At 40.0% G+C, this 61,628-nt stretch overlaps 1 protein-coding gene across 5 annotated transcripts; it reads right to left on the bottom strand.

Moving 5' to 3' along the window:
* Positions 1 to 1,092: 1,092 nt before the first annotated feature.
* Positions 1,093 to 30,739, bottom strand: LOC128934099 (RCC1 and BTB domain-containing protein 2). Of its 5 annotated transcripts, none has more exons than XM_054271422.1 (13): positions 30,656 to 30,739; positions 22,863 to 22,923; positions 20,754 to 20,912; positions 20,117 to 20,267; positions 18,404 to 18,570; positions 17,609 to 17,767; positions 16,529 to 16,636; positions 14,286 to 14,428; positions 12,384 to 12,574; positions 8,733 to 8,859; positions 5,280 to 5,416; positions 4,577 to 4,707; positions 1,093 to 1,305 (listed from the first exon to the last, which is right to left on the bottom strand). In XM_054271422.1, the coding sequence occupies exons 2-13, from the start codon at positions 22,899 to 22,901 to the stop codon at positions 1,165 to 1,167; spliced, it is 1,653 nt and encodes a 550-aa protein (XP_054127397.1). In that variant the 5' UTR covers positions 22,902 to 22,923; positions 30,656 to 30,739; the 3' UTR covers positions 1,093 to 1,164. The 5 variants fall into 5 exon arrangements, with proteins under 5 accessions (XP_054127397.1, XP_054127399.1, XP_054127396.1 ...); XM_054271424.1 differs by lacking the exon at positions 30,656 to 30,739 and adding an exon at positions 30,459 to 30,507; XM_054271421.1 differs by lacking the exon at positions 30,656 to 30,739 and adding an exon at positions 26,884 to 26,950.
* Between the last annotated feature and the right edge of the window lie 30,889 nt (positions 30,740 to 61,628).

The raw sequence follows: 61,628 nt of genomic DNA, 5'->3' as shown, positions 1-61,628 counted from the left end.
AAAATTCAAGTAAATGCTCCATAAGCTCCACATCTTCTGTAATGGGGCAAACCTCTTTCTGTGCAGCACTGGGTGGGTTTTCACTTCAGCCAATTAGGAATGAAGTATCTACTCTACCTCAGCCACCAATGATCAGTGCTGGGAGAGAGGCATGGCCAGAGGGCATCTCCTCTCTCCTGAACAGCCCTGAAAGGAAAGTGGAGTGGTCACCTCACAGCTCTGACCACAGGAGAATCTGAAATGCTCTCTTTGGAGAAGTTACCTTTATCATCATTTGGAATATAATGTCAGTTCACTCTTAACAATTTAATTAATTTGAAGTTACCACTTCAAAATCACCTTTGTCTCCATCTTTCTGAAGTTGATCTGTCTGAGGAGAGATAGTAAAACAGGAATAAATATGCCTCAAGCAGAACTTGAAGAAAGCTTGTTTGGGTTTGTAACTAGGTGGTTTTCTTAGTAGTCAAACTCACGGCATGACAATTCACATCCCAGACAAACTTGTTGAGTGCTTCCATTGGGGTGCCAGGGACATGCCTGGTGTAATGGAAAGGGAGATCCATTTCATTCTGGCTAAACAATGAAACAAGAACTCAAAACTGTAATATCCTGCTGAAGCTCCTCATAAATTAACTCCCAAATAAACAACAAATGAGACGTACCCTCCTACAAACCACAAAGCCTCACATCCTAAAGAACTTAACCATATGTCCAGAAACACAAGTTTGTATTTCCACTGGATTATAAAAAGAAGCCCATTATGGCATATTAACTGAGTTTTGAGACAAAAACAGACTATGAAAGTTTTAGCAGCAAAGAGGTCACTGTGCCATAAAATCCAAACACAGACTGTTTAAAAAAAAATTAGTAACTAGACAGACTAGATAATGTCAAGCTTGGTTTGCTTGACTTTGGGTGGGAAAGGGTAGTTACTGCATTAGATTTTTGTGTTAAATTCTGGCTCTTGGCAAGGAACAGTCACCACACACCTACACTGTAGCCATCCTTACAACAAAGCCTACATGTCAGTGGACTTCTACACACTCCCTAAGCTGATGGACACCGAGACTTTCCTTCCAAACCATTCCACGGGGGAGTTCTCCAAAGGAAAAATATTTCCAGAAGGGAAGAGGATGTGCTCTTCAGCTCGGTAGTAGTCAGACCTCAATTTCGGAATGCTCCCACTCTGCTGGCTTTACTAATGAAGTTTTTCAGGAGGTCATGGTCCATGTCTGCAAAGCCTTGAGTTTGTGTAACAACAGTCAAATGGTTTATGCAAAATCTGAAGCAAAATTCTTCCAAGTCCTAGGAACAAATTTGAGTAATTTGTAATATGAATGACTGATAAAATTATTAACATTGTTACTTTGTTTCAAATCTGTCATTTAATTAGCAAAAAATATACCAGATTGTTCCCATTATCAACCCCTTTTCTATCCTTTTGATGAGATCACAAATGATAGGATGAAGTTTTTTCATACAAACTATTCAATAAACCCACTTTGAGAAAATAGGAGTAGCCACCTAAATAAACTCTAGACCTCCCTCACATTTACTAGAATTTACTACATACTCATTAGAAAAGTTACCAACAAGTGAAGGCATCAAATTGCCCCAAAAAGAACTACTAGAGCATCAATAACTAATTTCTTGTCCTCCCTACACTGAATTCAGTAGTGAATGTCCTGTGAAAAACAGCAGATCTGCTAGTCATGCTGGAAATAAGAGCAGAATATGATGTAAAAGGGGATGATGCTTGCTGAACACAAACTGCATGTTAGGATACATATGTCTTTCATGGCAAACCTAGGAATTGAATTCCTCTGTCTAATGGGATTCCCAGATAGCACAAAAGGTTCTGTCTTGTCCTGGTCTCACTGTAAGAAGATGCTCAGCAGTTCAGCACAGCATGGGTACAAGCCAAACAACCAGGATTGCATGCAGCAAATTCTTCCCACTCAGATTCCTCACAAGAGTGGCAATCTTTCTCTCCATGCACTGGCTCAGCCTCCTTTAGTTGGCTCCTATGCAACAACTTGCTGTGAAGAAAAATTAATTACCTTCTGCAGCCAGAGCAGGAGCCAGCAGCAAGGAAGTCGGAGTTAAACCACAAACTATAAAATTCTTCAAGGGTTACAGCAAAAAGAGTAACCCATGCCAATTTGATTCTATGTTAACTACACAAACATTGCAGCCTGGCATTAATAGTAGCAAGATACTCAGCAGACTACCTGTGCATTTCCTTTTGAAAACTTTTCCTTAGATTCCATGTTTCAAGATGTAACTAAAGCATAAACTGAAACACAAAATATCCTTAAAGAAGAAATATGGTATAGCAAGTATCTCTCATCAACAACTACTGGGAAAGTAGAAGAGGAATGAGAATAGAAAAAGCAAAAAAACAGAGGAAATAAAAAATGTAGACAATCAAAGGCAGTGACACCTTAAGTTCCAGCAGACTTCTGAAATGGTACTGTTAGAACCTGAGCTGCTTTACAGTCAATGTGTAAATTTTTATGCTAGCTAAAACTATCAGCAGCTAGTTTTTCTGATGCTGCTATGAATAGGACCATAGATTATAGAGATCAGTCAGTCATTTTGCAGTTTCAATAAATACAGAGTCTTTTTAACTCTGTTTTATAGAAGATGATTAGTCTAAACTTTGCTACAGTGTGTATGAGAAATACACTTTAAAATAACTTGTAGCAGAAACTCTTTGTATTTTCTGAGGATAGGAAAAAATATTTTTGTACATCTTAAATCTTAACAGATGTATACAGTAGTCAAGTTAATCTTCATTTAATTTGCAATGTCAGTGGCATGTCACACACCACTATAATCTTCCACTTGCAGTGTTCATATTTAATGATTAAAAAAAAATGGAATTCTATCTTTTCAAACTTCCAAAATAAGAGGCCTCTTTCATACTCCTTCTTTTGGCAGTTTTCTACTGAAGTCCTGACACTGCACATGGTTCTCAAATCAGGAGTTACTATATTAATGTAGTACACTAGGAGATCCTGATTTATAACAGGTTATCCCCGTGTCTTTGATAAAGAAATCTTTGCTGCCCATCCACCCCTCTCTGAGCCGTGGGTGTAGGGAGGAGGGCAACAATACACTCCTGAGTTTGGCACATGCTGCAGCCAGGGCATGTGAACCAATTCCTCATCTGACAATTGTGCTAAACTGTCACATGTTTTGAAAAAGCAAAACACTGAATCATAGAAGGAAGAGGAGGATAACATGTATTTAGTTATCCAGCAATCCCTTTTATTGTGCTTCAGGCCTTATGAACTCTGGTACTTTGTTCAGGCTAGTTTCACTACTTCACAACACACCTGAACATATCTTTAACTCCTTCACCAGATACAGACCAACCAAAAGTACTTCTACTTTGAAGATGTTCAAAAATTTTAGAAAGTTTGTAGGAGGAGAAACTAAAGAATAAAATTTTAATGAAAAATCTGCTGTTAAGAGAACCAAACCATTGGGTCATGCCTTCCTGTAGAGTTTTCCCTGCCATGCTGGGCTTGTAGCAGCACAGCACACTGAAGGCACAAGTCCTTTTTGACCCAGCCATCCATGCCCTCTGTTTCTGCTACCTGGGTTACAAATGCCTTGTAACTGGCAGCTGCCACTCTTACTATCTACTGATCTCTTGTTATCCTCTCTTTCAATGCACTGAACTCACTGACTTCCAGTCTCCTCTTTGCAACTCCTACATAAATTCATCTAGTGTAGTTTGCTGTCTCCATACAGCACTGACTATTGTAACATTATTAATTCAGTGTTTGTTTCAGTCTCTTCTACTTGCCTCCTATACCTGAAAGGTATTTATAACAACATCCCCTACATCTGAAATACATACTCAGACTTTTTGAATAATAAAGCCCACCACACAGTTATTTCCACAATCATCACAGCACTAGGAAGATGAGAAAAGGAAAATATCTTTGAAAGTATTTCTTTACCAAAAAAAGCATGAATAACAGGTTGAGTGCTAGTGACTCATTCCAGAACCAAGGGCAGAGCAGATGACAGGATAAGGGGGGAGTATTAACAATAGGTAATTTATTGTGTGTCAGCATAATTCATTGTAAACAGTACTGCTAAAGTGCATTTTTTTATTAAAAGCACAAGTGTAAATATGCAGGGACTTTACAGCTGACTCCTTCCACTGCCTGTAAAAGTCAGCACCAGAATGATTGTACCAGACACCGGCAGACAAAATGATCAGGTGGAGAACTCAGGAAGTGAAAGGGCAAAATCCAAAGGCAGAGATGTAAATGGCAGTGAGAAATTTGTATGCCAAGCCCTGCAATGCCACATGACAAGGAAGGAAGCAGATTAAAATTCCTGACTCATGGGGGCAAGCCAACAGGGCAGGAAGAAAACACTAAACTGGGAGTTTTAAAATTTTTATTTAACAGCTTAAAAAGGGGGAAAAAAAACATTTGTTAAGCCAGAAAAGGAAATTACAGTAATCATGCCTCATCAGTTAAATATAGTCATGTTTACATTAGGCAGCTTCATTTCTCAGAAAACATCTGCTTATCTGAGGAGAAGTTCTTACCTGAGCTTCATACTTGACAGCAGCAGACAGGAGAGCAATGGCATTCTCTTCACAAATGCCTTGTTTGATTGTTTGCTGGCAAAGCTTTTTCAGTCTGTTTTCTCTGTACAGTGTTGCCAAATCTAGCAGCCCTGTGAAGATTTATACAGCTTTAACTATTCTGGTGCAAAATATATTAGTGGCTTTTCAAATTAATCAATCATCCTTTTGTTTTAGGCTGAATTAATCAAAGATGTGCTCTGTTTTTTTTCCCTACATGATGTGTGCATTTTTAAGGTCCCCTACAGACCTATCAAAAAAGGAACCATTTTATTACTATGGAAGTGTTCTATTCGCTTGTTCTCATTCTGGACATCAATTACTGACTTATGATTCAGGATCAAAAATCACTACAGCTACTCAAACAAGTAAACTTTCAGGATGGCAGTAGTGCCTTTCTAAATAAAGGGAAGTTCTTAGTAAGAGCAACAACGAGTTCTTTCTGAAAACTTTTCACCTTTGATCTCATTGCATGCCCATCACTTATCCTCCTTGGGCATGTTTCCTGCTACTGCATCTTTTCTTCCTGACACCTGCCAAATTCAAGATTAAAGTGCTGAAGAAACTAAAACCAACAAGCCCTGCCTCCCTTACTCTCTAATGACACCTAGATTGAACTTTTCAAAAATAATCATCTAGAGTAATTTGCATTTATGGCAAATACCTATTGCATCTTCAGGAGGGAGCCTAATGTTGTCTGTATACAGATATTCCAGGAAGGCTCGGTAAACAGGGTAAGAAAATTCACTCATTTCTATAATTTCATCATCATTATTGAGTACGGAGCGGAAATGTTCACACCTACAAAACATGAACAAAAATTGTACATGGCAAAGAGTTAAGCTTGAAAGATGAGCTGCAGCAAGAAGTTGGTGAAAAAAATAAGTCAGTCCCACAGACTGAATACAAAGGCAGAACCTCTAGCTACATGATTTCTTGCTTTGAACATGTTCATTTCTTTAAGTCTTACAAGCCTGATATATATAACTCAGAATTTTATTTCTGTTGTTAATATTTTATGGCAGAATCCATTTCTACTTACAATATCTACAAGGATTATCCATCTAGTTTTGGTGCCATTTTTTAAAATCGATTATACATTAACAACCAATTTTATTACCTGTCTTGTAGCACATAAAGTTTACAATTAACTTAGACACTTCTGAGATTTGACCCTGATTTTGCCAGCATTTCCCAATGAAGAGGGAAATTATTAATAATTTCAGTTATCATTTATTCCAGTGTCAGAGTCCATACACAATTTAGCATTAATCATGACATTCAAGGATTAAATTACTGAAAGTGAAGACACTCTCAGATCTTTCATCATCCTTTCCTTACAAGTCTAAACACTTTTGTGACAAATGCAAACAAGGACAAAGCACTGCCTTTGGTAGCTGAAATCTGCAACTTCCAGTTCACAGAAATTTACAATGCACTGGAACTTACTGTTCCCTAAAAAGCATCCTAGCATGCACATTGTTTTCAAATTTTTTGTTGATAAAAATGAACATCTCCACTTCTGATAACTTCTCCTAAAACAACCACAATTTAATCATACTTCTTTGTACTACACTAATTTGTAACTCGCTCACATCTGAATTTTCTCTTCTTTTACTAAAACTTCCCTGTAAAAAGTAAGATGGTTTCCTTTTAATATCTCTGAGACAAAACTACAACTTAAAGACAGTATTACTTAAATCCAAATGAAAAGTAATTATTTAACTAATGACTTAAGTTCTTCACATTTTCCTTGTTAATGAAAGGACTTTTTTAATATTAGTATTTTGAGGATTTTAATAAAATAATGGAACCTCTTGTCAAATTCATAAAGAAATAAAGTCACTATCTAGCTTCTGCCACATCTTTTACCACATTCTGGCATTGGGAGAGGCAGAAAAAACCTCATTGTTTTGCTTTGTTTTTGTTTTCCCAGAGCCCCGTGTTAAGTAGTGGTGACCATGCTATCCATCCAGCATGGATCAGACCTTGGGAATGGTCTGTGCTCCAATGGCACCACACAAAAGTCAGAGAGAAGGTGGTACACACTGATCCCTGAGAAATTAAGCCAATGAAAATAAAAATTGGTTAGCACACATCCTCCAGTCTGCAATTATCTTGGAGTGACTGATCTGTTGGAGCGTCTCTCTCGCTGTCGCTATCCCTGAGCGGACCCAGTGCAGACACATCCAGCTCTGGCTGGCTGAATGCAGGCCTGGCAAATCCCACCCCTGCACTGGGATGTCCCTGCTCCTGCAGGCAGCCCTGGCCTTGGGCTGCTCTCACTGACATTCTGGCTCCCTGCCATTCCTCCACCACTGCCCGCCAGTAACCACCAACAATGGGATCCAGCTCAAGAGCAGGAATGGAACAAGATGGAAAGAAGTCCTCATAAGCAGTAAAGAAATGACTAAACAATAAAAAGGAACTTTTAGCAGCACTGCTTTCATGACAATGCTCCAGGCCAAATGTTGCAAAACACCTTTTTAAATACTTTGATCCAGTTGCACCATGACAGTAAAGAAAATATTAATTTTACAGACTGTGCCTGTGCTTTATTATTCCCTCACAGTATTTTGGTAACACCATCTATGTAAAACCATTTTAGAATTAGATATTTCCTTCACAGAATGCCATATAATCTGATAAAAATAGAGCAAGAAAAAGGAAACTTGGGAAAGCTACATATAGGCTGATTATCAAGAAAACGAACCTCAGGAACTGTTGTCATCTTATTGCAGGGGCTCCATACTGTTGTCTCCTGATTGTAAAAGTTTCTTGTGGGCATCTCCTCAGACCACTGACCCTTCCTTCCTTCTTCACAAAGCAGCCAACTGACTCCAGCTCCCTTCTCACGCAGCCACTCCACTCTTTTATAGCACTCTTCTTCTCACTGGTCACAGCTGTGGCCTGTTAAAGTCAGGCCTGTTCCTAACCCTTGGTGATTGGCCCAGCTGCAACTCCTTAGGGGTGAGATTACTTTCTACACTACCTTTATTTTCTTGTATTCTATCCCCCTACCAGGAACATTTTGGGCATACACAAGATTTGGTGTGGTATCTGATGGGGAACACGTGGCATTCCAAATGATGAGGGTGGACTATAGGCATGAATGTAATGAACAAGCAATGAGACTAGTAAAGAGAAGACAAAAGTAATACAGGTAATCAGAGTAGTAAGATGATAGCAGGAAAAAAAAAACCAAAAACCAAACAACAAAACAAGGACAGGCAAGAATTAACAGGGAATTTTAATTTCACACAGTAATATACAAGAAATCACTAAGAGGGCTCAGGAGCAAAAGTAGCAAGATGAAAGTGGTGATAAGCTGAGTGAGATAGCCAAGCATTTTGAAAAAAAAAATAGCAAAGAGAGAAAAATATAACAATGAGGAGGATGAAGCAGAAGCAATGAGGAGGCAAGGCAGAAGAGATCTAAAGCAGTGTCTCTAGAATATCACAGGAGAAATCACATTAGCAGTAACAAATTAATCTCTCTGCATGTTAATAACAATGAGATCATTCTGTAGATCTGCTTACGTAAAATCTCACCATAAAGTGGTCTTAACTTGCAAAAAGTCATAAAAACAGAAAAAAAAGCCAGCTTAAAAGTCAAACTCACTGGTTAGAATGTTTAAAACACATAGAACAAGAAATCTGTCATAAAAGGAGGAAAGAGATCATCTGGAAGATGCTGAAACAACTGAAGTGTTCTGTGGAAGGAAAGAGTTCCAAGAATAAACACAACCCCCTCAAATCATTCTGGTGGAGGCACCCAAGCATATAAAGGAGGAAAAAACTGATTCTAACTACTGACAAGACAGCAGAAGGAAGTGAGCCTTTTCCTTGGCAGCAAAAGGTTACTGGAAATTGAGGTCAAGGCCATTTAGGAGCACAAAGGAGGATAAATGTCAGATGGAGGGAAGTGTAGGCAGGTAGTAGAGCAACATGTTTGATAATTACAAAAAGAGTAACAGTGAAGAATAGCAGACGAGTCCCTGACTCAGGGAAAAAGGAATTTATAAGAGTAAGTAGAGAATTTATTTTCAGTGATGACTCAGCACAGTGGACTACACTGCACAGTTTAGTTTATACAATTTATACTGTTTGTTTCTTACCTAATTTTAAGAAGAACTTTATGAACATGAATGTACTTTCCATCCACTAGGAACTTCAGGTCTGCAGTTTCAGGGTTGTCAAATTCCTTCTTTAGTGACTGGGCAACTGTTAGATGGTCATCAGGCTCTAGAATAAATAGGGGACTTATATAAAGTAGTAAACAATACGAATATCTCCCACTACAACATTCTCGGTGTCTGTCAGATTAACAGTCTTAACAAATACATCTCCTTAAAGGTAGCAAAACCCCCCAGCAGCCTACGTGTTCTGTCTGGGCCAGAAAAGCAAAGAAAGGACAGCTTTCTTCAGTCCTTTCTACTTTCCTGCTCCAAGCAAATATCTCTATTAAAAAACCTCTGAAATCCACTCCTCCAACTCATCTATATAAGGCCAGAAAAAAAAAAAGTTTAATCTCAGAAGTTTATTGCACCATATGATAGAAAATGCTATCAACCATTAGTGAGTAAATTATATCAAATTGAAACTGTTAGTTGTTATAAGAGCCTCCAAAGATCAATAAAAAAATCAATAAAATTTTCTGAAATGCTTCCATAAGGAGGCATTATATTACAGCAAAAATGCATCTATTACAGAAACAAGATATTGGTTGCCAGTGAAACTGTCCAGTGCAATATCCCTAAAAGTAAATACCAACAACACTTACAAGTTTATTCTAAAAGAACTGTTTTCCCTAGACTTAATGGTGTTAGAAGCACAATGTGTCAAGGCGTGCATACTCCGGTTGGTGTCATATGTCTGTACGTGTCTGATATTTGCACTATAAAGTTACCAAACAGCTTTGAAAAGTCCTCCATTATCTGCATACAAATTTTTACCTACTGAACTGATCCAAATCTCCATCACACAGCATCAGAGAACCATCTTCTTTAATACTAGTAAAAAAATCAACAACCCACTCTACCCCCCACTCTACTCTCATTTTGACTGTGACAACATTTTGTCTTCTTATCGTATAAATACATATTATGGGTTTAGACAGATCTTGTGGGTCAGTAATTAGTTGTTCTCTACAGAGAATTACATAAATGCTAGGGCCTGTAATCTATCAAACTAGAAATTAGAATACTATTCTTCTGGAAATGGAAAGACCTTCTCCACAAGCTCTAAAAAAGCTTAACACACACATACACTTTGATACTGTTACGCTTTGTTTAGCACAGTCATTTTGCACTTCATGTAGAGAATGTCAGGTATACACAATTTGGGTAGGTACATATAGAATGGATGGGGAAAATAAATGCAATACAGTGATTATAAAAAAAATAATTCTGAAACAATGATACTGTAAAATACTTTGTTAGTTCTTATTTTGTACAATGTGTGGTTTATTTAGTTACACCTCTGCTAGCTAAACAAGTAAGCATTTTAGCAACTAATGCAAAGGTGAAACTCTGCTTCAAAGTTAATTGGCAATCCAGGTGTCCACCAAGAGACATCTCCAATTGATTTCTTACAGCCATCAGAGGAAAACTGAATATAGTGGAGTTCAGCTTTGGAACTCTTAGGGAGAAATCAGCTGCTTTTATTTGTTACAGCAGTGAAAGGGGAGCCTGAGGAAGGAAATGAAGAGGCAGTTCCCACTGACAAGGCACAAAGCCAACAAAACTCCTTAGCAGCCAGTGCTAAGAATTGTATTAGAAATGTTAGAACTGCCACAAACATGGAGAGAATGGGAACGCCTGGGTGTGGAAGCACACAATAAAAGGGACAGAGAAGGGCTGTAAGCATGGCAGATGTCCATGGCATAAAGGTCAGCAGATGTAAGATCCCAGGACACAGCTGCCTGAGGATGCTCACCACGCATACATCAGATGACAAACAGCAGTGAGTCAGTCCTGAGAGCTTGCCAGGGTGGGACAGGATGAAGAGGCCAGTCACCCTCAGCTCCTGGAGTGTGCAAAAAGCCACAACTGACTCCAGCACAGTCACCTAACTAAAAACAACCCAGGAGACATGACAAGGACCTGATAGCCAGCGTCCTTTTTCCTGTGTCATCACAAGGAACCCTACCTCCTGAATAGTGCCAGGATGGTGGAGACACTACTTGGCAAATACCAAAAAGTGGCTTTGAAAGTGCATCTGAATCTTGTTTTATTTAAAAGTAAAGTAACCTTTCCTCCTGTAAGGCTTCACCTTATGCTTTGGTACAACATTGCTACACTGTTGTAGCTCTATTTCCAAAGGGACCCGGAAGTTAAGGTCAAAAAATCCCAAACCCCACCAAAAACCCACACAATAAACAAATACACAAACCCCCCAAGAACAACAACAAACAAAACCCCAAAACCCACAACAAGTCAAAACAAACACACAAAATACCACCACCACAACAACAACAACAAAAAACAAAACAGTAAGAAACCAAACAAAAAATCCAACACCCCAGTAACTTCATTAGGAACCATAATGGGATTAAATTGCAGCTAAAGAATGAGCTCTCTGGTAGCCAATGCTGTATACTTAACTCTACTCAAGGCCATTAAGACAGATCTCAATGCTAATCAAGCACCTGAGATCCAGCAACACTCTTCAGAAGACCAGGTCACAATCACTTGTGATGAGACTGAGTGCTTGTGGCCAATTCAGAACATGGGAATTTGAACCCCTCAATTCTTAGCAGTCTACTTAAGAGCATCAAAGAAAGCTTCAGAGCTCCTCAACTCAAATCTCCAAATTCAAACTCAGATTTTCCACCCAGAGCCACTGGACAGTCACACACAGAGGTTACACAAAAAAACCTCTCCCCAAACCTGAGGCACTTCCCCATAGAAATGAGCTCTCGGGATCTCTACCTGGTCAGAGTGACCCCAAGATATGTTAGAAAGTCTCTTTTCCCAGCCTGGCAGTCGAAGAAGGAGTCAGAGCTCTTCGTTTCTCGGTCTCAAGGTTGTTTTTTGTATCTTATCTATAAAATTCTTTCTCCTGGCCTGCCGAGGTTCACTCAGCAGGACAGTGCAGGCACTCTCACTGCCCCCAGGGCGGTGTTATCTTTTTATACTAAAAACTATGTGTACAATATTTACAATTACTGTCCAATACCTATCACCAATGTTAGACAGTGAGCTTCCACTCTAAATCAATCTAAAAGTGCCAACATCACAGGAGAAGATGGAGGCTAGGAGGAAGAAGGAGAAAGGCTGGACATGCTCAGATTCCTCCTCTTGTCCCCTGAACCCCCATTCTAAAAACTTCAAAAATCTATTTTTCACCCTGTGATAAATTCACTATCATTCTACTTGAACTGTCGTGGCTTGTAATCCTTCATATAAGGTTGGTAATTGTTTTTCCCAAGGGCTAAATCAAAGGCACAGGGGTCTTGGGCTCTGTGCCAAGGTCTCTGAGCCCCCTGGGCAGGGGCTCGAGCCCCCCAGGGCAGCCAGAGGAATTTCCTGGGTTCCGACAATGAGCCACATCAATAAAACAGACAAGTGTCTAGCCCTGCCATCAGGCTTTAGCAATTTTTTACCATGCCACATTACCACTTACACATACATAACACGTCATAATGATGATGCTTCCTGGTGTAAGTTTTTGTGAGTAACTATGTTTAGGCTTCAAACACACGCAACTGTTGTATGAGCAACCAGTTCTGTTTGGCAGGCGTCAGAATAAGGAGCGTTTGGGCTCACCTACGGAGAGCAGGCGCCACATGACGGCGGGCGTGGCGAAGCAGGCGAACACGTCGTCGGTGCAGGCGAAGTGGGTGAGGTGCGGGAAGGTGACGGACTGGCCCCGGCACTGCCCCCACATGTACACCTGGCCGCTCTGCGTCTTGGCCGCCGACGTGTGCGCCGAGTGGCAGGCGGCGATCTCCACCACCCTGAATTGGCGAGCAAAGAAAAGGAGAAAAGAAAGTCACTCATTATGAACAAAATCCAGTGAATCAGCTCGCTGCCTCCTGTCTTTCTCTAGTGCAAGACATGCTTTTAAGCATGCACATAAGCAGGAATGCTTTCTGGTCACACAGAGCAAAATTAAAAGGCTGGCAGTTTCTGCAAACAGCGGGCACTCCAAGTTTCTCTTTGGGAAAGCATCTTGGGAGAGAGCAGCCAGAGCTGCAGCAGAGCCCTGTATCTGCTGCAGCACATCCTCTGCTGGCCCCTCAGCTCTCTCAAGCAAAGCTATGATGAGTTTCAAGTCTCTGAATGTCCTTGGTGGTGCTAGGCAGTGAGGGGAGTAGCTGTATTAAGCTGCAGAGAACAAATACTTGGAGAAGATGAAGAAGGAAATAAGGATGCATTAAAAAATAATTAAAATTGCATTTTGGCTTATAATTGAAAGACAATGAAAGTCTTTTTTCTGTTTGCTTAGTGATAACAATAATAAACCAACAAGTTAAACATACTTCTTCTTACTCATATAATTATTATTACTTATGTTTAAAGGACTTCCATTTTGAAAACTAAAATTTAGAACCAAACAGCACTTAAAGCTGTTTCTAAGTGTCCTTTAACTAGGCTATGTCTCTAATCCCAAGACTGATTTAGGACTTTAAAACTCCCACTGTGTACAGCATTACACAATCCACTGTTTTGCAGTCTGAACTACTGCTTGTTTACTTGTGTTCTCAGCTGCCTGGGGATAATGGCAGGGAAACAACTTGTTTAAAGCTGTATGCACAAATCTTGCAGGCTTGAGTGAGGCGGTATTTTCACTGACACCAAGAATTCATATTCTGACCGACAAAAGCCAAAGGTAGCATGCAACATTAAAACTTCTATTAAATTCTTATTGTAACATTTTTAAAGTGTCTGGGAAAAAAATCAATAACATTTGAAGCAAAACCACAAGTACACACACAGAAATAGCAATGCTCAAGATCAGGCCATGTCTCATCACCAGAGCAGAGATGCCACTTCCTCACAATGATGTACTCAGACACAGGGTTAAGAGGGACATCTCACTTTCCTTCTTACTCACAACAGGGGCCCAAAATTAAGATTTCTGATCATATACATACTTGGCTTTACAAGAGAAACAACTTCCCCACTGTCCCTCAAGGACCTAGAGGAAAATATTTAACTCGTAAAAATCGAAGCTTTATTTTTAGGCAACAATACCAAGAAAGAACTCCCCCCTTTCTCTCTCTCCTGATTATGAGACAGATTTAATAGCAGAAATAACACAAATTGCAGATGTCCACCCTTCACTTTTTCTGAGTACACTTCTTGTGAAAAGTAGCATATTAAAATACAATTTATATTCACAGACAATAAAGCCTTTATTGTTGATTTCAAGCAATGAAACTACACCACTGAAGGGAAACTGCAATTAAGGCCTTTAAAGTACAGTGTGAGCCGGAGCAGAAAATAGCATATTCAGGCTCAGAATGTTCAGTTTCTCTTTCACAGGGATGGTTATGGGACAGATTCAAGCACTTTCAGTGAAAATTCTCTATACATTTAGCAGATGAACCATTGCAAAAAATTTTAGGCTCCTTCTCCTCAAAAAAGATGAAAAATACCATAATTTTATGTAGTTCTTCTGTGAGTATGTCAACCAATGTCTGATTGCAAGACTGTAAGGATTACCTGTCCTTATCCACAATAACTGTTGTAGGGTAAGACTGGTTACTTTTATTCCCAGTACCTAACTGGCCATATGAATTGGCTCCCCAGGCATATATCTGACCTTCATCTGTTAGCACTAATGTATGTGCATAGCCACAGGCAACCTGTAAGGAATAATAAAAAGAAGAAAATCTCATTTTTATGCAATAGTAAGTTAATACAGACAGATACATCTTATGCTATAGGTTATGCCATTGATTCTAGGCTAGTGTAAAAATTAAAAATACAGGTAAGTTTATTAAAAATGGAAGGAAAGTAGATGAAGTGACTTTGGGGGAAAATATTTACCAATGAGAAACCCTGACAGATAATCTCAAGAGAAGAGCAAAAAGAATAGCTAGAAACTGAGAAAGAAGGAAAGCTATATGACAAATTTGAACAATACCCAGAAAAGTGAAGATGGTCTATCTTGCATTGACCTGGCTCCATGGACAACTGCTCCAATATGAATAGCTTCACCACTGGAAAAACAGCTAAGGTCTCCATGTCTGATCCTTTCATCCCTGACTAATAGCCACACAAAACTGCCCCCTCCCTGTGCCAGAGGATCAGAGGATCCTCTGCTGAGATAAGTCCCCATCCCTGGAAGTGTTCAAGGCCAGGCTTGTTGGGGCTCTGAGGAACCCAGTCTAGCAGAAGGTGTCCCTGCCCATGGCAGGGGATGGAACTGGATGGTTTTTAGGGTCCCATTCAACCCAGGCCATTCTGTAATTCTCTAAACTTACATCACTGCAAGAAAACTCTCACAGTACAGTCTGAGAACCACACAAGATAAGCAACAAGAGCAATCAGCCAGGAAAGAGATGGAAGAGACAAAATTCTCCATTTTGATGGCAGCCCACAATTGTATCAACTCATAACTTCATGGAAACCCCCTTGGTCCTGCTGAGCTGCCTCCTCACATCACATTGTCCAAAAAATCCACTTCACATATGCAGCACATGCCCCACATACAGATACACAGTGGCAACATTACCAGCAGCAGTCCTGCTCTGCAGGAGTTCGTGTAACTTAGTAGACAGCTACCAAAAACCAATTTACATTGTTCATAACTAGCTCACCTATCTTAATATCATCTGCAAAGACACACCATAAACACATATACTCCACTGACATCCATGAAGCATGTGATGTACTTTAAGTGAAATAAACCATCAAGTTATTTACTGAGTGGAGATCTACAACATGGTATTAATCAGTATCAAGTAAAGGAAGTGGATGGAAACAGAATCTAATCCAAACTTGCTGGAGCATTCACTCTCTAAACAGAAGAATAAGTACAGGGGAACATAATACTCACTTTATTTAATGTTACTATCCAAGAGTAGTTGCTACCAGCAAAGCTACTGTCTACATCCTAGGCACTGAATATAAAATGATGTCATTAAATAAGTTTCTTTTAAAATACTTTAAGAATTCATAGCTTTCCTGAGTAAACACAGTAAATAGGATCCAAAGTTCAAAATGCTCTTGCAAATTTTCACTAGTTACAAATCGATGTTTCCTAACAGTTTGTATCATTTACCTGTCAGTATCCTCTATTTTGCATGAATCAATTAAAAACTTCCAGAATCAGTCCTGCAGTAACCTTAAATATTTATTGTATAAAAGAAGTTATCAGTTTGCTAGTGACACTGGTGGCAGCCCCACTACTTGGTAAAGTGCAATATCCTCCAAAGGTCAAGACTAACTGTGGAATCATACCAAATGTTAGCCAAATGCAGTGGGAGGCAATTTATTCAGATTCCAAACACCAGTAAGTCACTGTGGCTGGGATGCATTCTGAAATGAAATTCAGTCCACAAGACAGACAAAATGCTAAAATGCAGCATTTTTTCAGGAAAAAAAGGCAGAGGTTAATGAAGAATGGAATATCCTAGAAAGACTCTGTTACTTACTAAAATAACAGCAGTATTTTTTAATTAACTTTCACAGGAAAAAAAGAAGAAAACAAAACAAACTTTTTAGTGGTCTAGTCCTCTAAGTAAAATCCTGACCTCTCTGAAGTTAGTGGCAAAATTTCCACCAACCTCCACAGGTCACAGTTTCTCCCCTGTTGGGAGAGGTCCACTTTAGGACACATGTGTTTCATTCTGACGTCACTTTTTAAACAAAGGACTATCTCTTTCAAAGGCAGCACATGCTGTCTATGGGACTCTTGCAGAGGCTCCTGGAGGGTTTGGGGAGGAGCAGCACAGACGTACCCGCTGCACACGAATGCCCTGCAGGGCTGCGATCCGGCACGGCGTGGGCTGATTGCCGCTGCTGCCCAGCCCCAGCTGGCCATTCCCATTGTACCCCCACACATAGACCTTGAAACAGAGACAGGGACTGTTAGCTGCTTGCTGCTATTCACTTCTTTTTGTTGGCTTAGGTAAACACAAACATATTCACACATATACCTTCCTATATAAACACATATATATGCACGCACATTTTTCTTTAAAATGCCAGTTACATACTCATCTAGAATTCTTGCACACTCATGCTCTTTAGGAGTTAGATTATGTAGGACTACAATATTTTAATAGGAAGAACAGAAAATCAGTGACTCATATGGCTGCTTGCCAGCACAGAGTAAATCCAGCACAATACTTCCCTTCTTCAAAGAGCTGATTTCTCATTCCAAAATCTTCTAACAGAAAACACACTAGAACAATTATAAAATGGAAGCTGTGCGCAACAGTTTGAGTAGGCAGCTTTATGCCAAACATAAGAAAAAGGGAAAACACTGAGCTCTGATAATTTCAGTGACATCATGTTTTACTGCAGTCAATGGTTACTTAGTTCTAAACTCAGTGTTTGGAGAAATAGAGCTAGCAAGATGCATACTGCCCAACATCATCAGCTCATATGAACAAAGTGTAGAACTTTACAGCCTCCCTGTATCTTTGCAAAGAGAATAAAAAAGTATGAGAGAGATTCAAGAGGTACTCCAGTTCAAGAAATATATGCAATGTACTTTTGTTCTCTTAAGATATGTGAATATGAGCACTGAAAATTAAAATATCATTCAGTGATTATTCTCACATCCACTGACTACTCTCACATACAATACTTCAGATTCTAGTATAGACAATAATTTGTCTATGAATGCTAAAGACAGCAGTGGTATAATAACAAAGGTGGTTATGAGCAGTATAAGCAGCTAGACTCAAGGGAGTTTGCAAAGGTAAACTTCCTTTCTGAGAAATAGCTCATTACTACCAAGTTTGAAATTATCTACGTGCCAAGTTATTACACAAAGTAAAACTCAGTCCAAATATTCACGTGAAGTTTCTTACCTCTCCATTTTCCACCACAGCCATAGAGCACATCTGCCCACAAGCTATATTAACAACTATTTTATTTTGTAGGCAGCCGGTAACTCTTCGAGGAATTGGTTGATTTGCTGTTGAACCAGATCCAACCTGGCCTGAGTTATTATAACCCCATGTGTACACCTGTTGCAAAAGAATCGTCATCAAAGATGGCTTTAAAATATGCAGTTCAAAGTACACATTCAAGAGAGGAAAAAGCTGTATGAATAAAAAAATTGGTTTTTTATGTGAAAGTGGATGTATTCCTAGGAAGACACACAGGTTTACAAGTGAACTGTTTCTAATAAATATGCCAATCTAAGCATTTATATATTCCTCCATTCAAAGGTAAGGGGAAACATGATGGCTGCAGTTAATGCTGGAAGAATCCATTGCTACTTTTCCAGAACCCAAACTAGAATATCTAAGTGGCACAAATGCCACCTGAAGGTAAATTCCAGGAAACTTTTTACTTTGGCAGGTAAAATTCCTTACAGTGAATGTGATTTACATTAACATCAGCTGTAATGCCACTAAGCATTTAAAGTAGAGTACAGCACAGGAAGGAACAGGCTGCATAATCTGTTATTACAAGCAGAAGTGGCACAAAATCAGCTACGCCCTCTCAAGTTTCAATTTTTTTGAAACATTTGTGTTACATCAGCACTGTGAGGATTGGAGGAAGCAAGGTCTAATGCTAGAGGTGCAGAGTGTTTTGATGTTTCTCACATATGTGAGTTTCATTAAGAGAAAAGAGACACTTGTTCCCACTATACTCACCTCTCCATCAGAGGTTAACACCATGGAGTGGTGAGAGCCACAGGCAACCTCAATGACTTTCTTGTTCACCAAGTTAGTAGAGACTTGACAGGGAATGAAGCCATGATTTGTTGTACCATTGCCCAGCTGACTGTAAGCGTTATGACCCCATGTATACACTTCTCCTTCTACAAGAAAAATGTAAAGAGCTGGTTGAAAAATCTCTACTTTTCCATTGAGTACACAACACAAAATTACAAACTAAAAAGTCAAATTCAGTAACAATATGCATACTTAAGTGTATAAATACATATATGACCTATAGGGCAGTTCAGCCCATGGATGTACCAATGCTACCAGGCTCACATAGTGTTGACCACAAATCCAAATGGATAGTATCAGTGTAATCATAGCAAAGGAAAACATACTGCTGCAAGAAAAGGGATGGTGTAATACAGAAGAGAAAAGGATGAAATGGCAATCAGAGTCCCCATTTCAATTTCTATGTTACTGACAATGAATCAGAATTTCTTGTCCACGCCCTGGCACTGTTTCCCATTTTGGAAAATACAAAAAATAAGCTTTCATTTCCTTACAATATGCATATTCCCTAAGAAGGATTCCCTCAGAACTACAAAGGTAAAATATGCTACACTAAAACAACACTTCTCTACAATAACTGGTTAAATCTAATTACTTTATCGTACCAAAAGTGAACAACCCTTTCCTCAGTTCACCAACATGTGAATACAAATTTCAGTAAACATGTGAAATATACAGCACAGAAACATACAGCAAAGTGGCAATGGCAGTAATTAATACAAGAATTGTGTAACATATAACAGCCTTCTAAAAGGTAAGGTAAAAAAGGCTGTGCTGAATAAAAGCTATTAATGCAAATGGAGTTATGAGTAAACCTCATCAAGGATCAGCTCCTGACCTGCTCTTTGGCAGTACTTCATCATAGGTTAAGGAGTGTGAGTGTGTCAGTGGGATCTGCCAGTAACAAAGCTCAGAGGCATACATATGCATACATAAAAAAAGTGTGCAGGAGAAGTGTGCATGAAGGCAGGAGAAAATGATGGAACACAACTGAATGTTAAAGAACACATTTACAACATAATTTTCCTCACCTACTTTTAGTCATAATCTAGAATACTGAAAAACATTTCCTCTCATTGACAGAGACAGGTAAGTGTGAATATCATCAATTAGGCTCTAAGAGAACCTTGCTAGAACATAATATTAATAATTTTTCCTCAAGTGTAACATACTTAATTATGAACATAAAAGCCACTACCACAATGTGGATAATACAGCATCAGTGCAGGAAGCATGAAGGCTGGAAGCCAACATAATGGGTCTTTAAAGCACATCCAGAATTAGGTACTGGAGGGAAAAGATGCATTTTGGCTGAAGGACATTGTTGGCACAAGAACATAGAGGCATAATGTAGCCACTAATGCATTTCAAGAGCTATCAGAAGTTTTGAACTTAACTGAGAAGTGAAAGAAAAAACCTTTCCAAAAGTAGTAACAAGATCAAAGTAGGGCTTGAAAAACTCCTGAAAATAACAAGCTAGCTGACATGTCATATTTGCCAATTAAAATACTTTTGACTTAACAGCCCAGAATGCTCAACTCTCTCTCTTATGTTATCAGCCCAGACCTTTTACACCTGCTGGATGAATTTAAGTGGACTCTCTGAAGAGGCAATATTCAGATCATACTTTACCTTCTGTAGCAAGAACAACATGAGGGCCACTTCCATAACTCAGGCAGGCTATCTTTTTGCCACACAGGGAATCTAACCTCCTTGGTTCTATAGTGCTCTGCATGTCTCCTGTTCCCAAACAGCCACTGCAGTTCATGCCAAGCACAAAAACCTGTAATAAAAGAATCACAGTCTCATAACTTAGGTTGCAATGGAGAGCCTCCTCCAAAGGTCAACTAGTCCACCTCTGTGCTCACAAAAGATCTAAACAGATCAGCTGACTCAAAGCCATGTTCAAGAGATTCTTGTACATGTCCAAGGAAAACAAATCTCACAACTGCTTCAGGATTTAACCCCTCTTATGGCATTTTTTTCTTAGTACTGAATCAGAAAATGCCATCTTGCAGTTTGTGTCCACTGCCTCTCATCCTGTCACTATGCATTTGCAACAAATACCTAACTCCATCTTCTCTTTGTTCTATGATTGTGGTAAGAAGCCTTTAATTTAAACTGAAAATGTTTCAGTAGCAAACAAAACAATCAGACATTTTTGCATGCAACTTTCTCTAGGTGTACTATTATACTACTGGCCCTTCAGAATAACTTGATACATAACTGATTAAACATGTCCCATTCATATACACTCTTGGACAATTACCTCATCATTTTCAGTTGCATACAACACTTCATTACCAGCACTGCCAAAAACACAGGCTTGACGAATTAACTTGATCTCTTCTGGGGAACAGAGAGAAAAAATCGGCCATTTCCCAACATCCAGCATCTTCAGGGCTGACAAGAGTGTTGCCTCCAAGGCCTGGTATTATAAAAAATGCTATCAAATATCTGCATAGAAAAAACATATGCCTTTGCATAGCAAAAAATTATAAACACCACCATCTCCTTTTTCAGCCACAAAACCAGTATTTTAATTCTATAATACTTGAAAGGAAGACATTAAATAAACATATAAAATATATCATGATCTAGAAATAAAGGATCAACTTTAATGGAGAAAAGTACCAGGTAGAAGGTTAAATGGTGAGGACATATATTCACTACATTCATGCAACATAAGTGCTGTCTTATGTATATTGAATTCTGTAAGACAGCATTCCAATATCAAGTGAAAAGTGCATATCAAAAATCTGAAATCTGTGTATTTTCCCTTGGTGCTAAAATTGCTGTTAAAAAAAGAAACCATAAAAGAACTCTGCCCAAGAATACACTTATCTTTGAGAAATATGGAAATTTGTTTTCATGTATGCATTTTTCCTACCTCCAAATTATACAAAGATGTGAAAAAATTCTAGTTTGGAGTCTGAAGCATGTTATATCAGCCATAAGAATATTGCTTCTTCAATTAGTATCACTGACTATGAAAAAATATACACAGGAATATATATGACATTAGAAAATTAAAACCAACATCCTAAATTAACCCTAAGTTAAATTCTTTTGAAAAATACCAGCTAATCACACATTTCTTTATTATTTACTTCAGAGGAGGGGAAAGAAGGATTGGCGATCTTCACAGGAAAAAAAAAGTTGCGGTTTTGATCACACCAGTTCTTTCCCCATCTCCTTGCAGCAAATAACTGACCAACTTCAGCCAAATTTGCAAGTGAAAGGGAAGTCAGATTCTGCTGACACAATCAGCTTGGCAGCAGGCAGCTGGACAAACAGACATTATGTTATGAAATAAGTCAGTGAGCAAGTAGGTCCAAGCTAATCCTAGCAGACACTGTTCCCTGTGACACGTAGCAGGGTTATCTGGGACGAAGGACCACAATCCATATGGAATCAGTCTTTGTTCATCTGCTGCTTGCAGAATAATTTCTTTTATGTCAAGAGGTTACTATTCATTCCACAGAGAATTTTAGGCCCTCTTAAGATATGATAATAAATACTGAAAGCATCACAGACTATTCTTCCAACTGCATCAACAAACCTGCATCCCACTTTTGTGCAAGACTGAAGAAGCCTGAAATTCAAAAGGACAGTCAGGGTGTCCTTCAATTTTACAGACTCCTTTACTGGAATAACATATGGGTTTCTTTATAATGTGGGCTCTAAATTCCAAGTGCTCAGTGGGTCAAAACCCATTCATCTTAAATAGAAAAGTTGTTTTTTTCTTTAACCTTGTTCTACAAAGCACTCATGTCGTACCCTCATAATTAACAGATTAAAAAAATGCCTCAAACTGTAGCATTTTTTAACACTAAAATAATACACTGCAAGAAAAACTCCCCAACTACTCTTATAAAAAGCACCCAAGGAAATACTTATGATACTGATTAAAAAAAAAAAAAAGAAAGAACCAAAACTTTGTCAGACAAAAAAATCCATAATCTAAATCCTGTCTCTGGAATTATTAGTTACATTCAGTAAGAGATATTCTTCCACTTTTCAAGACTTTCTCCCCTCACACAGTTCCACGTTATGTTTTGTTTCAAAAATATGAAAACCATTTCAACTCTTAGCCTCCCAATATTTATATCCCGTAAGTGATCAGTTCCCTCATTATATTGTACGAAGTAATGAAAGGCAGACTTAGACACGAATCTCAGACGTTACATGAGCACACTGTTCTTCTAATATATTGTGGATGACTTAAGCAAGATTTCTTCAGCTAGTATAATTTCTTCTAACCATAGCTTTTGTTTTCTGTCTACCTTGGAAAGTACTTGCATGTACTAAGCTATTGCTAAATGGAACCTTTTGAGCAGAGCAGTACAGAATTCCCAATATAAATCGACACTCTGACCTTGGCACTGACTCCTTGAGGAGGAGGTTCATCCTCCATATGGACTTGTGCTTGTGTCCCCCTGCAGAGAGAGAGAGCTGGGGTTAAATCATCATATCATATTGTTGAAACAATACTTTCTGAAACCATCCACACTTAATATTAAGCCAGTTAAGACAGTTTTCTTCTGTGGGGTGAGAAAATAAGAAATGCAAAGCTCTCAGTTTTGCTGTTACATACAACTATACAATGATCAGTTAGGCAGACTCTGCTCTTCTGTAGTCTTACCTAAAATGTTAACTCTTGGACAAAACATCGTTTTAAAACAAATAGGAAAATTAATCAGATTGTGATTGGAAAGAAAGATGTTTTATGAGCACCATACTCCAATGTCTTTTCATTGCAGCAGAAATAAATTGAGAATCTTCCTGACATAATGCTTTAAGACATTTCTTTCAGCAAAGAAAAAGCACACTGCTCAGAGAATTCAATTTCTGGCTTAAGCCTTCAAAATTACTTATTCCAGTTCCATTCTGAAACCAATCCTAGAAAAACATTTGTGTCTTTTCAGGTTTACTGAGAGCTGCTAAAAATTCATTCTGCTTCAGAAAATATTGTCAGCCCCGTAAATTACCTGTATAATTTCTATGACGTACATTATCAATAGAAACAGGTCCTTCAGACCAGCTGTTTCTTCAGAAATATACACAGTTCTACTATCCTAAAATGATTTCCTAACATAAAGCCATGCAACTCTGTTTTCAGTAAAACTACAAAAATGAGAAGCAGCTCTGAAGCTGTACAAGCCTCCTTCACTGAACAGTGATGAAAGTTGTACACATCATTTTCTTTGAGATACATTGGTTCGGACATAGCTAAAATCTGTTTATTTCTTGCATAAAATCACATGTCTCTAAAATTCTGACTACAGGCAGAATAACATCCAAAAAAAAAGTCATTATTTTACTGAATTAATTTTCAGACTAATACCACATTAAAACAAGTATCAAATGTAACTGCATAAAATACCTAACTTACTATTAAAAACATCTTATGAAAGACTACATGCCATAAGACCTAATCCAATTACACAAAATACATGAAATTAGTATGACTAAAGTATGATAAATGTTAATGATTCAACATGTAATCTACTGAATAAACAAACAAAAATTATTTTCTTGAAACAAATAAAAACCTGAACAACTCTGCAGCTCGACCTGAATATGCACAACTGTTAAGCTTAACAACTGAATATGCACAACAATATGCTGAATATGCACAACTGTTAAGCTTAAGCTTCAACACAACCCACAAATCTACACACACAGAGTGTATTTTATACAGCTAGTCTGAGACATTACATGAAGAATTCAGCTCATGTGTGAAAGCCCACGGTGACTTTGAGCTTAAGGCTCAAACACACAACCAAACTGAAACAACTGGAAGCCAAGTTTATATTCCCCTTCAACTAGGCCAGACTGAAGGGCTGACTCAGTCACCTACACATCAGCACCTACTGGTATTTGAGATGACCTTGGGGATCCCTGACACCAAACAGTGCTGGCAGATATGATTCAGGACCCACGGGATATCCACGCATCCATGCCAAGCTGGAGCAGCAGCCAAGAACTAAATGGCACCAGACAGTCCTGCCTGTGCAGCTGAGCAGAGCCCTGAATGAGCACACACAGCCTTTTACCAAGATTCACACCTTCATGGAAATGGGGGAGCTTGCTGAGCTCTTGCACTTAAGCAATTGCTTATTTTCTCCAACATACTTGTTCAAACAACAAGAATGCAACAGTTGATTTTGTGGACATTATTCAAAGTAGAAACAACTCCCCTAATCAAGGCCTTTGCCTGTACTACTGAACCATTCTGAAACATTTCATTTCAAGTATGCTAGCAGTCCTCCTGTGAAATTGACTATCAAGGCTGTCCAGTATTTTGCAGCACCATTTGATACAAAACTGATATCCATGATTCTTCAGGTTCCAGTATTTCACCTCAATTGCACCAGTTCAGACTTAAAAGACCAGTTTCACTTAAAAGCAGTTGATTTGTTAGCATAAAGATACAGCAGGATCTAACCACCTCAGTTAATTAATAAGAAGTGCTGCACTTCGTTACTTTTCAGACTCCCGACAGTTTTGCCTTCACTTTTCTACAACAAAGATCAGTTACATGCCCTCCCAACTCAAAAGTTAGAACATGTTTTATCTTCTGTATAACTATGAAAAAATTACCCTGCAACTCAATTTTCAGTTTGCTCTGCAAACATAGACACCTTACTTCTGAGCAACCCCACAGGAGTACACAGGGTGACTCAAATTATGCCAGTTTATTCTTCTATCCAAATTCATGTCTTCTAATAAAAGTACATACCTAGTGCCACATATCTGTATCTGCAAAGTCATTCTTTCTAAAAATCTGTAATTGATTTAGGAGTACATATCCACCTGGGGATCCCAAAAATTAAGATTGAAAAAAATTAAACCTGTTTAAGAACCATTCTTATCCATACATGTTTAAAATATTAGCAATTATTCATATTTTCCTACTTGCATGAATTTTTCTCCAGAAAAATAACCATTGTGAAAGCAGTCAAGCAAAGAAAAAACAGTATTTTTATCAAAAATTAAAAGACAAAAACCTCTATATTTGAGTAAATCAGGTACAGGAGAAAAACATATCCTAGCTATTTCAGACAAGTTACTGGGATTGTTTGTCTACTAAATCTTATAATATGTGCACAACTGCTAAAACCCATTACTTTAAAATAGCTAGCTACAACATTTAAAAAGAATGCAATACTTATTTTAGAAAGTAAAAAGGTAAGCCAGAAACATTTCTCATGGCTGAAAACTTAATAACTTTCCCTATCTGTATTTCCAAAAAAAAATAATTCTGAAGTGCAAATCTAAAGGAGAAAATATCATTATTGTAAACATTCATTTCTTGAGGCCGTGCACAGCCTTTTGATATAAAAATATTTATATTAAACTTCCACAAATCTCTTATCTGGAATCCAAGTACAATTAAGAATCTGGACAGCATACTCTGGCAGTCTGAGTTTAGGTCTTGGAAACTGGAAGCTTTGACCATCGTTTTGGTCCAGCCACAATAGGTCTTTGGGTAAGACACACACGCTTCTGCAGTACACATAAGATTGAGTTAAAGAACATAAATACTAAATCTGGTTGCCAAGCTTCATTAACAGTCCCAGACCATTTAACCCTAAATATTTAATCAGGTTCACTGACTCATCTGAATGTAAACATTCTTGTAGAGTCTCTCTCTAGGAACTTGGCAAGCAAACAAAAATCTTCAGAACTCCACTTAGTGTTTCCTCCCACTTAACTTGAGCATTTATGAACCTCATCTGCTGATTCAAAGGTCTGTCTGCAGCTTCTTTCCCAAGGACTCTAACCACAGGCTTAGGAAAGATTACAAAGCAAAAGTCACAGAGAAAAGTGACTTGATAAGACTTTTAGAAAAGGCACCTAACCTTCTCTTGTATTCCTGATTTCTCAGCAGTTTCCTACAAGAGTAGTCATTACATGATGCTGACTTGTCCAAGCAATTTTGCAGGAGAGATCAGATCACCAATACTGCCAACATGCACTCCTTGAACAGGTCACATTCCTTTCTAGGAAGACTATTTCCAAAATTATCTTCTTTCTTCATGTACAGTGAAATGCCAGAACTACACCCAGCGCTGACAATAAATTAACAGAACTCAGCTTATCATTTATTCTTCCACTGATGTGGCATTTTCCATTACCAAAAAATTGCAGACCTTAACAGTGAGTGGCTGTTTGGAAAACTTTGAACTCCAACTAAAGTATCATCTTCTCTCCTTCCTTTCTTGTTCCATGACACCAGACTGTGAATTCTTTGCTCATGATGCAAGTTCCACTGTGTGCCTACTCATTACACAAGCAAATCAACACACAGTTCAGAGGCTAGATCCAAGAAACTCTTTACTGGCTCCATCTCCAGGAGCAAAACTTCAGCCAAGCATCTTGTCAGACACCACCTGTGTTTCGGCATGACATCCAGCCCCACCTGTTGGCCCCAGGGATGGACACCCAGCACGACCTCACTGAAGTAAAATCCATATTCTAAGTGATGGTAAGACAAGTGCTCATATTAAGTCTCTTCATTTTCCTCATTCCCATTCCAGTTACTTTTTCCCCTTTAGAAAAGTCTATCACCATCACTGCTGTAGAATGGTGGATTGTTGACCAGCCAGCAACAAGAGAGGAAGCAACTGGAAAAAACCATCATCACCCACCAGAAAGAAAATACTTAAAGCCGAAATAAAAAAATAATCCCAAATTCCTCTCTCATTCTACAAACCCTAGAGTCAATCTGGAAAAAATAATACCACACCTTTGGCTAGCTATCTACTTGACTTTAAAAAAAGAAGATTTGAAGAAAGAAGCTGCCAACTACTAAGAAAGAGGAGCTATATAACAAATAAATAAAAGACAGAAATGCAAAGACAAGAAAACAGCTGTGTTTACTAAAAATTAAGCCTCCAGTAGACTTACTGAAATGTCAAAGTCAGCAGCTAAAAAAGCCTGATAAGAAAATGTCAATCAAAACACATTTTCACTTAGAAGTATTTACACTTCTTTCTACACATGCAAAACTACCTTTTGAAGGCAAACAAGTGTTTCAGATCATGGAAACAATGCAAGAACTACTTTAGGTGCTGAAAAGTATTATAGGAAGATGCTGGAGTCACTTTCACATAATTACTGGTTTACTTCTCCAGTAAAAGGGAAAAAATATAATGAGCATTATCTCTAGACCTTGAGATGCATTAAAATAATCAAACATTTTGGGAATCCCAGTCTCTTGGGAACAAGATGCCATTCCTGCATCAAAATCTAACTTCATATAATCTAATGTAACCTAAATCTAACCTGAGGTGGTAAGGAAAAACATCTGTTGACAATTTTGATATGGCTAATCCAGGATTTTCCAAAAAATTAACCTGAAAAGTTCCTTCTCTTTGCTGAATTGCTACCCAAACTCCCGCAATCCATACAGAAACACAAACATAATAAAATACAACTGATGCAATTGTTGGCTCTTGCCTATTTTATATTCTACATAAAACTTCATTTACTATGCAACTGATTTGGTAGAATTGATAACTTATCTTCATTTTGACCTTCCAACATGAGAGGTCAATGAACCAGCTTTAGGGGAAAAAAAATAATTCATAATTAATCCATTTGTTAATACTCTTAATGAAGTCTGCCTAAGAAGATGCTGCATGTTATAGGAGAGAGAAAAAACAGTAAATAGAATGTGCATGACAAAGAAAAGTTACCCCACTTCCTCTACCAATAAATGATACTGTTAAATACTCAAATGTACTGTTCCAGTCTTCTGATACTGGAACTGCTGGACATTAAGTGGCAAGAGCATAACAGCATCAGACATACCAAGCAGAGGTTTCTCAACCCTTAAAACATAATTAAGAGACAAAATGTTATTCTTTCAAGGCAAAAGTTGGAGTATCTAACATTAAGTATATCCACTGCAGCAGCCTCCTCCAAACTGCAACAGATGATATGCATCATGATACCAAGGCCACTTTACCTCAAATTCATCACTCAGTGGTCTTACTTCTATTAATGTTTTCACTTACATGCTTAAAGAAACTTATAGAAACAATTGTCTGTAACTAACTCAGAATTACTTTTGCTATTCCTTTGCAATTCTTACTGTCAAACTGGCACTTTACCTCTTCACTTTCACTTTGCTTAACTATTCTTTTTCTCATCTTTATTTCTAAAATCCTTTTTGATGGTTAGAAGTTGATTTCAACAGACCTATTTAATTTTTTTTGGACATAAATTGCAGATGGATTATACCTTTGGCATAAAACAGCTTTCTACCTTCTTTACTTTCTAAGGCCCTCAGGACTCCTGTACAAACACCATCACTAATTAAACCTCTTGATTTTTCCAAGTTTCTAAAGGAAGAAATTCAAACCTGTTTAGTCACCTATTTCTATTTATTTAATCTAATTAGAAATGTGACCCAAGATCACAAGCTGACTAATGAACCACCTTTTCCCAGAATTTTCACACTGTTTACCTGAGAGCAAGTCTAAGGCAATTCAGTGCTTATTGGGTAAGCTGTGTATCGAAATGATGCCATCACCTGCATCTCTTGGCTGCTCAGCCTGGAGAAGAAGAGGCTCCTCACTGTGGCCTTTCAGTACTCAAAGGGGGCTTAGAAAAAGAAGGGAGAGTAACTTTTTACACGGGCAGACAGTGATTGAACAAGGGGGAATGGGTTTAAACTACAAGAGGACAGAATCAGATGAGATCCCAGGAAGAAATTTACTCAGATAGCGGTGAGGACACAAACGGTTTGCTGAGAAAATTTGTGGATGCCTCGTCCCTGGCCGTGTTCAAGGCCACTGGACGGGGCATGGGGCAACCTGGTCTAGTGAATGGTGTCCCTGCCCATGGCAGGGAGGTTGGAACCAGATGATCTTTAAGGTCCCTTCCAACACAAACCATTCTGTGATTCTACAGTCTAAGAAAGAAATCCATCTGTGACATAATTCCTGGCAGTATCTCTCAGTAAGTGATATTCTTATACAAATCCAACTCCTGTGGCCCATAGCAGACACCATCAAAAGCTCTTAAAATTTTCTTGTGTCAAAGCAATGATATGCTTGACTGTTTTTCTTTATCCATAGTCTCTTCCTGCTACTTTACAGTCCATCACATCATTCACATCCCACATAATTCTGTCACATTTATTTCCTATACCTGGATGGTATTATCTCTTCTATCAACACTGAGCAGGACGATTATTTCTAAACATTTCCTTTACTCCATGTTTGCTTTCACATTGTCCAACATGGAATCATAGAATGATTTGGCTTGGAAGGGACCACACACATAATTTTGTTCCAACCCTTGCCATGGGCAATGACACCTTCCACTGGACCAGTTTGCCCAGAGCCCCATCCAAATCGGCCTTGAACACCTCCAGAGATGGAACATCCACAGCTCTCTGGGCAACCTGTTCCAATACCTCACCAACCAGAGCGAAGATTTTTTCCTAACATCTAATCTAAATATACTTCTTTTCAATTTGAACCTATTCCCCCTTGTCCTCTCACTACATTCTCTTATAAATAGTCTTGCCCCATCTTTCCTGTAAGTTCCCTTAATGCACGGGAAAGCACATCATTCATCAGCCCGAATAGTTTCTGATGGTGCTCAAGCATCACTCCTACAGCCCTCACCCCATTCGTAAGCTGAGTAAAACCTCTTTGCTGACTGTGCCTGATATTAGCAATTTCACTCGCCAAGGAAACGCCACGAAATCCTCCCATCTCCCACACAATAAACAAACAGTGACTGGTTCCCAAAGTATCCCTTCTTTTCCTTAAAACCACAACCGGGCCGCCAAGCTCAGCTCGCCTGTAGTGCCGCCGCCACCACCACCACACCTCTGCGCACCTGCGGGCAGCGCGCACGGGCACCACACACACGGGACTCCTGACGGGGCACACGCAGACAGACACACAGACAGACACACCGCCATCCCCGTTATCGGCCATTTACACACCGGGTGCCTAAGAAACGAGGCCCCGCGGAGCGCAGCCCCGGCCCGGCCCAGCACACGCAGCACGGGCGGCCGCGCCCTGCCCCGGCCCCGCTCCCGCTCCCCACCGCCGGCCGCCCAGGGAGGGGAAGCACAGGGAAGGGGGGGAGCCAAGCCCCTTCCCTTCCCTCCCCTTCCCACCCCCGTGCTCCGCCGCTTACCTTCCTTCTCCGAGGCGGCGGCGGCGGCTCCTCCCCCCGCCCCGGCGAGCCAAGGGAAGATGCTGCCGCGCTCAGGCGCCTCCTCAGCGCCGAGCCCGCGGGGAGAAGGGAAGGGGAGGGAAGCGGCTGGCACCTCCCAGGATCCACCCACTGCAGCAGGAGCCTGCCTGTGGTGCCGGGGCCGCTGTCCTCGGAGCCCGCGGGGAAGGGCCCCGCGGCTGAGGGGCAGTGCTGGCTGCCGGGGAGAGCTGCGGGAGAGGCTGGAGCTGTCCCAGGGCCTGGCCCCGGGATGACATGGCTGCTTTGGGAAGCGTCATGCCCAGAGCGAGCTCGGCGTCTCGGCGGGAGACACCACCCCTTCCCGCCTCCGAATCGCAGAATCAATCGGCTTGGGAAAGAGCTCTGAGGTGCTGAGCCCGCCCTGTGACCCGGCACCACGGTGACAGCCAGACCGGACACTGAGTGCCACATCCAGGCTCTCCTTAAACACCTCCAGGGACGGGGCTTCCAGCAGGTCCCTGGGCCGCCCGCTCCAGGCTGGTGCCTGGGCCAAAATACGCGTGTCAACCACACACATGGTCAAAAGGGAATGTCAAATATTGCCGTGCTGTTCCAACCTGCGATCGTTTAATTTTTTTTCCCAAAGGAAGTGAGGATATATTAAGTATTCTGTATCTCCTATGTCTTATGTCAAAAGTTAAGTACTCCCAAAGAAGATATGCTTGATAAGTTTTCCTGAAAGCGACAACCTGGCTGTTATGCCTGGTTGCGTCTCTTACCTTAAGTGTGACAACTGCCTGCTGTTTGGCTGTGGGAAATTCTCAGAGACCCTTGCTGCCATACCCAAAGATATTGTTACATTATTGCTGTGGAAACCTTATTCAGAAGGAGAAAGTTTGCTCTGGAGCTAAGGAACTCCCATCAAAAATTGAATTCCTTTATGACCTAGGGAAGGTGTCAGTTTTTCTTGTGGGAATGACAGCTTCATAAGGATGCTTTGACATTTTAAAGATTGATGTACTCAGATGCAAGCCTTTGGCTGTCCAAAAATGAGGTTTGTAAATGTACCTAAAGTTGCAAAAACCCCATCCTTAGTGCTACCAAAGGAGCAGAGGTTCCATACATGTATGTTCTCCATACTTGCTCTGTGGCATGGCAGTCTCGGTCCATGGGCTCCATGTGCCTTTCATCCCATTCTTCACCTATATCACACATGGAGTACCTGCAGTGCTGTGCCGACTACCAAGTGCTCCTCCCTGATGTGCTGCCTAGTGCACAGAATCAAAGAATCACAGAATGGTTTAGGCTGGAAGCTGAAGCTATTAATATTCAGATTGGCTGTAAAGCAAAGAGTATTTGTCCCCTAAAACAATTGTGTGTATCAGTTCTACAGTGCATATTTTAAAACAATATTGGGTATTTTTTTAGGAGTTATGCTTGATGTGACTCACAGCAGTGCTGTGTACTGTGTTAGTCTCAAAGTCACTCTTAAAAGAAGTGGAACAGGTGGTGTATTTGATCCTCTGAAACAAAATGCAGTTTAATATGGTGATATGCGTCCCTAATTCTACAAGAAATAGATGTGGATCTACAAGCAAACTGCATTCTGAAACATGTAGCTAAAGGATTGGGTTCAGTGAACAACAGCTGAATGACAGAGGATGTAAAAGTGAAAAAGGCTAATTTCATTCATGAATGTGCCCAGACAGGAATCAACAGTAATTGAAAGGTAATTTGCATCCAGTAATTAGAATTTAAGGTTATTAGGATGCTGCATTTAATGCTACTATACATTTGGATAGGGATGTTGAGAGTGGGATAGGCTGCATGAAGATGATCAATGGCTTGAAAATTAGACATAGCTAAAGAGATTATTTGTTTAGCTTATTGAAAAGAGTTTAAAGGTAATTGCAGTTTTTAGCTTCCTTACAATGAGAAAATATTAGGCACTGAGTGGCATTTTAATTTAATGGAAAAGAAAAAAACATAATAAAAAGCAGTGAAGATATATTAAAACCTCAGGAGTTAAAACGAGAAATGGTGCAAAAATTTCTGACAGGGAAAATGGAAAGTGGCCTCCATTATTTATGCCTTCAAGTAAAAACCTGATCCAGTTATTTCTGCCTTTCCTTTCTTGCCATTTTTTGAACTCCTGTCTTGTTTTCTTCCTTTCATTTGAACTATCCCTGGGTTGTTTTTCTTCTTTCCTAAATATAATGCCAAATTTAGAACTCAGCAGCAATGAAAGGAAGGGAATTGGGATGGAAAGGAATGCTCATTGCAGGGGAGTTAGTCTGGATGACCTTTAAAGGTCCCTTCCAACCCAAAACTATTCTATGATTGTGTGATTCTAATATGTGCCTGTCTCATCTTACAAGCAACTTGTAGATCCTTCCAATATTTCAATTAATGACTAAGATGAAGCTCATTCCATTTCTGTTTGACATGAAGCCAGGAAGGACTGATGGTGCACTGCAAGGCAGTCCAATTTTAGCTTGTACAGTAGCATCACATCAAAACAGGTAAACCTCATACTGGGATGTCCAAAAATAGTATCTTAAGGCAGAAAAGAAACATTGCCAGGTTGTGAGAAAATGCTACTGCAAAGAGCAAGGAGAATTTTTGATCACTGCATGATCAGGGAAAATATTGAAGCAAGGGAGGTTCAGCTTTGGCAATAGAGGAATCTGCTCTCACAGTGATAATAAGGAAGTTGGGAATTGATTGCCCAGTGAAGTTGTAGTTTCTGGGTTTGAAATTGTCGATCAAAATTAAAGTAACTTTTGTTGATCCTAATTCAGGTAATGAGAATGGATCCGATGACCTGCTGAAGTTCTTTCATCTTTTAGGATTTTATCATTAGTTCCATTGTACAAGAAATTTGCTCCATTGTAGTTTCCATGTACAGGAAAAAAAATACAATAAGAGGTACAGAATCTGCAGTTAAAATAGGAACAAATAACAATTTTTAATCAAAGCAAAATGTCTTTTGTATAAGTGTTGATTAATAAAAATATTTCACAATAACCTATTTTTTCCAAATGCTCGAGGAGTTTTATTGGCTGAATTTCCTTTTAAAAGCTGTTAAAGTTCATTGTTGTTTTTTGGGAGGATGGACTATTTTAAGAATGGAATAACAGACTACAAGTTAGATGTCATATGGCTGATAGAACAAATCTAGGAAGAATTGTCTATCGTGCAGTTCTATTTTCAGTAATGTCTTATAGGTTGATCCTGACAAGTATTTGCTTATATTCAAATGCAAGCTCTGTTGTGATTTTGCAATACTACCCATAGTGTTTGCAACAAATCAGAATTTTCCGAGTTTTGAAAAGTCATGATTATGGAAATATAATTCCTCATGATTTTTGAGTAAGCATTTCAACAGATAATCTCTGGCTCCCCTTCCCCTTGAATACAATTTTTGCTGCCTTCAATAGTACTGTTTTTCAGCCTAATTAATCTCTTTTGAGCTTTTCAGATATTTTAATAGAAATGCTGTTTCACTGTCAGTCTCTAGGAGCAAAGGCTCAAGTTTCCACTACCTCCATGCTTAGATATTACCTATGAAAAATTTGCTTTAAATTATTTTTAAATCTGTGAAGTGCAAACTTTAGTGATGCCCGTGTAACTTAGGAAAACAGTTTTCTTTTGGAGTTACATCATACTGTGTACAAAGAAGAAAACAGGAAAGAAGCTAGATCTGTGACTATTACCATTTTCTACAAGCACTGTCATTTAATTCCTTGCAAAGATTCTATTTCTAGCACCACAGATATTCTTTTTCCCACAAAAAAGGTTACAGACAGGAAATGTTTTGGATAGTGTAAAAACATTTCCTGATAAACATTTTATCACAGCTTGATAACCATTTCCTGTTGGTAGGATTTGTTTTGAATATTGACATTTTGTTTGCTTTCTTGCTATAATTAACACACATATGGGATCTGGCTAAGTGTGCTCATCCTGTTAAACAAAGATTTTGACAAGTCACAGGTTTAATTATAATGTCATGCAAGAGTTTATATTGTCCATTTCCCTTCATTTCAACTTTGTCTGAAGCACTAAATGAAGGAGCAATACACAAGCAGCATTCTGGGAATGGGGAATTCCCAGAAGGGTGGAGTTTCCTCAATATTCCAAATAGAGCATTGTCTGCTGTGAGCCCAGTGCTTTCAGTGAGCTTCCAAAATAACTTTAGATGAGAAGGTGGGACTTCACATAGGATCTTGTTGTTTGATACAGACTTGGACTTGAATTGACCTGAAGAATACCAGAAGAAATTTGTCACTTTTAAGTGACAAAAATGTCACTTTTAATTTTAACTTTTAAGCAGTTTTGAAGCATTGTCCTTGCTAAGGAGAGTTCATTCAAGAATTGTGAAATTAATCAAATTTTTTAGCTATCAAAATATCTTTTCAGACAGCAGATCTGCTTTTGCCATTTTTGTACCTACCTACTTACTTTGTAAGTGGTGAGAGCATCGCTACCATACAGCTGAGTCTGGTTCTCAGTCACACGAAGATCACAGGCATATTTTAGCTATGCCTCTGCTAAACTGTAGATGGCCAGGACACTGCCTCTCCCTGCCTGGAGGCATAGCCCAGCTCATGTCCATATTATTTAGGGCTGTATTCCCCTTAAATTCAGATTGGCCAATCAACACTACATCTCAAATGGCCCTGGAGCTGCCCTGTGCTGTTTGTCATCCTGTGGCCTTCAAGCATAACTTTGCCTATGTCTGCAGGGTTTTTTATCCAGGTCATTGTATTTGAAAGTGGCTATTCATTGCCTTTTGTTTAAAAGTTTCATTTCCACAGTGTTCTTTCCCCCAGTTTAAAAAACAAAATAAAAAAATATGTCACTTAAATGAAAGCATGTAGTATTTGAGGGTGCAACACCCGCTGAGATAGCATTGAGGGAGTCTGTAGGGAGCAGATTTGGAGCAGGGTTATCCACAGAGCCCACTGGAAATGGTGTTTAAGTGCACTACTCTTGAACTGTTCTAGTTGGCACAGGCCGAGTCTGCTGGGGAATCAGCTAAGCAGCACCCTGGGTGATCAGAGGTCAAGTGGTCAGGCATGGGGAGTTTATGGAGTCTAAATAACACTTTGCCTTAAGCTTTATGTCTGTTGGAAAGCCCTGAGGAAACAAGAATATGGAGGTCAAGCCTTTGGGAAAAGCCTACATGCATAGGGTTGAATTTGAAAAAAAAAATTAAAATTATTAGTGTGTTGTGGATAACTATGTTTTGCATGCACATCCTGAATGTGTTCTTGGGAAAATATCCAAGGAAACAGAATTTGGTTGTGTCTTTTGGGGGTTTGTTTGTTTGCTTTTAATTAGACTGGAAGAGAGTAAATAAAGTGTTCTTACAAAGAGTTGGTCCCAGTCATGCAACCCAGTGCTGACTGCACAATTTATTAAGGCATCCGAAAGAAGGTGGCATTGATGTAATCATACATGTCCCTCACTAAGGATGAGTGTAAAAATATGAAGCGTTTGTGGACCAGGAAAATGAACTCACAACCTTGATTTATGTAATTCCAAAAGGAAAGAAAATTGGTTGCACTGAATCCAGTAATGGTGAGGCTAAAGTAGATTGATTTTCTATTATTGGACTCTAACAATAAGTAATAAGTAAGGCAAAGTAAATGCTATTTATGGATAGTATATTGTATCCATTATCATCATCTGCTTTCTGTGGAGCAGACATCTTAGCAGACATTGCCTTTGACCCTCAGGAATAAAACAATTTCCTGTACTAAAAATGTAAAATTTATGGCAGCATGTGTTTGATGAAGTGTAACATTTTTCACCAAATTGCCTTTAGTTGTGTAACTGTGTTATTGAAAGACAAGGTAATTGCTAATTTCAAGCAAATGCTTTAGCATTGCTCTCAGATATCTTTCTGGAAAGGAATATACACAGTAACCTTATAAGAGGTAATGACTTATATCTCAGGTTTTGTGGGATTTCTGTTATTTGGTGCAAACAATTTAAAAACAGTCTGGATTTTTTTCCATTGGAAATAATTTGCAAGTCACTCTCTGGGCTGTTGAAAAGCTAAATAAAATCAAGCAATTGCTTTTTGGATGTGTATTAGTATATTAGTAAGAATGTTAAAGATGATAGAAGCATCCCATTTTATCAGAAGCCAAGAGCAATGTTACATTATTTATGGTTGCTATAAAATGTGAACTTCTAAAATTAATTGTCAGAAGAAGGCTTTTTTTTTTTTTTTTTTTTTTTTCAATGTACGGCATTAATCCTAAGAGTTCAAAAAAAAAAGTAGTTTTCCTCCTGCAATTCAATTTTCAGAACTTTCCATTTTAAGATTCTGGAAGTGCTAAAACTTTGCATGAACAAGTCAAGGGAGAGCACTCAGCTGAGATTGCTCACCACAAGGGTCTCCTGCTGAGAAGTCTCTGAGCTATGAGTGTTCAAAGCCTAGGATAATATTTGGAGGAAGTTTTGTATTTACTTAGCCTGTTCTTTTCTAACTCACTGCCAGAGAACAGATTTTGTTAGAAGGCCTGACCCTTTATGGCACTTTTCCCATTATATGTCCTTATGTAGAGGATGTTGAAGTATGTGTCTAGCTTTTGACACTGCATAACACTGATATGCACTTTTTCTTTCCTGTGAGGAAATGCTCAATGCTTTCTGGGATTGGAGTATTTTTTATATTTTGTTTTTAATGGAAGCATTGTTGCTGTTTGCTGATGTAAGGATTCTTCTCTGTTAAGGTCAGAGGGAGTGAAGATTTTGGACAAGTCAGAAATTCCCTGTAAGACCAGCTGGGCAGCCAGGCATGCCCCAACCCACACTGAATCTAACATTGAAGGTATCTGATATACTACTATATTAAAGCATGCAGAAATTAATAACTTTGAAAAGATAGCATACTATATGTTCTGTATAAATGTATTTTATTTCTGTTAGCAGCATTGTAGTATTCTACCATATGCTCATTATGAAGTCTACTCCATATATAGATCTTGATACACTTAAAATGCTACACTAATCTGTGATATAGCAACTCTACAGATGATTTACAGAGCACCACACATAAGGGAAATAGATGGTCATGTTTATTAAACAGCTACATCAAAAAATAAACTGAGAATTTGAAATTAATATTAATCAATTAAGCAACAAATCTGGGTCTACTTGAGGAAGTGATCATGTTTCATTTTCCCCAAAGTGATGTGTAACCATTAGTTCTTGAAATACATGGGGAAAGGAAAATAAACAAGTTGCTCAGGGGAAAAAGCTGGAGCTATAAACTGGACATGGACAATTTGAGTTTTTAACTTCATTTGAAATATTCCTGAAACCCTTAATCTTTCCCAGTGACAGGAGTCTTTGGATCACCACAAGGTTTCAATGTTCTTTTTTGTAGCCTAGGAAATCACTCACACTGCGCTTCACAGCTTTTTCATGTGTTTCTCTAAGTGCAAGTCATGATGTGTGACAATTCATCAGTCACCCTGTCAGTTTCTCTTTCCATGGAAAAATGAAGGTGGTTCTGAAAAACTTGATGGAAATTCTGCCATTCAGGGGAGCTTTTGCTTTTGCGAGAGAAACTGGAAGAATAGAGAAGCCTTGCCAAAATGATTATTTTGTCCTAATTCTAATGTCAAAAACTTTAATCTAAGTAAAATGAATTTATTGGAGTCATAGATACAAATCATGCTTTACAGTTTAGCAATGGAACAGAATAGTTGATCTCAAATTCTTGATTTGCATGGAAAGTGAATTACATATAGTTTTTGTTCCACTTAACTTTTTTGTCTTTAAGGGGTATGGTTTTTCTCTTTTATTGCTCCAGCTCATGAGCACCACATGTTCAACAGTTTTCCTTTGCTTCTCTTTCCTCAACTCCCCTACCTTTCCTTTGAAAGGTCTTCTTGAAAATCTCAGAAATGGGATGAAATTGCTTCAATTGAATCTTGCCTCTGGCCTGGTCATTAAATGGCCAAAGCAGGGCTCTGACCCTTAAAACAATAGATGCAGGAGTCCAGGAAGTGCTTTTGATATGTAAATCACATTCTTCAGTAGAGTGTTTGGCCCAGACCTGTAATTAAGCACCAAAACAAAATTACCATTTCAGATGCCACTCCTCTTTGCTACTTTCTCTGGGTCTGAGCATCATGCATAAGCACTAGTGTATGCTATAAACAAGTCTTGGGGTCAAGTTTGGGACACACAAATCTTCTAGGCCAATGTTCAAGGAGTACAAGTGATGGTCAATTCCACTTCTTTCAGTCGTGGAGGTCACATGGTTTTGCATTCACCGCAATTTCACTTGTGATCAGTGGTGTTCTCTCTTGCATTGTCTTGAGATAAAGACAGAAGGGTCCCTACTGGTCCTGGCTATCCAAGGAATGTGTCTGAATTGGCCTTCTCAGGAAGAAGTCTAATCACCCTAAGTAACTTGCCTCCCATCAGTGGATTAGTATTTCTTCTGTCTGAAACATTAAAATCCTACAATGTTAAACATTCTTGCTGTGAACTATTTCCTCTCTCTTCCTTTTCAAATCCAATACAGAGACTGAAGTAGAAAATGCATTGATCAAAATCACAGAGGGTTTCAGGTGCAGCCAGAGATGTAATAAGCCCTCCTGGGGGAAAGTTCAATGCTTTCAGTACAGCCTGTTCAGTCTTTCCTTTGTTTTCTAACTGCAGAGAACAGTTATCAACTTTGTGCACTGCTTTGTTATGTAGATGTTGGTTCTAAATATTTATTTGTAAAAAGGCTGGGAGTTGGATAATGGATGGAACCACCTTAGCACTGAAACCCTTAAGAACTCCTGCATGTATCACTTTCAGAAGTTCACCTTACAGGTATGCATTCCACTGACCCCATTTTCAAAGGGTAGACTTGTTCTTGTCACTGCTCCACACCCACACCTTTCTTATCTGCAAATCAGGCCTACCATCACTAAAGGTATTCTATTCATGTGAAGGAGGACTTTAATGGCAGAACACACTTTTAGCCCACAGCTCATGAAATAATGTAATGGAGGCAGATTAAACAAACAAACAAACTAACTAAATTTTAAAAATATGTGTATAAAAGCTAACATGTAACTGGAAGGTAGGACTCCAGCTGCCAGGTAACTGGGTATACCATAATGGTTTATGCTAGCCCTGAAGTTACTTAACCCCATCAGACAGGAACAGCAGTCTCCAGGCACATCAGGATACAGCTGGATCACATCTTGATTCGCTCTTTTTCAGCAAGTCCCATGGTCTGGGTGGATGAGTTGAAGCAAGATCAAGTGGAAAAGAAGTGTAAAGTTCTCATTTGGAGGAAAGAGGATAAGCAGCAGAGCTGTGCCCCAGTTTAGCTGCTTGCTCGAGCCAGTGCCACCAGGCTTTTCTGGGCAGCATCCTTGTAGCAGATGGAAAGGATTTAAGGAGAAAGGCTCGCTTGGACAATGACCACCAGCCAGAAGAGGCTGGCACTTTGTTTATTCAGCTAGAGAAACTCTCTAATGAGACCAGTTTCCTCCCTGAGGAGCCTTCTCTTTCCCCAGGCAAGGAGAAGAATGAATATTTGAATTTCAATAACTTCTGAAAATGCACAAAGGCCTAATTTCTCAAGGACTTGACTGTGTTTCCCAACCTGAGTCCAAATGCCATTTCCAGATCTGTATGCCTGTATATCCAGTGGCTTTCTCTCAACTGACATCTGGGCCAATGCAGATTCCAGACCTGATTGTCACAGACATATTTTATGAAAAATCCTTTTGCTGGGATTTTTTCTTCTGAGAGGCTGAGAGGCCTCAGAAATGAAATGCAAACAATAATTATCTGCTGCTGTGCATCTTTGATTGGTCTCATGTGGTTGTTTTTAATTAATGGTCAATCACAGTCCAGCTGTCTTGGACTCTCTGGTCAGTCAAGATTTTATTTTCATTCCTTTCTATTCCTTGCTAGCCTTCTGATTAAATCCTTTCTTCTATTCTTTAGTGTAGTTTTAATGTATCATTTTCTTTTAATATAATACATATAAAACAATAAATCAGCCTTCTGAAACACGGAATCAAGATTCTCGTCTCTTCCCTTGTCCTGGGACCCCTGTGAACACCACTACACCTGACCTGTGTAGTTGCACCTGTAAGAAGGAAGATTGACTGTGAGCACTGCAGGGCAGTACAGGCTGGAGACCTCTTTTCTCATGTCAGGGAGCCAGATTTCATTAATCTTTCATGTCCATTGCTACTTCCCTTTTGGGATAACATGGACCAAGAAAACCCAAAGAATCCCTGAAATGGCCACATGGAACTTTGCCCAGCACACCAGTCTCTCCTTGTCCCTATGAGTGCTGGTGAGGATGAAAAGCAAATGAGAACCCAGGCCTTTCAACTGGGCCAGTATCCAGCTGTGCTCACTTCCCCAGGACATTTATGTGTCTGAGGCTGGAAAATGGCTTTTTGGCAGGTTTCATAACAATGTGGAATCAGGAACTGACATTCTATCCATGTCCCATCTTCAGTGCCTAAGTCCTCTGAGGTTCTCCAAGTGAAGTGCTTGTCACTCCTTCCCATGCATCATTAATGGAAGCACTACAGTTTGATGTTTCTGCCAGGATAGTTTAACCAGCCAAGAGAATGAACATTACATCAGCATTGCAGGATTTGCTAAGTAAACAAAAAATATTAAGATGCCATCTATTTTGCTAGACAGATTTAAGGGAGTGCATCAGTAACTAGAGAACAGACTTGCTCTTAGCACATTTTCAAAATTTTTTTGTTTGTTTGTTTTGGAACTGCTTATCCATAAAAATTCAACTGCCCCACACACACCTTTCCAAAAAAAAACCCCATCTGAATTAGGAAAAAGAAATGTGCTGTTATGGGCAAACACAGTAACGTTGCAAGCTGTGATTGGTATTGCTGCTGAAAGAGAAGTTTGCATGGGAATATCACATATTAAGTATTATTACAACCACATAAAAATTTCAAGTAAAAAGCATCTCTAAATATCTAATCAGATCCCTGAGATGCTGGGTGCCATTTGTTTCCAGATAATAAGTTTTGATCTCCTCAGAGTTGTGGCCCATAACATTTCAGGAGACATAGGTAGAATATTGTTTAAGAATAAATTTGGATTAAGAGGCTTGGGCACAATGCACTTCTGGTACTTAATGCTCAAGGTTTGGGGGAGCACACCAAAGCACAGCCTCTCAGTCTTAAGAAACCCTCCAAAGATTTCTTTATGTTTCTGCTGCAAGCCCAAAGCTTAAAGCATTTCTTAAACCTCTCCCTGACCGTCTACACTTCTCTCATCCCAATTTAAGGCTGCTTATACTTCCCATCTCCCTGGCTGACAGCAGGGCCAGTGTTCCTCCAGGAAAGAACATGGAGTGGTTTGTCACTCATGTCACACGTGTCAGCCATGTGATCCAAAATGGTTTGGAGAGGTCAGGCACAGCTGAGCTGGTCTATAGGGATGAAAAACACTTGGAGAACCCCCTGACAAAGTGGTAAGTTTTTCTCTGGACATACAGTTTAGACTTTCACAGTTTTTTTTTGTGACCAAGCAGCAAATCTGGTCCCAAAGTAGTTCAAGTTTGCTTTTGCAGACCAATGCTGAATAATGAGGTAGAATGCAACTCCCCTCATTATTTTGGTGGCTCTCACACTGGACTCCAGAGCATCTTGCTACTTCTCTCCCTGCATCCATCATGTTTAACACAGCATTGTATCACCCCAGTGCTTATCAGTTTGCAGTACAAATGCAATTGCATGAGTGCTACTGGAGTTATGTGGCTGCAAGCAGCACATCTGAAAAGTGAGGGTACTTAGGTCAAATACTGAAGATTGTTTTAATGATTTGCTTCAGACCATGAGCAGGGTTGTATAACCTGACTGCCAACACTTTCAAGATAATTTAGTGACCAAGTACTTTAGGGCTTCCATTCTAGGATCACCTAATTCAGGCATGACTGTGACATGAAGGGTGGCCATTCTGCAGCTGCTGGTGGTGCTCCAGTGTCACATCCTACACACTGTACACGGACACCACAGAGCAGCCAGCCAAGAGGAACAGTGCTGAACGTGGCTCAGTCTTACTTAATTATGTTTCTTATCATCCTCACCTGTGTGTTATTTCTTCCAGATGGAGCTGGTCAAGCTGCTTCAGCCATGAAAAAACAACATCAATCAGGAGAATCTCAAAAGACAGAAGTTGTCATGAGCAAATTGCACTGAATAAAAAAAGTAAAAACACCAGCTTTACTTATAATGTGTAACCTGATGTCTGTATTTGTCTTGTCTCTACCACAGCCTACTTTTCAGGTCTTTTAAGTACTTCCACAAAGGCAGATTCCAAAAAACCCTTTAGGCCAGTGGAACCACATGGAGTTTTCTCTAAAGGAAGGCAGGAAGGGAGGGAGGGAGGGAGGGAGGAAGGAAGGAAGGAAGGAAGGAAAAGATGAAGCCCAGTGGTCTCTTTTACCTTATAATGACAGCAAATCAACCATAAAATATAGTCCATATATCTCAGTCCCTGGTAGTCCTTCCTGGTAACCGCCATTTAGCATCTGTTTGAAAGGCCCCCATGTTCCTTCCCTTACAGAAATTGTTCAGGGGAAAGCAAATTTGTCCTCTGGTTCAATGCTTTGGTGTTGCCAGGACACAGGTCCATGCAAACAACCTTTAAGCTCTTTAGGGCTAAGCAGCAATTATCCAGCTTTGCCAGCTGACTGGCTGACTTGCTGCCAGGGGACTGAAGCAAGGCTGGAGACTTCTAAGCATATTGCCTGACCAGCGACAGAGCATGCAGGGTACAGATTAGCTTGGTTCAGTGGACAGAAAAAGAAGCAAAATGAGGCTAAATGGGGTTTGGTCAAAATAGATATTTTTTCACTGGGTGCAAGTTTCATATAGAGAATCCTGGGATGGAGTTATTCAAAATTTTAAGAAAAGTTTCTTCCAACTCCAGTTAACCAGAAGTATTCCTTTGGTGCAATTTTGTCCCCCACAGGGGCTTCATGTATTGGGAATTGTTCTTCAGAATCTCTTTCTTCGTCTTTTATTCCCCCTTAGTGGAATTTCTTTCTAAGGGAGACCTATGGTTACAATCCTATCTAAAAAGTTCTCTTCTGTCCTCTACCCAATCTTCTAATAGCAAACTTTAACTTCTTCTACCTGTTTCTTTGTATCCAAATGACTAATCAAACCTGAAATTTAACTGGGAAAAATCAGTTACAGTGAAGCAAAAAACCGAACAAACACTGGCTTGCCTTTGTGAGTACTAAATTAGGGATGCAGCTTAACTTCAGTATCACAGCCTAAATTAAGGAAGCTTTAAATTATATTTGAAGCTTCAGTTTGTTCGTTGCTCTGCTTGAGCAACAGGAATCTTGATGGGATAGAGTTCTATGAACCAAGGTAATTAGGAATTAAAATATGAACCAAAAAGTGCTATTCAAGTTGTACTTTAATCTTCCCAGCACATGCAGGCTTTGCCATCTATTCTATGGGAAAATGTTTCAGAGACAGGCAAAAAATACATAAGCAAATAAATAGGGATAGAAAATAATCTATGTGAAGAATGCCAGGCTAAAAGTGAGTCTTTTTATTATGTGGGATATCAAGAGGAATCTGGCTCGATTCTCCAAAAATAAGAGGCCTCCCACAAGTGTAAATGACTTCCCTTGTTAATGAATCTAAAGTATTCCTTCCTTCATGCTGTGAAATGCCATGATCTCTTAAGCAGGGATGGGAGTTGATGGTGACATGAGCTGAGAGCAGTGTTTGTGTTCCTCAGTGAGGCCAGATCCAGCCCCCACACAAGAAGGCACCACAGGTAGGAGCATCTTTCCTACCTTTAGATATCCACAGGGTAGGCTATACAATCACCCATGAATCCCTTCTAATCAGTGAAGGACAATCCCCATTGTGAGGGGCTGATTTACTTTATTTTAGGTGTCTCCTGTTGCGGCGAGGGGTGTAGGGTGTAAGAGGCCAAAGGTCCGGCTAGCAGAAGGTGAAAGGCCGACACCTCTGCTGCGTCGAAGGCCAGCCCCCCTTGGCGTCTTGGCCTTGGGCTGGGCTGGATGGCGGACAGGATTCGCGACGCGGAGGAGACGAGGAAAGGAGCGACCACTTGCCGGGGGTGGAAGTCGGTTTATTGATGGTAGGTAGGCACCAACAGAGGGAAGGCACCAACCACCAAATGGCACCAACAGGTGGAGGGCACCAACCAGCAAAATGGCCAGGGACAATGGGAGAGGCAAGGTTTTAAAGGCAAGGGGGTGGAGAAGGGAGGGATGCCCAGCTAGCCAATCAGGAAAGGTATGGGGAGGTACATAACTTAACTGACATACAAGAGTAACCACTAAATACAAAGTAAAGGAGGGGCCCTGGGACCACAGCCAACCACAACCCTCAGAGAGAAGAAGGTTCTCGAAAACTAGGAGGAGTGGGGGAGTGATTGACTGGGCCCAGGGAGGAGGAAAAGTTTACTTATAAGGACAAATAGGGGAGGAGAAGTTATATAACTTAGGTGACTGACAAACTGAGGGGGCAGGGGTAGCCATGGAAACATAACTGACAAAGGGCTTGTGGCGGGAAAACTGGGGAGGACAGAACCATTTTACATAAAACGGGAGGGAACAATACATAAAATGGGGGAACAAAACGAGAAACTTAAGAACACACTACAACATCCTGTGGGACAAGGTGAATTAAATCCTGGTAGTGGCCCTTTCTCTCTGCTAAAATAGTTGGAATTTGGGATGGTGACTGGCAAGAAGTCCTTGTTTGGTGGGATAAATCCATCACTGGCTACTAGGCTTCATGGGAACATGGCCGTTTACAAGGTAACAGCATGACAACCTGCTGAAATGCACTGAGATTTTGGAAAATCTTCTGATATTTAGAACTTGAAGTTGTCTCTTTGGCAGTGTGTGCAACACTGTAGTGAACTACAAATGATAGTTGATGCTTTTGGTAGATTTTCAGCAGGACAAATCAGTTTAGGTCACACTTTTTTTACTCTGATGCAAAAAAATAAAAAATATCTGTTCTCTCACTCCATCAGGAAAAGCTGAACATAATCTTTGAACCCACAGGCTTAATTTTAAATTGATAACTTCTCTGGGTATTTAAATTGAAATGAAGATATTAAACAACATAATTAAAAAAAAATCTTGATAGCTCTTTAGAACAGTTACATAAAAAATATTGGATATTGGATATTATTAGTTTCACTATGCACTGGGTTACTTAAAACTGCTTTCTGAAAATTCCTAAACCTGTAGGTTTAATTATTGATATCTATTCTTGTCACTGACTAGCTCTCTCTTTTTTGGTCATGCTAATAATAATCCTAGTACTATTTCTCTCTCTTCCTATTTTGTGGATGTTCCTCACTGTCCAAATTTTTCCTGGAGTTTTAAACCAGCTTTACTAAAAAAATAAAAGTTCATATGATCACTTCATTTTCTGACCTCTCCTCATCCCATCCCCTCAACAAATGACTTTTACATTTCTTGTCCTGTTTCAACCAAATGAAACAGAGGGAGAAAGGTTTTCAGAATAATTACATTCCTAGCAGATCTGTGAAGACTGACAGCTCAGAAGAGGAAAGAGCTGGACAAAGGGCTCTGCTGGTGGACAAACAAGCAGACCTAGGTCGTGGCACTGCTTTGGCCCCAGTGTGCAATTATTTTTGTGGTCCTTAGAGATTCCAAGGGGACTTGGGGGAAAGTTGGGCTACTGTGGTAGCACTTAAGTGCACATTAAAGGAGGGGACCCAAATCAAGAAATCTGATTTACGTATTACTTGTGTCTTGCATGAATCAGGTTCTTTGAAGGGGCCTTTTTTTGCCCTCTGGTTTGTTTTTCTTCACTTTACCCTGTTTAAATGAACTGATAAGAGTTTTCTAAACTTGTGCAAATAAGCAAACAGACTGAAAACAGAGTCCATTTGACCTTGGTTCACTGCCTCAGAATAAGCTTTTCAGCGTGTTTTCAAGAAAAGTAAGTAAAATTCCAGGAAAAGTGATGTGTGATCTCAGTTTTAACGTGAACTCCTTGAACTCAGAATTAGGGCTGCTATTACTGTACCAGAGAATGACATACACTGTGGATACACTGCAATTAGTGTTACATTTACTCACTACTTGTGGAAGCCTCAGATGGGATTGTGGCCTCTGGGCTTGAAGTATTACAAGTGCATGTGTGCAAGAAGCAGAATGAGACACAAACAGAAGCAAAGAACACTCAATGAAGTTTTTTCTGTAGATTAGACATGGCCAAGAACTTTTCACCAAGGCAACTATCAGTACAAAATGCCAGTTATCTGAAATGAAAACTCCTTTTTGTACAAATGCATTTGTTTCAGTTTCATTATCTACATGTGATAGGAAGAACTCCTGAGCTTGGGGTGCCCTGTGCAGAAATGTGTTGCTGTCTGAAGGAAAAAAACCTCTCTGGAAGTTCACATACTGGGTATGAAGCTCAGTCCTGGAACTCTTATCACAACTCCCTCCCTGGATGTCCTGCTTATGGAAGGATCCATGTGAGCCTGGTCATGGGAGCTTCTCCTTGACAAAGCTTGGGGTGAGCTACCCACAGCCCTAAAAGGGGCAGACAGCACCTCCACTGTGGGCTCTAACTCCAGCTGGGATCTCATTGTAAGAGGGAATTACCACTTTGTAAGGAGGAGGTCATGGTGCATCTGGCACTCACGTGATTTGGTGATTTTGTACCAACTGGGTAAAACCCTTTACCCTGTAAAGTTGTTAACACTCTACCACAGAACAGATTTTAACCCACCTTGGCTGTGAAAATGAGGTATTTTGAAATTCCTGCTTTGTGACATCTTGAGGCAACTGAAAGAGAAAAATAATATTAATAATTAATATGATTTTTACTCCTTATCGCATATAGGCCCTGAAACCTATGTCTTAAAAGTTCATTATCTGGTATGGGGATTTGGTACTTTGCTGAGTAGCATAGAATCAAAGAATCATAGAATTGTTTAAGTTGGAAAAGACCTCTGAGAACATTGAGTCCAGGCATTAACACAGCACTGCCAAGTCCATCACTAAACCCTGTCCCTATGTGCCACACCTACACACCTTTTAAACACCTCCAGGGATGGTGGCTGGGGTTGGTGGGATCAACACAATCTTCCAGTAAAGTGCTGTTGGATTTTGAAGCCTAAATACCCTTTTCCTATTGTTCTTTTCTGGGAGTACTTACAGTACTTTTTAAACTTTCTTTTTCCCCCTCAAAAATGGAAATAAGCTATTTTTTTTTCCTGGCAGTTTCATAGATTATAATTACTTCTACCATCACAGAATTATGTTTTGAACCACACATTGTAAGGCAGATCATTGTGTTTGGACTGATGGACACCCAGACTTGCAGTGAACCAAGGCAGACAGTGTGATTAATGAGTTTCTGGCCTCAAAATTTACATCTGGGTTGGAAAAGAAAGTTTGAGGCAAAATTTGGAGAGAGAGTTAGTGTGGATTAGCCTGTTTAAACAGAGGGAAGATTATGGAGAAATCTTCCTAATTCAACTCCTCTTTGTGCTGGCAGCTTTATTTCAAGGAGTGGCAGAATTATGTCCCACTCCTGCAATGTACAGCTGACATTGGCTGATTACTGCAAATTAAGACAATCTGCAGACTAATTTTAGATGTGTTGGAAGTGAAGCAAAGAATCAGGAAGTTGTTGCTTTCAATTTTGTTGTGAGACTGTTCTCTCTTAGGGAGAATCACATGATATGTATGCATTTATTCATAACAAAGTACATCAGACACATGGTATTTCATCATCTCTGGTCTCACAGGCCACATGCCAGTGAAAAATAATTACAAGAATTGGCTTTGGTGGCATTTATGCCCAAGGTGCTAGGCCCAGCACCTGTGTTTCTGAGCAAACAGGCAGGGAGGGATGGAAAAGCACAATTCGTGGGATCTAAGCAACTGTGGGACATAGGAGAAAAGAGGGAGCCATTGTGTCCTTGCAGTCAGGAGCAGTTCTGCTGACAGCAACCCATTCCTGTTCCTTGGGCTCTGCACCCACACTCTATCTGTGCTCTCAGCAGGTTGTATAAGCACAGTCAAGCTCTTGTTTTCATGCAGGTGTAAGCTTTTGATATTCTGACTTAAGTTAAAGCTTTTGTGTAGGATCCTTCTGAGCAAATTGGACTGTATTGTGTCAATGCCTGTGTCTGAGCTGGTTGTGAATCATTAGAGAGGGGCAGTGGTGTTGGGGCCTAATTCCTTTTTAAATGTCTGAACTGAAATGAATGCACTGCCTCAGACGTGCCTGCTCACTTCTTTTTACTGTAAAGAAAGCACGGGATACAGGTGAAACTACACAGATTGTAGCTTGTGTACAATTTGGCACTAATAGGAATTCTACTTCAGAAACAGTGGCACCTTAAAACCAAATTTTAATTTTTCCTATTACTATAATAGTGTCTTACAGCTTGCTTGGAATTTACAGTAAGACAGTGTTTAGATTGCAATTGCCACTCAGAATTAAAAGGCACATTGAACATTTCCTGTGACCCTAGCCAATGCTGCATGAATTGAATCAGATCATGGATGTAACAAGATATTCAGTCTGAAATAACTGAAGACAAGAGAGCAGTGCCAACACTTTAAGCTACTGTAGAGGGAGAAATTACTGAGTTGAAGCAAAATGGTTTCAAAGTTTGACTCCTGGCCACAAATCAGGCAGTAATTAGACCATGGAGAAAAATTCTGACAGACCATAGATGTATGTAGATTCAGAAAATAAGTAAAGGAAGAGGTCACTCTTAGTTTTACTGAGGTCTATAATTGGTTCTAGATTTTATTCTGGATTGCCTGTAATTTGATAATTCCCACTGTGCTCCTGGAAGAGCACAAGAAGGAGCAGGGCAGGTAGATTGCATAACACCGTGCAGCTGTGTTTGCTTGTGAAGCACAGCACTGTTTGTTGTACCAGCCTGTGCGTGCTGCCATGTGTCCATAGCTATAACTTGTCACTCTGTTTGCTTATACCTGATGGGAGATGTTGGAAATGGAAGTAAAGTCTCCTTTCCTAAAATATCTTTTATTCCTGTGAAACTTCACTAAAGTAGCTTGCTATAACACGGCTGTTTTCCTAACATGACAGTAGTAACCAAAGGTTTAATTCAAATATTCCTACTCAAGTGTGTAAATCATTGCAGCAGCTAATTCCCTTAGTAGGGAGAAATACAGGAAGAATGATACTGTATGCAATTTTACCCAAAGACAGTGATACTTACATAATCATACTCCATAAATAAAGTTTCCATATACAATTGGGTATGTTCCAGATATGCAGTGATGTGGCTTTTCCACCCAGAGCCGCAGGAAAAGGGGAAGATGAGAAGTGACAGCTCACCAGCAGTTCTGGCCAAAGGCATTTTGCTGGTGGTGCTGCTGCAGGCTGAAATTTTCTGTGGCTCCTGGGAAAGCTCCCTTTAAAGCTGCTCAACACTGCTTTTTAGAAATGAACTCTGTATCCTCTCTGGAAACATCTGTACTTGAATTAGGGCACTCATTTGTAACCTCTTTCTCAGCCTCACAAAGGGACTATCTCAGCTGCCTTTAACACAGGTACAGAAGAGGGGGCTGTCAAAGCCACATTTCCTCCTCTCACAAAAAACTAAGGAAAACCAGAATCCAGTCATCACTGAGATATTGTTATTTTCTCTAAAAATATCCTCTTCATTCAGGCATGTTTTTATTGCCTAATGCTACTCCTAAATATAGTGTGTATTATAATATACCTCAGCATATTGTGTTTAAAATAAGAGATTACATGATCTAAAACCCAGCTCACATATTCACAGAGAAATCCTGAAGTTTAAATAAATCCTGTATCCAACTGAAAACTGAAAATTAAAAGGTAACAAGAAGAAAAAGCCAAGTATTATGACTGGTCTTTGGTTGCCATTTTGGCCAATAAGTTGAGACTGGTGTATTTAGATCTGGCAACAGAGACAGCCTGAATACATGAGAGCTACCTGCACATCTGGCACACCAAGCTGTGCTAAAAAAGCATGAGTGCTTTGGATCCAATTTCTAAAATGTTAGGAAATGCCAGGGAAAAAAATGCACAGCCAGCCTTAATTTCCCCCCTTTGTACAGACATGTTATAATGTGGGCTTTAGCTGTTACTTTTCCTCCAAAGAATTTCTGCCTTGATCTGCACAAAGAGGAAGAGTGCTGATTGTTCAAGAGCTGCTCCTCAGTTTGCTTTATCCTGCTTTAGCCTTCAGCCTTTGCCCTAGTTTACTGGCAATGAAATTAGAGGACAGTTGTCCAAAGCTCCCTCTGGAGTCAGTGGGGACACATTAGTGCTTCCTCAGAGTTTTTCAGTTCAGCACAGGTTTTGAGTTACTTTCTGGAAACATTTCTTTCTCACCTTTCTGCAGCAGGGAGCTTAAGGTGAATAAGTGCTTGTATCTTTAAATCAGCATTTGTTTAGGTGAAAAAAAGCTGTTCCTTAAGCCTTGTTTACAGAAAATGTTCTGTTCCTTTTCTCCAAACAATGGTTAATTTCCCTATGTGATTTGCCATGATACATATTGGTTCAGTACCTCAGTGCTTTACAAATTATAATATTTTTTCAAGGTCCTGTAAATGAGGGGATAACACAACTCCCATTTATCTGTTGAGAATTGATACTCTGAATAACAATAAAAAACCCTGTTAATTTTGGCTTCCATGTACTATGCATTATATATAAATTAAGAGGGAGTTCTTGTTGCCTTTGGCTGTAGCTCTGTGTCGATACATGAAGTCCAGATCACCTCACCAGGATTCAGGGCAAGCCCAGAAAAATGCACTTTGTGAGCCACTGTGTCTACTGCCTTGAGTAGACAATCTGCTCAGCATCATTCAGGGTCCTGGAAAGAGAGCTTCCTTCTCCACAGCATCTTTCTGTCAGCTGAACTGCATGGCTTTCTCCTCCTTCCCTTACCTCATTCATCAGCTGTCTTACAATTTCTGTTAGTTTAGGTCTTTCTGCTCCAAGTCTGCCTTCCTCTTGGCCCCCTTCACTTCTCCAGCTACCTCAGTCTGGGTTTTTATTCCCCTGAGCCACATCAGGAAACTTCCTCAGCTACCTCAGTACAGTGGAAGGGTCTCCCAGGAATAGCTCTTTACAAGAAACTTCTTTAAAAAATTGTCTTGGCATTAAGTAACCACCTTGGCTCTGGTTTGAAGCTACATCTGAAATACAGAATATCCAGCAGTCCATAGGTCAGCTCCAACACTGAGTTGAGACTCTGGTTCAGATAAATTATCTTCCACTCACAGTAGTTTTTCTTGTCACATTTTGGCTTTGCCTGTAGGTTTCGTATCCAAAGTAAAGCCTGACCTCATTAAAATATTGGCCCTATGGACTTTGTGCCATGTCATGACTGCTGTTACTTTAGGCTTACCACAGGGGAAAAGAGCTTGCCAGCCTTCAAAGTTCAGAGGCAGAATCAAACATGACTGACAACTTTCCTAAATTTCAAGTTTTCCATATCAACTTCTTGATCCAAGTCTGAATGTTATGAAAATTCAGAGACCGGAAAGTTTGGAGTCCACTTTTGGATTTTAATTTAATCTCAGTTTTCTTGGAATTAAACACACAGAATTACATCTGATTAGATTGAGTTTGGACATAGTGCCAACAGAACACTTATTTTAGCTAGGAATGATTTGGATAACTCATTCCAAGAGTGTAACACTGAAGTTGGAAGCTTAGTTAAATAGAAATCAGGAGGTAGAGTTAATGTTTATAATTGTTACAATATATTAAAATAAAATCACAAATAATAACTTTATATTAGCTTATTATGCTTTTCATGCACACAAGCTGCTTTTCAGGCCTGAAAAGAAAGAGCAGATGTAAGGGCAATGAGCTTGAGGGGCATTTCCAAAAGCATTCCTCAGCCTTTGCCCAAATCATGCAATTTTCTGGCTATTTTGTGGCTGTTCCCCACAGGTCAAGCTTCAGTTAATTTATGTCTATGTCATTGTGGCTATATTAGGATCTTGAATGCTCTCAGTGACCTTACACATGTCTCTTGAGAGCTGCTGTTTCAAAGACAGATGGTTGATACTTCCCTTAGGGCACCTCAAGCAGGTCCCAGCCCCCTCGGCCTCTCGAGCAACCCTGCAGCAGTGACCAGCTGACCTGGTCAGCAATGTGCACCTCAAAACCACAGCCCTGTCCAGCCACTTGTGTGGCAGCCACTGAGGCACATGCATCACACCCATATGTTTTCATTCAGCTACTCCTCGGCTACTGGTGAAACTGTCCCTGGTGTTTGCAGTGCTGACTCTGTGAACCTCTGTGACCCAGTAATATGACCTTGTTAAGGGCTTCTGCCCTGGGTTTTGCTGGGGAAATGAATGCATGAGGCACATAAATCACACATAAATCTTCTGGTAAATGGGCATTTATAGCTCTCCTTGTTTGGTATCCTCTTGTCTAAATGTTCTGTATTGGAACCACAGATTATAATACTTCTATGTTTTCTTTCTCCTTTTTTTTAAGCTAATTTATGGATTGAGTACACTCTCTGAGCAACATGGGTGTATAGGCAGGTTTTGAACTCAGAAATTATGGCCTGTCTAGTCTCGTGGAAACATGCTAGAGACTTTGTACCACAGTTATGAAATTTGTTGACTCAAGCACACAAAAGAAACAGAATCAAACTGAAAGTCATTTGAAGCCAGGCGGATGTCAGATGGAATTTAAACCTGAAAGAGGGCATCTGCTAAGGCCCTTGATTTGTCTTTTATAAGTGAAAGGGCAAAACAGTTTCTTCATGGCAAGTGGTACTAAGAAGAGCAGTCAGCTCTTGTCTTTAGTACAGCAACACATGAAGAAGAAGACAAGATTGCTAAATTAGAGATGTAAAATGTGTGTAAAAACACAGCACAGGTAGATGCTTTCAAGACATGGCAGTTGCAGATGGGAATTTCCAGTTAATGGGACATCTTGGATAGCTGATCCTCTGGCTCCTGGTGGTCAGTTTGAGCTGTGCTATGGCTCATTTGGTCTGGTCTTTCTCCTGTATGGATCTACTAGCAGAGAGGACAAGGTGTGTATGCTGTATCTCCTTGTTGCAGAAATGTTGCCCAATATCTTCCTCATAAAAGGCGGGGAGAGACTCCACATATCCATTCTATATCCGAGTGGTGACTCTTGTGTCACAAGGTTCAATAATGTCCAAAATATTTGTGAATACCAGAGTTCAATAAGGACAGCACGAAGAGTTGATTTTCAACACACCAGCAAAACCAATTCTGTTTCCTACCTTTGCTCTCCCATCTGGAAACAGTTCCTCATCTGTTCTAAATCGTTGTGTCAAAGAAAGAAAAAAGCCATCATTCCTTCTCTCACTCCTCCCTCAGCTTCCCCAGCAGCAAGGGATAGTCACACAGACCACTGCAATTCACAGTGCTTCTCTCAGCCTTGCTGTGGCCCTCCCAGTTACAGGAAAAGTGGGGGCAGGAGCTGACCAAGAATTCCCTAAAAATTCGTGCTTCATGGGGCAGAAGCATCCAGGGTCTAAGTCATATGAAAAATATGCATAAAAACAGGATTAATACACTTTAAAGTATTTTTTAGAGTCACTGAGAGTTAGAAAAGTGGAGAACACTTTTCACTGAAATGTGTCCTTGTCATTCATAAAAATACTGTGGGTGGGAAATGCCTTTTATACTCTGTAAACCAGGCTGAGCTGCTTTTTATGCTCCACTTCTTTCGGGTGTGTGTTTTATTCCTCTTCTAGATGGCGCCAGTGTCTCGTTACTGAGATGGCTCCTTGCTCCCCATGCATCTTATTTTTATGTTTTTATTTTAATGACTGCTTATGTAAAGGACTGAAATAGGTGTTTGCCAAGACCCATGTTTGCATCCTGTTCTGCTAACTTTTGCCAGTGGCTGTTATTTTTCACACAGTCTTGACTTTATGGCACGGAACATTTTCCGCAGGTGTTCATGATTTTGGTATTTCTTTTACACCTGTTTTATGCCTTATTAAATGGAACATGCCAGTTAACAAATATGAAAGAAGATTAAAGATATTAGTCAAATTTTTCCATGCTCCTGGGCCCTCAGGAGAGCAGCCCCATAGGAACAGACATTCTCTAAGAGCAGAATGGACCCTGTGTGTGCTGAGACATCACAGTTCATGTGTAAGGAAGAAATCAGGGGGTTTGTGGTATCCTTGCACATGTAACTGATGCAGTTCAGTTTGTATTCTCTATTTCACTGTAGTTTTAAATGCTTTACCACCTAATTGGTGGTAAAGCATTTAAATTGGTTCTTCCTACAGGATGCATGTCTCTGATTACAAAGAAATGTGATTTTCCACACTTATTTGTTTCAAACAAAGATGATGCCTTTTACTTTCAGATGAATCATACAAAGACCCAAGAAAAGGAGCTGTTAGGAATAAGGAGCTATTCCTTAAATTAAGGGGTTTTTTTTCACAAGGGTGTTGTTGCTTTCTGAAGTCTGGACCAACTTTTTTTTGTCTACGTACCCTGCCTAACAGATTTTTTACTATATTGCTCTGATAGTCAAAATCCATACCTGTCACTCACAAGGTTTTCTACAGCATGTATCATCCAAGACCCCAAATGCCCTCAGTGGAACAGGGATTTTCTGGCTTTTCTAGTAGGAATGTTGAAAGAAGAAGGAGGATTTTGTGGCATACCTGAAGGTTAAAACCAGTATTTATAATTTTGATTTCCTTCAGGATTTCGTTCCCCATTGGAAATCTTGAACTGAAAACATCTGTCTGTGACTCACAGCTTTGATGCTGAGATTTGTTTCAGCAGCCAGCAGCTGCCTGGGTGGCACAGGGAAGAGGGAGCCCTGCTGTAGCAGGTGTCTGTGCCTGGACCTGGTGCTTTTCTGCCCAGCTCCCAGGACGGGTGCCTCTCTGCACCTCCAACACCTCAGTCCCACTGCCTTGGTAGTGCTGAGGGGCTGCTGTTTGCAGCCCTGCATCCTGCGTTTTACTCCCAGCTCTACAGCCTCTCACCACAGCTGTTGTGGTAGCAGGTTTCAGAGCTTCTGAAGTGGTGCCTTTACCTTGTTGGGCTCATCTTCGTGTGGTTTTTCATGCTCTTTTTGTGGTTTTGTACCTGCAAACCCAGGCATGGTTATAATGTATTTTCACAGGGGACAATTACCACTGGCAGTAGTCTGCCACCTTATTTCCCCTTTTTCCTTATATCTCATTTTGTAGTTTGAATCAGAGAAATCTGAAACATAGTTTTTAGTAAAGTAGATAGCAGTAGTTTACACACTTAATGAATATTGTCCAGTAATTTACATGCCTCCACCTCAGGGGCTATGAAAGGACGATCCTCATCTGGGTCCCCATCACTGCTCTTCCTGCTCTGACTGTTCACTCAGACACTTCTCCCTTTCTCCCTTCTCTTTCCTGTGGTATTTTTTTGTTTCTTCCAAAAACAAACTTTCAGCATTGGAATGGATGTCAGCCATCAGCTGCAGAACCTGCAAACAGAACTGCATGTGCACCTCTTGGAACATTCTCTGTGCATCATAAGCACAAAGATGACAGTCCTCTGCCATGCTGCAGTGACACTGTGCTGTTCCTAAAAATAGCCCTCATGCTTCAACCATAAGAAAGAACAAAACTCCCTGGTCTCTCTTTTGATATACATGGGAGAGAAAATACAAGTGTATATAAAAGCAAGTTCTGAGTTCAGACTGAAAAAGGCATAATTGAGGAATTTGAATTCCAAAGGCACTTCAGTAATAAAAAGCACTGTTTTTAATCCAGATGATTGCAAAGTGTCATATGAACCACTCTACACGTAAGAACTTGCTTTCTTCCTTTAACAGGAACTGGCAGGGACTTTTGCTAACTCTGTAGATATAAATGGAGATCAAAGAATGCTCACACCCACAGATCACACATAATTCAGCAGATTACTGGAAAAGTTAAAAACCCCTTAATCAAATAGCAAATGGCAAAATTATATGACAAATAGGCATCCATTAAGAGACTGCAAGAACCAGCATGTCTGAAATTCTGCTCTCCCTATTCGCACCAATTCTCCCTATTCAGACAAATTCACTTAGCAAGCAGATTGACACCTCTTTGAGAAGTAATTCCAAGTCAGGTTTTAGGTATTTTTAGTTCTTCTATAACACAATTGTTCCTTTTTCCAAACACGCAAGTGAGAAGTCTGACCTTTTCAAAGATGAACTGAAGCTCCGCTGTGAACAGCTCTGGCTAATAGAGGCTTTGCCATCCCATGTCTTGAATCACATCAAATCTGTTAGAAGAGGCTAATAAAGTCAGGTACAAGAAGGGGCAAGAGGCTTGTGGCTAACAAATTATCCAATTTTGTGTGAGATGTTTAAGCCCGTGGGCACTGTGGCTGCATGTTCTGGCATTCTGCCTGTATTTACACTGGTACCACCCTGTCAGCAGCACCCCAGACCAAATCCTGCATCATTCCAGCACTGCTGTCCAAGTGCTGTCACACTCCAGAATAACTGAACTCCTCTCTTCTGCTGTCAAGGACAGACTTGCCCAGTAGGACACAGCTGGCACATCTGGCCTTGCTCAGACCTTGCACCACCCCTCAATGGCATCTCCTGCCTCAGTGCTGCCCCATGGCCAAAGGACTCAAATTTACCTCACTACAGGTATGTGCCTGAAGAGATTTCATGCTTGAGTAGCTGTGTTTGCAGCCACAGCCTGTCCTGGCTTGAATGTGTGTCATCACCCTCCCAACATTTTGACAGACACAGCACAGATTGACAGGCCTTCAGGGCACAGAGAATTGCAGCATGTGGCCTGATTTAAAAAACAGATGGAGATAGAAAACCCAAACAGAACTGACACCCTGATTTTGCTTTGATGACTTCCCCTGAAATGTGGGTTGAGGGTACATGTGCCTGACTTCTCCCACAGGTTCCACTCGGGCACACAGGGAATTGTGCATCTTTCTCTGGGGAGCCTCACTGTGCTGCAGCCCAGGGGTGCAGTGAGAGCTGTGGGGCTGTGGCCATCAGGGGTTCTCTTGCTGCTGCCTGTCTCCTGCCTGAGTGCCCTGGGCAGGCTCCCCTGGGCCCTCAGTGTGTCAGGCTGCAGCCCCAGGCTTGTGTGGCTTCTGCAGGGCTTCCTCAGGACACTCCCCCTGAGAGCCCTGCAGTGTCTGGGCTGAGGAAGGAAAACAAACGTGTTAAGCCTGGCAGGGGAAGTGGAAATGAAATATGTACTGCTTGACTGTGTGTGCCTTGCATCCTGACTTGTTGCATTAAAGCTCCCAAATCCCACACCACTCCTTCATTACACCCAAGTGTAAATCCCTGAGGACAATTGTCCCCCCTCTCCCATGGCCTAGGCACGTGGTCTGCCATGTCCATGGGTGCTCTCGAGGTGTGCTGCATTTGTCTGAGGCTTGTAAGCTTCTTCTGTGGAAGAAGGCCTTCAGGACCTTTCCCCATGCCAGAAGAAGGCCTCAGTGTGCTGGTGGTTTGTCTGTGTGTCTGTGTCATCTCATGGCCATCTGATCTTGTTCTCCCTTCTTCTGTGACAGGAGGAAGCCACCTTGGTGAAAACAATGTTTTCATCTGCTGAGGCACAATAGGAGCTGATAGGAATGAAGTAAATCCTTCCTAGCACTTCCAAAATAAGTTAGGGCTTAGAATTTTGCACAGAAACTATCTACAATATTGTTAGTAGATGCTGGCCAAGAGGCACATTTGGCTTCTAGATATAGCATGGACTGATCAGAATAAATTTACTTTCAAACATTAACATTATAAAGTTCTTCAGAAAGTGCATGGTGGTAACAATCTATTCCCAAAATTAAGTGACAAGTCACAAGGTGAGGAAGGTTTGTATCCTTCAAGGCAACATCTTTTCTGAGATATAAACATTACATATAATAGCTTCTAGGAAATAACACACTTATTAACCTGGTCAGAAAAATGAGAGTTCCAAGATTGTCTGAGTAATCTAAAATCATTTTAGTCTTCTTGTTAAATTTTGTCAGAATTAACTACAGGTATAAATTACTTTCTTTTTCATTTCTGGTTCCTGTAGAGGGTGTTGAAGTACTTCTTAATGCAGTGTCTGCCTGTACTTGTTTTGGTGGTTCATAAAACTGCAGATACATTAAAATATGTCTTCTGAGATCACAACTCTGCTTTCAGTTCTTTGCTCAGGCTTGTTTTTCAGATTTTTTCCTCTATCTACATGGATATATTATTGAACAGGACACCTAATGCAAGGAGCACTGTGTTGAGGAGGCGACCATCCACATTTTGGCCCTTTGAAATGTAACTCCCACTGTCCAGTTTCTTTGGAGCACTCCGGCTTTGCCGGGGTATTCAGTTCAGGGGCTGCAGTACCCCCGGGAACCTTCAAGACACTGTCCCTTCTGACAGTCAGGGATTTGTCACCTCTCAGATCATTCTTGACATATCATCTCTCAGCCACAATAAACCCAGCAAAGCCCATCACTCTTGATTAGCACCTGGCAAGGAAAGAGATCAAGCACAAAATGAACTTGGTGCACTTTATGACATTGTCCTCAAGCCTTGGCTTGGGAGCTGACGTGCTGGGCACAGTACAACCATTACTTGCAATAGAACAGTAGCAGAGGGACTATTTTAGGTGCCATATAATTTACCCATAGCTAGTAACAGGAACACATACAAAGAAAATACTGCATTTGAGAATTAATGTCACCGTACATTAACTAACACTTCTGTATTTTGCAATCTTCATCTTCCTGGACACTTTGGGTAGGCAGTGCAGTTACCAATACACCAGAGTGTGGGAAGGAAGAGCTCTAAGTGAAATCTCTTACAGATATTTCCCTAAATAGATACAATTTAGCCATTCCTTGATATTTTCTGGACTTATTTTCTGTACCTTTATGAAGATGATTGCTTAGAATGAGTTCCTTCCACAGGTAGGCTGGAAAGGCAAGATCTACAAAATGCCTTGGACATTACTTTCTTCTGGCATACAATGATAATGAGACAACAGCCCAAACTTATTTCAAAATTAATAACCTTTCCTTTTATTCACTGTCATGATTTTCTCACTGATGAAGCCATAATTTTAATGTGTATCAGAAACGAACGCATATTGATTCACTTCAAAGAATCTTTCTTGCTGCATAGGTAAGTAATTTTGCTGTAAAAAAGACTCTTTCCTATTTGTCCATGCATGAACTAGACATTTGTAGTTTTAGACTACTAACTGCTTAGATCAAAGTCTTTCAGCCATTTTCTGAAAGCTTTTTGTTGCTTTTGCTAATAAGTTGCCAAGAACAACCAGTCTTAAAACAGAAAAATATCCAAGTGAATTGCAGTAGAGAAAGATTTGGTTTAGCATAGGTAGTCCAGCTCCTCAGTCAGATGCACTCTAGAATAAATCAGGCTGTTCCTTCAGCTTATTTTGGGAGTTTTACAATAGTTTATATAAAAAAGCCATCTCCATCAAGTGAACTTTATGCACATACCCTGCTTAGTGAAATATCACTGCATCACCTGTCAGAGGTGCAGTCGCAAAGATGAGACATCAAAGCATCAGTTCAAGACTTGCTTTGGAGTGAAGGTCGCATTAACAGAATACCTGCTCTTTGGACAGAAGAGGCACAGATGGGTGGGTTGTAAGACAAGTCATTTTCCTTTTTGCACATTTTGCTCATACTTCTGCAAGGCTTTGCCCACCCCAGCTCCATGGATTACCTTGGCTCAGGCAAATAATTCTTTAACCAGACTTCAAGCAGCACCCTATGCCAATAGACAAGTGTTTGTGCATCAACAGAAACAAAGTAAAAACAGGCACCCTTTAAATTAACTGGAATATTGTCTATCCTTACTCTAATACTGTTTTCTTTGCTGCAGTGGAATCAAAAATTTCATAGCCCCAGTGTTCTCTGCAGGTTTGTTGCACTGAGGGAAGGGGGAATGAGGGCTCACTGGCTCATTCATTCATCATCGTGGATCTGAGGTACAATTTAGTAATGTCTCCCAAAAAAGCAACTCCTCTGGCAAAAATGTTCTTCTTGACATCTCCACGTAGGGTTTTCTCTCTTTTGCCTTTAATGGGAAATGTTTCAAGTCCTGTAGCTGCTGAATCAGTATGTATGCCTGCCAAGTGACAGTGGTTTTGTAAAATCTCCTTATAATCTACTCCACGGACAAGATATTATATTATACTGAATGCTCAGTTCATTACAATTAGTGTTGGTGCCTTTGCATGGTAGGCAATTGTTGGTATATTTTTCAATATCTTTTCCCTGCTTTGGGAGGCACTCTAAATTGTTTCTGCAACCAAGGATCCTCTCCCTCAAATCAGATCTGTCTGTTTTCTTATAAACTCATATTTTATTTACTCAGAAATCTCCTGTTTCCCAACAAGATCGTGCCTCAACTCTTGTCCTGAATCTCTGAATTGGCAGGGAAGATGACTCTGCTCTGATACATTATAGTCATTCCTATCTTTCGTCTCACTTCCCAGACCTATTGCAATTCCCATGACTCTGGCTAAACTAATAAGTGTGCTGAACCATCCTCTAACACTGAGCTGAATGACCTACACACACATTGCAAAACTGACTGCTTCAGACTTTATGGCCCTGTGTTTTCCAAATGACCCATCGCAGTGACCGCGGTAACTTCCAAAACATACATGGAAATTGGGAGACCCCAGGCTGGCATTCCCAGTACCAGATTGGTTTAATCCTTTAGTAGACTGTCTGGGAACACTTCTGACATCTGAGAACTTCTCTGGGCATGTATAATTTCATTCTTCTCATTTTAGTCTGCATGTCTTAAAGTAGCTGTTCCACAGACTCATGGTCTTCCTAGGAATATCCATTTATGAGATTTCCCAGTGAGGGGTTTTCCAGAAATAACATCTAAGGTTAGCATTTTTTTCTACTGCAAATGCTACTAGTGTT

Source organism: Melozone crissalis, unplaced genomic scaffold (genome assembly GCF_028551555.1).
Source record: "Melozone crissalis strain CALT ecotype California unplaced genomic scaffold, PUWL_Pcris_2 ptg000013l_1, whole genome shotgun sequence".
Classification (NCBI taxonomy): Eukaryota; Metazoa; Chordata; class Aves; order Passeriformes; family Passerellidae; genus Melozone; species Melozone crissalis.
The sequence above is the reverse complement of the archived record's forward strand: the minus strand, read 5'-3'. Positions and strand labels throughout refer to the sequence as shown.

Bases quoted from the DNA above. Each gene is read 5' to 3' on its own strand.
- LOC128934099 (XM_054271421.1), bottom strand. The intron at 18,571-20,116 runs GTAAAGTATGAT...TTTTTCTTGTAG, and splicing joins TGTTGTTCTTGCTACAGAAG to AAGGAGAAGTGTATACATGG. The intron at 16,637-17,608 runs GTAAGAAACTTC...CTCTGTTTCAAG, and splicing joins CTGTGGTGGAAAATGGAGAG to GTCTATGTGTGGGGGTACAA.